At 45.5% G+C, this 72,089-nt stretch overlaps 2 protein-coding genes across 3 annotated transcripts in view; both read left to right on the top strand.

The window, feature by feature from the left end:
• Positions 1-6,738, top strand: part of ST6GALNAC4 (ST6 N-acetylgalactosaminide alpha-2,6-sialyltransferase 4) — a 16,307-nt gene extending 9,569 nt beyond the window's left edge. Inside the window, exons 4-6 of the mRNA XM_056538391.1 lie at positions 1-53; positions 1,957-2,064; positions 4,897-6,738. The exon at positions 1-53 is cut by the window's left edge and continues 357 nt beyond it. Of these exons, the coding sequence (XP_056394366.1) occupies positions 1-53; positions 1,957-2,064; positions 4,897-5,083 (348 nt within the window). The 3' untranslated portion in view covers positions 5,084-6,738. The remainder of the gene's footprint in view (positions 54-1,956; positions 2,065-4,896) is intronic.
• Positions 6,739-43,719: 36,981 nt separating this feature from the next.
• On the top strand, positions 43,720-71,659 carry ST6GALNAC6 (ST6 N-acetylgalactosaminide alpha-2,6-sialyltransferase 6). Of its 2 annotated transcripts, XM_056538327.1 has the most exons (6): positions 43,720-44,020; positions 44,152-44,308; positions 58,504-58,680; positions 59,296-59,705; positions 67,961-68,068; positions 70,742-71,659. In XM_056538327.1, the coding sequence occupies exons 2-6, from the start codon at positions 44,300-44,302 to the stop codon at positions 70,938-70,940; spliced, it is 903 nt and encodes a 300-aa protein (XP_056394302.1). In that variant the 5' UTR covers positions 43,720-44,020; positions 44,152-44,299; the 3' UTR covers positions 70,941-71,659. The 2 variants fall into 2 exon arrangements, with proteins under 2 accessions (XP_056394302.1, XP_056394301.1); XM_056538326.1 differs by having other exon boundaries at positions 43,720-44,308.
• Positions 71,660-72,089: the final 430 nt, after the last annotated feature.

The raw sequence follows: 72,089 nt of genomic DNA, 5'->3' as shown, positions 1-72,089 counted from the left end.
AACATGATGGCCCGCTGTGACCAGATCTTCCAGAATGAGACTGGTAAGAACAGGTAAGTGCTTAGAATTTTAAATTTTTTTTATTATACATTATTATTACTATTATAAAAAAAAATATATATATATATAAAAAAAAAAAATTATACACATACACACCGTATTTTTCGCCGTATAAGACGCACTTTTTCTTCCCCAACACTGGGGGGGAAAAGTCGGTGCGACTTATACGGCAATACACCCCTATCGCGGCGGTCCCTGCAGCCATCAACGGCCGGGACCCGCGGCTAATACAGGACATCACCGATCGCGGTGATGCCCTGTATTAACCCTTCAGACACGGCGATCAAAGCTGACCGCCGCGTCTGAAGGGAAAGTGACACTAACCCGGCTCTTCAGTCGGGCTGTTCGGGACCGCCGCGGTGAAATCGCGGCGGTCCCGAACAGCCGGACTGAATAGCTGGGTTAGTGCTTACAGGACACCGGGAGGGACCTTACCTGCCTCCTCGGTGTCTTCTCCGTTCAGGGATCCCCTGTATGGCCGGCGCTCTCCTTCCTCGTCATCACGTCGTCGCGTACGTAACGACGTGATGGCGGCGACAGCCGTTGGCTGTCCGGGCATGCTGGGAGTTGTAGTTTTGCAACATCTGGAGGTCCGCAGGTTGAAGACCAATATTGGGTTAAAAATCTTTATTTTTTTTAGATTTTGCACCTATAAATTGGGTGCGTCTTATATGCCGGTGCGTCCTATAAGGCGAAAAATACGGTATATATAATTATTTTATTTTGCACACTTTTTAGTTTTTTTTCCTAGGGCAGTGGTCTCCAAACTGTGTGGCCCTCCCTTATGTTAAAAAACTACAACTCCCAGCATGCCCGGACAGCCGTTGGCTGTCCGGGCATGCTGGGAGTTGTAGTTTTGGTGTCTAGTGGCTAGATTTGTTCTTCCCATTCTGACCCAGTACAAGGCCCAACCCCTGCAGATCCCCAAATGACTGCCGTACATCTCAGACCCCACCCAAATAGTGTGTGTGGGGTGGGGAGGATGAGGCTGTGAAGGGGTATGGACAGATTCTGTATTTTTCTATGGATATTAGGTAAAGGCAGGGTAAGGGGAAAAAAAATTAAAGCGGATCATTCACAGACAACCCCTTTAACTCCTTCTTGCCGCTTTATACTCTACCTGCACCATTACTTGCGGGTGCCGTCTGTATTATATAGCTCTAATCCAAGCCATTTAACCCCTTAGATAAACCGTCCCCAAATGACTCCCAAGTATCCAAATTTTTCCAAGGCTTCCTGAAGCCAAAACATATGGCTATCCAGTAGCTTTTGCGCACATCTATATGCTACTGTTGGATAGGCGTACGATGTGACCCAGGTCCCCTCTGAGCCCCCATAGTAGTTAGGCCCTATTCTGTAATTAGTTAGGCCCATATAGTAATTAGGGCCACTTCTGGGCACCTGTAGTATAAGGGTGTAGCACTGCGCTGCACTGTGCCGTCCCCATTGACTGCTGTGCAGTGTTCGCGGAATTCGGCTAAAAAAAAAAAAATGAGCATGTTCTTTCGTTGAGCGGAACAATTTAAATGGCGGAATTGTCCGCCGCTGAAATTGCTCAGTGTGAACGGGACTCACGGAAGACCTATTCACACTGATGTTAAAGTTCACCGTGCGTAATTCCGACTGCGTAATTCCGCGGGAATTACATAGTGTGAACGCACCCTTAGCCGCCATCCCCATGGCGTTAGGTGTCCCTGTTACTGTCACTGTTATAGTGTTAGGCACCTCCCTGTAGTATTAGGCCCCCTGTTGTAGTATTCGCCTCCCGTGTTGTATTGCCACCCCCGTCCCCCCCCCCCCCCGTAGTTATTATGCCACCCCTGTTATAGTATTAGATCTGCATTTCACTTGCCTCCTGGCCTATATCACTCCTGCCGTTTTACGTTGTGCCCGCAGAGCCATGTCTGGTACGTTCCTGAGCACTGGCTGGTTTACCATGATTCTGGCCATGGAGGTGTGCGATGAGGTGTCGGTGTACGGGATGGTCAGCGAGAACTACTGCAGGTAAGGAGATGACCCGGTCCGGTGCAACCACTGTCCGGCCCATCACCGGAGATGTATTTGTGTATGTTCACACTGGGGAATTGGCGAGGAATTCTCGCTTAAAAATTCTTCTGCGGAATTTCCGTTTTGTGTTTTTTTTCGCGCTGAATTGATGGAGACTTCTGCGCAGAAATATAGGAGGAAACTGTTTTTATTTTTTTTTTTTTTTTTTTGGCTGAACGACAACTCGATGAGCGAACTTACAGTAAATTCGATTTGTCACGAACTTCTCAGCTCGGCAGTTGCTGACTTTTCCTGCATAAATTTAGTTCAGCTTTCCGGTGCTCCGGTGGGCTGGAAAAGGTGGATACATTCCTAGGAAAGAGTCTCCTAGGACTGTATCCACCTTTTCCAGCCCACGGGAGCACCGGAAAGCTGAACTAATTTATTCAGGAATAGTCAGCAACCGCCGAGCCGAGAAGTTCGTGACAAATCGAATTTACTGTAAGTTCGCTCATCTCTAACGACAACCACCAATTAGCGTCGGGCTGAAATTTTTTTTTTTATTGATTTCTATGGGACAAAGACGCGAATTCCACATCAAGAAAGAACACGTTCATTCTTCATGCGGAAGGGAATTCAGCGTCGAAATTCCGCTTGCAGAAATTCCTCAGTGTGAACTGAGAAGCGGAAATTCAGTTAAACTCTAATGGGTTTTTCATTGCTGACTGAATTGAAGGGGAATAAGCGAACGGAATTACTTGAGTGAATTCCTCTCCGATTCCTCAGTGTGAACATGCCCTTACAGTGTCCTAGAACAGTGCTTTACAAACAGTGTGCCTCCAGCTGTTACAAAACTGCCACTCCCAGCATCCAAACAGCTGTTGCAAAACTGCTACTCCACTTTCCAACCAGGTGCCTCCAGCTGTTGAAAAACTAACACTCCCAGCATGCCCGGACAGCCGAAGGCTGTCCGGGCATGCTGGGAGTGGTAGTTTTTCAACAGCTGGAGGCACCATGGTTGGAAAAAACTGCCCTAGACAGTCAGGTTGCTGTACGGAACCATAAATCAGAGCTGCGTCTCCTTCATTCTCAGGATCACGGGGGGGGGGGGGGGGGGGTCCCGGACCTTAAAGGGGTACTCTGGTGGAAAAGTAATTTTTTTTTATTTTTATTTTTTAAATTAACTGGTGCCAGAAAATTAAACCGATTTGTAAATTACTTCTTTAAAAAAAATCTTAATAATCCTTCCAGTACTTATTAGCTGCTGAATACTACAGAGGAAATTCTTTTCTTTTTGCTCTTTGCTGACATCATGAGCACAATGCTCTCTGCTGACATCTCTGTCCATTTTAGGAACTGTCCAGAGCAGCATACATTTTCTGTGGGGATTTTCTCCTACTCTGGACAGTTCCTAAAATAGACAGAGATGTCAGCAGAGAGCACTGTGGTCGTGATGTCAGCAGAGAGCTCTGTGTTCCAAAAAGAAAATAATTTCCTCTGTAGTATTCACCAGCTAATAAGTACTGGAAGGATTAAGATTTTTTAATAGAAGTAATTTACAAATCTGTTTTAACTTTCTGGCACCAGTTGATTTAAAAAATAAATAAATGAATAAAAAATAATAATTTCCACCAGAGTACCCCTTTTAAGGTCCGGGACCCCCCAGTGATCCTGAGAATGAAGGAGACGCAGCTCTGATTTATGGTTCTGTACACCAACCTGACTGTCTAGGGCAGTTTTTTCCAACTACGGTGCCTCCAGCGGTTGAAAAACTACCACTCCCAGCATGCCCGGACAGCCGATGGGTGGAGATTTAGCAATATGGTGCCATGATGGGTGGGGATCTAGCAATATGGTGTCACTTTCTGTGTGTCCTGATAGGCACCGCTCATACTGCCTCCTGCTGGACCCCTGGGAAATGTGACTCGCAGAGCGCTCCAGCTGTTCGCACAGAAGGTTTCAGCTCTTAGATGACATCTGTACATTTTGGCGCGGTGTCGTGTATATAAAAGTTGTTCTCTCTGGTACTGACTGTGCAGGAACCAGAAGCTTTACCGTATCACTTGGAGATCTTCGGAGTGACGGGGACAGGTCTCCACAGAGCCATATATCTATATATCAGAGTATATAGGGGGAGATTTATCAAAACCTGTCCAGAGGAAAAGTTGCTGAGTTGCCCATAGCAACCAATCAGATCGCTTCTTTCATGTCTGAAAAGGCCTGTGAGAAAATGAAAGCAGCGATCTGATTGGTTGCTATGGGCAACTCAGCAACTGTTCCTGTGGACAGGTTTTGATAAATCTCCCCCATTGTGTATATATAAGGCTGGGTTCACATCACGTTTTGGCCATACTGCTTTCAATCCGTTTTTCTAAAGAAAACCGTATGACAAAAAACGGGAAAAAGTGAACCGTATGCGTTTTTAAAAGTGCATACAGTTCCGTCCGTTTTTACTTTTAAAAAAACATAAGTTTTTGAAAATGTCAATTTTTAATGGGAGGGGTCTTGAGTGGGGACTTTAGGATGCAAATGCGCATGTACAAAGTAAAAACCGTATACGGTTTCCCATATGGAACCGTATACATGTGCGTTTCCCATTGACGTCCATGTTAAAAAAAAAACATGCGGTTGCAGTACGGTTTGTAAACCGGAGACAAAACCGTGGTCAACCCCGGTTTTGAGTACGGGAGAAAACCGTATTGCAAGCAAACCGTACGCAACCGGGTGCATCCGGTTTTCAATTATTTGTCTCTGTATACAGTTTTCAATACGGTTCCATATATACGGGAAACGTACTTGAAAAACGTGGTGTGAACCCACCCTAACTCTCCAAATCCCATCTTCCCACAGGGACCGCTCGCACCCTCCGGTGCCTTACCACTATTACGAAAAAGGCCGCCTGGACGAATGCACCACCTACATGACGCACGAGAGAGCGTCGCGGGGAGCCCACCGCTTCATCACCGAAAAAGCAGTCTTCTCCCGCTGGGCCCGCAGGAAACCCATCCATTTTAAGCACCCGTCCTGGGAGGCCTAAAAACAGAACGCAGTCTCCAATTTTTTTACCCATTTTTTTTAAATTATTTTTTAATGAAAGCAGGTGGGTTTTTTAATACTGGACATCTAAAAAAAAAAAAAACCTGCGCAGAATTTTTACAGGACTCTCTTTTAAGGACATCTGCCACTTGCCGGTGCTTAGGGAAGGCACGTGGTTAGAGAGTGCACGGACGTTACGTAGCTTACAAATGCTACTGTGCTGCCGCGACGTGCATCGGGCAGCATCGTACTGGATTCTCTACGGGACTACGAAACAGTATTATTTATTTTATGTAGTTACAGTGTTGTTTGAGTGCGTTCCGGATCTTCTGCAATTTCCTGCAATACCACCAGGTGGAGTGCCACACGTTACACACCCCAGTGTTAAAAGGATCATGTTTTGTTTTACCAGGTATTACATGTACTGCAGACTTGGCTATCAGGTATTTATAGGGGCCCTATGGTTTTAATATTTTATGGTATTTCTGTTATTTTTTTATTTTATTTTTTTGTTTTAAGGGTTTTTTTAGCCTGCAAAAATGGATGGGCCGGAGTAGTAGATCAGCAAGGGCCTGACTCTTGGCTCCCGCCGCACGTGTATGAGGGTCTTTTGCAACTTTGTCAGTTTGGCTCTAAATAATAAGCCACAACTTAAATTATGCATATCATAAAACAGAGTAAAGGGGGTCTGGATACTAGCGCCCCCATCGAGACCAAGAACAGCCCGGCTTGGAGAGGTAGCTGTACACGTATGGTTACACTCCACAGAAAAAAAAGGAGTAGAAAACACAATAGAGAGGCCATAAATTACATCTAGAATAGTTGTAAAACAAAAAACTACTTATTTTCACTAGTTTTTCAGTTTGCTTTTACTTTACCAATTATAATAAGTACTATGAGTGCACAAGGGTGTATTGTCCAGCAGTGGTTACTAGGGAGCTAAGGATTGAGTCAGGACCAAGCCTGCTCAGAATAGTTCACCTCTGGGCAATCGGGATACTTAGTAGAGACAAATCCGTCCATGTTAGATGAATTGCTTATGGACAGTTCAGGATGTCAGAAAAAAAGCTATAAGGAATGAACGGAATCATTTTTGAAAATGGGGGGGAAACTTCAAGGGGTTCTCCGGTGGAAAAAAATGCTGTGTCCCCCAATGGATCCTTCGAGAAAGAGAGATTTTATGGTAAGTATTAGAAAAATCTCCTTTTTTCAAATTAACTGGTGCCAGAAAGAGAAACAGATTTTTTTTTTAAATGACTTATCTTAATCCTTCCAGTACTTATCAGCTGCTGTATGCTCCACAGGAAGTTGTCGTTTCGAGTCTGACCACAGCGCTCTCTGTTGACACCTCTGTCCGTTTCAGGAACTGTCCGGAGCAGGAGAGGTTTGCTATGGGGATTTTGACATGGACAGATGTGGCAGCAGAGAGTGGTCAGACTGGAAAGAACTACACAACTTCCTGTGGCGCATTCAGCAGCTGATAAGTACTGGAAGGATTAAGATTTCTATGTAGAAGTAATTTACAATTCAGTATAACTTTCTGGCACCAGTTGATTTGAAAACGTTTGAAATCTTTTTGAATGTCTTACCCAGGCATTAGAGATGAGCGAACTTACAGTAAATTCGATTCGTCACGAACTTCTCGGCTCGGCAGTTGGTGACTTATCCTGTGTAAATTAGTTCAGCCTTCAGGTGCTCCGGTGGGCTGGAAAAGGTGGATACAGTCCTAGGAAAGAGTCTCCTAGGACTGTATCCACCTTTTCCAGCCCACGGGAGCACCGGAAAGCTGAACTAATTTATGCAGGAAAAGTAATCAACTGCCGAGCCGAGAAGTTTGTGACGAATCGAATTTACTGTAAGTTCGCTCATCTCTACCAGGCATAGGCAACCTTTTGGCTCTGCAGATGTTGTGGATTACATCTCTTATGATGCTCTTGCATCCAAAGCATCATGGGAGGTGTAGTCCAAAACATATGCAGTGCTGAAGGTTGCCTATGCCTCCTAAGCCAGTGTTTCCCAACCAGGGTGCCTCCAGATGTTGCAAAACTACACCTCCCAGCATGCCTGGACAGCATTTGGCTGTCCAGGCATTCTGGGAGTTGGAGTTTTGCAACAGCTGGAGGCACCCTGGTTGGGAAACACTGCTCTAAGCAATGCCCGTTCACATTCAAGGTGGTGTCTATCAAGTGCGATTATTTTGCCGTCTGGCGGAAAGTCAAATATATGATTTGCCGTTTTCTCTGTGGCTCGCAAAAGAGGCGTGGCCTAGCAGGAAATGGGTGTGGTTTTTGAGAGAGGAGCGTAAACTGTTCTCAGAGCTAGTTTAGATTTCAGCGTGGGCGCACGGACCCGCTGGATTTAGGTGTCTGCCAGTGCGTTGAGGAAGGCGTGATCAATGCCCCCCCCCTAAGGTTTACAATGACCGCCGTGACATCCTATCACATGCCACTTTTTGAAGAAACGGCAATGAGCGGTGCTGCAGACAGTCGACAACTTGCATGGTGCCCTATAACTACCATGGTGCCCAGCAGTCACAAGGCTGGCACCCTTTGCTGTAGTCCAGTGTTTTCCAAACTGTGTGTCTCCAGCTGTTGCGAAACTACAACTCCCAGCATGCCCGGACAGCCTTCGGCTGTCCGGGCATGCTGGGAGTTGTAGTTTCGCAACAGCTGGAGGCACACAGTTTGGAAAACACTGTAGTAGGTAACTAAATATACACTCCAGAGTAAACATTCAGGTGAGATCTCTAATGTTTATCAGTATTTGCCAATCACTTCTGAGGGTCCGACTAAATGTTCATTGCGTTCGGAATTCGCATTTTTCGCATTTTGTTATGTTGTTCCTTGTGTTCTCCATCATTCTGCCCTCAATCTCCCATAATGACAGTGATCCCAGAACGGTTAAAAATCTTTATTGAAAAGGAAAAACCCTAATCTTGCCACAGTGACCTAAGTATTCAGGCCCCTTTACCAGAGTGAAGGGTATGAATACTTATGTCACTGCAAGATTTATTTTTTTTTATTTTTTTTTACTTAGTTGAAGCCCCTTTTCGCAGTGATCACAGCCTCCAGTCTTCTTTTTGGGGGTTTTTCTGCCATTCTTCTCGGTCAGGATAGATGGGGACTGTCGGTGGAAGACATTTTTAGGTCTCCTCTCCAGAGATGTTCTATTGGGTTCGGGCTGGGGCTACTCCAAAGACATTCACAGAGTTGTCTCTAAGCCGCTCCTGTGTGGTGTCATGGCTGTGTGATGATGGTTTCTGTCAGAATTGGGGCCAAAAAGTTTAATCTAGGTTTTCTTCAGACCTAGAAGATCTTGTTTCTCACTGTCCGATCCTTTAGGGGCTTTCTTTGGAAACTCCAGGCAACTTTCATGCGTCTCTTACTGAGAGGAGGCTTCTATCTGGCTACTCTGTCATGAAGCCCAGGTTGTGGAGGCCTCCATGATGGTTCTGGATAGAGATGAGCGAATTTACAGTAAATTCGATTCGTCACGAACTTCTCGGCTCGGCAGTTGATGACTTATCCTGCATAAATTAGTTCAGCTTTCAGGTGCTCTGGTGGGCTGGAAAAGGTGGATACAGTCCTAGGAAAGATTCTCCTAGGACTGTATCCACCTTTTCCAGCCCACCGGAGCACCTGAAAGCTGAACTAATTACGCAGGATAAGTCATCAACTGCCGAGCCGAGAAGTTCGTGACGAATTGAATTTACTGTAAGTTCGCTCATCTCTAGTTCTGGACCTTCTGGAAGTTTCTTCCATATGCACACAGGATCTTTTGTAGTTTGGCCAGAGTAACCATTGGGTTCTTGGTCACCGCTTACTTAGTTTGGTGGGGCGGCAGCTCTAGGTAAAGTCCTGGTTGTTCCAGATTCTTCCATTTAAGAATTATGGAGGCCATAGCAAAGGGTCTAAATACAGGGGCATATATAAAGGTAACACTAGTATGTTGTATAAAAACATTATAGAGTTCTGGGGAGAAGTGGTAAGTGGCGAGGGGCCCCAGTAGCTAAGGCATCAGGTAGAGAGCCTCAGGCAACTTTTAGGTCTGATTATGGAAAACAAAACAGAAACGAGTCCATGTAGCACTTTTGTGTAAACGTCCATACATGTTCCTTTCAATAACGGGACCTAAATATGTGGGTTTCATTACCCTTATAACTACATTTTTTTAAATCACATTTAATAGGGGTGCAGAGGTAGCAGTCGCAGCAACGCCCTGGTGCCTAAGGAGGCTCCAAAGCACATCTGCCCCGTAATAGAATAGTATAATAATTGGCACATGGGGCCCTGTTGCAGATTTTGTATCGGGGCCCAGAACCTACAAGTTACCCCTCTGTCTAAATACTTCTGTCCATGTGAAATCTTTTTAATTTTTTTTTATTTATTTTTTTTGAAAAATTCTTTAAAAACTTCCAACATTCTATTTTCACATTCTCATTATAGGGTACTGGGGGGAGATTTATCAAAACCAGTGTAGAGGAAGAGCAGTGCAGTTGCCCATAGTAACCAATCAGACCACTTTTTTTATTTTTCAGAGGCCTATTTAAAAATGAAAGAAGCCGTCTGACTGGTTGCTATGGGCAACTGCGACAATTCTTTCTCCCCATTGAATGCAGAATGGTGGGGAAAAACATGTTTTTAGTTTTGTTTTTGCTTTTCCTTTCTGTGTACAAGAAGCAACGTAATAAAATTATGAAAGGATCTGAAGACTTTCCGAAAGCATTGCAAGTACTGGCTGCGGACAACTTTTGGGTCATAAAAAGCACAAAAATTCCCTCCGGAAGATGAAAATTCCTACATTTGTGTAAATGCATTTTTATTTAAAATTTTGTGGGTGGGTTTTTATATTCTTCTAATAATTTGGACTTCTGTAGTCAGCAGTGTTGACATTTTATGTGCCTTTTTTTTTTTTTTTTAACCTGTGGATGATGCTAAAATATTTGTCTTTGTTTTCTGTCATGTTGCAGTAAAATGATTTTTTATTATTAAAGTGTGAAGCTTGGCTTTTTATTTATTTATTTTTTGGCGCAAAAATAAATATATTTATCATTTTCGGATATATACACACACTCCAGGATCTACAGATGACTACTAGGCCCAGAAAGGCATACATATGCTTTGCATCCCCCTGTATACACTGTCAGCACTATTAGTGCAAGATAGAACAGTATGGGAATGGGGAGGTGATGCCAATACATGATGATATGGTACTTAAAGGTGTACTCCGCCCCTAGACATTTTATCCAAAGGATAGGGATAAGATGTCTGATCGCGGGGGTCCCGCCGCTGGGGAACCCTGCCATCTCCCTGCTGCACTCGGCGTTCGTTTAGAGCGTCGGTGGAGTGCCGGAGGCTTGTGACATCACGGTCACACCCCGCTCGTGACTTCAAGGCCACGCCCCCTCAATGCAAGCCTATGGGAGGGGGCGTGACGGCCGTCACGCCCCCTCCCATAGGCCTGCATTGAGGGGGCGTGGCCATGATGTCACGAGCCTCCCACATCCCCAGTCATCCGGCACGGAGCGAAGTTTGCTCCGTGCACCGAATGTCTGGGGTGCCACAGCCGAGATCGCACGGGTCCCCAGCAGCGGGAGCCCCGCGATCAGACCTCTTATCCCCTATCCTTTGGATAGGGGATAAGATGTCTAGAGGCGGAGTACCCCTTTAAAGGCTTCAAGAATTATAGTGTATTAACATAAAAATAAAAAGCCACGCCCCCCGTGTCCAGACACCCAATGAATTGGAATTGGTAAGGTTTGCGGTGGAGCTCCATGATTTCGGCGCACGTTCCTCCAGGTTGATATTAGAGATGAGCGAACTTACAGTAAATTCGATTCGTCACGAACTTCTCGGCTCGGCAGTTGATGACTTATCCTGCATAAATTAGTTCAGCTTTCCGGTGCCCCTGTGGGCTGGAGACTCTTTACTAGGAATGTATCCACCTTTTCCAGCCCACGGGAGCACCGGAAAGCTGAACTAATTTATGCAGGATAAGTCATCAACTGCCGAGCCGAGAAGTTCGTGACGAATCGAATTTACTGTAAGTTCGCTCATCTCTAGTTGATATGGTTCGGGTTTATTTGTCCATTTTTTTTTTAAATAAAAATTGTAACATGGCTGAAAAATAAAATCCCAGTTCCCGTAGAAGAAGCTTAGGGTTTAGTATGAAATGGCAGATGTATTGTAGCTCGGTAAAAAAGTCTTGACAATTTTCATCACATGCCTCCGGATTAAAAGCTTAATATTCCCAGAATAGCGCTCTGTCAGGCGGATGACTTTGTGCCTGTTCTGAGAATTCTCGCCGTATTCTCACTCATATTCAGCATCTGGAATATTGAAAACTGAATTAAAGGGGTATTCTGCCCCTAGACATCTTAGGGGATAAGAAGTCTGATTGCAGGGGTCACGCTGCTGCCCCCCCACCCTGATCTCTGCTGTGGAACCGGAGCGAACTTCGCTTCATGCCTAGTGATGCGGCGCTGACGTCATGGACCCCCCCCCCCCTTTCGTGTTGGCACGCCCTCTAAATGCAAGACTATGGGAGGGGGCGTGGTCGTGGTGTCACAAGGGGGTAAGGCCATGACATCAGAGCCTCCGATGCAGCAGCCGGCATTTTAAGAGAACGCCGGGTGCTGCAGGGAGATCGAGGGGTATCTGGTCCCCTCCGCGATCAGACATTTTATCCCCTATCCTTTGCATAGGCGACAAGATGTCTATAGGCGGAGTACCCCTTTAAGCCGACGCCATATTCTTATTTTATCAAGTACTTTGTCCAAATATATGGGTCCACCCGATTTACATGATGCCGATGACTGTCCGGGCATGCTGGGAGTTGTAGTTTTGCAACAGCTGGAGGGCCGCAGTTTGGGGACCACTGATCTAGATGATGTGTAGGGTTGACCAGATAACCATCTTGACAAGACTTTCTCAAAGGGAACCTGTCATCAAATGTTACCATTTATTATGTGTGACAATAGGTTATATATGGTAAAATCTTCTTCCTCCCCATCCGCGGGGGACGCTGCTGCCCGCAGGGATGATGAGGATATAGGGGGAGATTTATAAAAACATATCCAGAGGAAAAGTTGCTGAGTTGCCCATAGCAACCAATCAGATCGCTGCTTTAATTTTTCAGAGGCCTTTTCTGAAATGAAATGAAGCGATCTGATTGGTTGCTATGGGCAACTCAGCAACTTTTTCCATAGACAGGTTTTGATAAATCTCCCCCCATGATGTTTAAAAACGTCCACTGCAATATATATTGTACATCATATTGTGGTATATACTGTGGTATATATTGTGCATTATATTGCGGTATATATTGTACATCATATTGTGGTATATACTGTGGTATATATTGTGCATTATATTGCAGTGTATAGTGTACATTATATTGTGGTGTATATTGTACATTATATTGTGGTATATATTGTACATCATATTGTGGTATATATTGTACATCATATTGTGGTATATATTGTACATCATATTGTGGTATATATTGTACATCATATTGTGGTATATATTGTACATCATATTGTGGTGTATATTGTGGTATATATTGTACATCATATTGTGGTATATATTGTACATTATATTGTGGTATATATTGTACATCATATTGTGGTGTATATTGTACATAATATTGTGGTGTATATTGTGGTATATATTGTACATCATATTGTGGTATATATTGTACATCATATTGTGGTATATATTGTACATCATATTGTGGTATATATTGTGGTATATATTGTACATCATATTGTGGTATATATTGTACATCATATTGTGGTATATATTGTACATCATATTGAGGTGTATATTGTACATTATATTGTGGTGTATATTGTACATTATATTGTGGTGTATATTGTACATTATATTGTGGTGTATAGTGTGCATTATATTGCGGTGTATATTGTACATCATATTACGGTGTATATTGTACATTATATTGTGGTGTATATTGTACATCATATTGTGGTATATATTGTACATCATATTGTGGTGTATACTGTGGTATATATTGTACATCATATTGTGGTATATATTGTACATCATATTGTGGTGTATATTGTGGTATATATTGTACATCATATTGTGGTATATATTGTGGTATATATTGTACATCATATTGTGGTATATATTGTACATCATATTGTGGTATATATTGTACATCATATTGTGGTATATATTGTACATCATATTGTGGTATATATTGTACATCATATTGTGGTGTATATTGTGGTATATATTGTACATCATATTGTGGTATATATTGTACATCATATTGTGGTATATATTGTACATTATATTGTGGTGTATATTGTACATTATATTGTGGTGTATATTGTGGTATATATTGTACATTATATTGTGGTGTATATTGTACATCATATTGTGGTGTATATTGTGGTATATATTGTACATTATATTGTGGTGTATATTGTACATCATATTGTGGTATATACTGTGGTATATATTGTGCATTATATTGCAGTGTATAGTGTACATTATATTGTGGTGTATATTGTACATTAAATTGCTGTGTATATTGTACATCATATTGTGGTATATATTGTACATTATATTGTGGTGTATATTGTACATCATATTGCGGTGTATATTGTACATCATATTGTGGTGTATAGTGTGCATTATATTGCGGTGTATATTGTACATCATTTTGCGGTGCATATTGTACCTCATTTTGCGGTGTATAGTGTACATTATATTGTGGTGTATATTGTACATCATATTGTGGTATATATTGTACATTATATTGTGGTGTATATTGTACATCATATTGTGGTATATATTGTACATTATATTGTGGTGTATAGTGTGCATTATATTGCGGTGTATATTGTACATCATATTGCGGTGTATATTGTACATTATATTGTGGTGTATATTGTACATCATATTGCAGTGTATATTGTACAACATATTGTGGTGTATAGTGTGCATTATATTGCGGTGTATATTGTACATCATATTGTGGTGTATATTGTACATTATATTGTGGTGTATATTGTACATCATATTGCGGTGTATATTGTACATCATATTGTGGTGTATAGTGTGCATTATATTGCGGTGTATATTGTACATCATTTTGCGGTGCATATTGTACCTCATTTTGCGGTGTATAGTCTACATTATATTGTGGTATATATTGTACATCATATTGTGGTGTATATTGTACATTATATTGCGGTGCATATTGTACCTCATTTTGCTGTGTATATTGTACATTATATTGTGGTGTATATTGTACATTATATTGCGGTGTATATTGTACCTCATTTTGCGGTGTATATTGTACATTATATTGCGGTGTATATTGTACATTATATTGTGGTGTATATTGTACATTATATTGCGGTGTATAGTGTACATTATATTGCAGTGTATAGTGTACATTATATTGTGGTGTATAGTGTACATTATATTGCGGTGTATATTGTACATTATATTGTGGTGTATATTGTACATTATATTGCGGTGTATATTGTACCTCATATTGCGGTGTATATTGTACATTATATTGTGGTGTATATTGTACATTATATTGTGGTGTATATTGTACATTATATTGCGATGTATAGTGTACATTATATTGCGGTGTATAGTGTACATTATATTGTGGTGTATAGTGTACATTATATTGGGGTGTATAGTGTACATTATATTGCGGTGTATATTGTACCTCATTTTGCGGTGTATATTGTACATTATATTGCGGTGTATATTGTACATCATATTGCGGTGTATATTGTACATTATATTGTGGTGTATATTGTACATTATATTGTGGTGTATAGTGTACATTATATTGCGGTGTATATTGTACCTCATTTTGCGGTGTATATTGTACATTATATTGCGGTGTATATTGTACATTATAGTGCGGTGTATATTGTACATTATAGTGCGGTGTATAGTGTACATTATATTGCGGTGTATATTGTACATTATATTGTGGTGTATAGTGTACATTATATTGCGGTGTATATTGTACATCATATTGCGGTGTATATTGTACATTATATTGTGTGTATATTGTACATTATATTGTGGTATATATTGTACCTCATATTGCGGTGTATATTGTACATTATATTGCGGTGTATATTGTACATTATATTGCGGTGTATAGTGTACATTATATTGCGGTGTATATTGTACATTATAGTGCGGTGTATATTGTACATCATATTGCGGTGTATATTGTACATTATAGTGCGGTGTATAGTGTACATTATATTGCGGTGTATATTGTACATTATATTGCGGTGTATAGTGTGGTCTGTGCTGTTTTTAGATTACTCGGTGTTATATTGTTTTTGTGTGCTGTTGTGTCCCCCCGGTGAGTACATTTCCAGGCTTATGCGGGGAGCAGAGATTGAACCTTTTTCTATTTCCACATGCTGGAGGGCACAGATATGGCGGACTCTCTTACAGGCGGATCCACAGGAGAGTAGTTGCCGAGTTTCTTGCTGTTCTTTATTTTCACTTAATTGAGGAAACATCGAGACTCGACGCCTTGTTTTTGTTTCTTGTGTTTCATAAAAGTCCTTATTTATTTCTTACAAGAAGATTGCTGAGTGCAGCTCAAGTACAACTTACCTCCCGCTCTTCACTTCACCTACATCTACTTTGCTGTGAACATAGAAACATGGAATGTATCAGCAGATAATAACCATTCATTCCATCTAGCCTGCCCAATATCCTAAATACTATAAATAGTCCCTGGCCCTATCTTATATGAAGGATAGCCTTATGCCTATCCCTATCTTATATGAAGGATAGTTGTTACGCCGAGCGCTCCGGGTCCCCGCTCCTCCCCGGAGCGCTCGCTACACTCTCCCCGCTGCAGCGCTCCGGTCAGATCCACTGACCCGGGGCGCTGCGATTCCGCTTCCAGCCGGGATGCGATTCGCGATGCGGGTAGCGCCCGCTCGCGATGCGCACCCCGGCTCCCGTACCTGACTCGCTCTCCCTCGGTCCTGTCCCGGCGCGCGCGGCCCCGCTCCCTAGGGCGCGCGCGCGCCGGGTCTTTGCGATTTAAAGGGCCACTGCGCCGCTGATTGGCGCAGTGATTCCAATTAGTGTCTTCACCTGTGCACTTCCCTATATCACCTCACTTCCCCTGCACTTCCTTGCCGGATCTTGTTGCCATCGTGCCAGTGAAAGCGTTTCCTTGTGTGTTCCTAGCCTGTGTTCCAGACCTCCTGCCGTTGCCCCTGACTACGATCCTTGCTGCCTGCCCCGACCTTCTGCTACGTCCGACCTTGCTTCTGTCTACTCCCTTGTACCGCGCCTATCTTCAGCAGCCAGAGAGGTGAGCCGTTGCTAGTGGATACGACCTGGTCACTACCGCCGCAGCAAGACCATCCCGCTTTGCGGCGGGCTCTGGTGAAAACCAGTAGTGACTTAGAACCGATCCACTAGCACGGTCCACGCCAATCCCTCTCTGGCACAGAGGATCCACTACCTGCCAGCCGGCATCGTGACAGTAGATCCGGCCATGGATCCCGCTGAAGTTCCTCTGCCAGTTGTCGCTGACCTCACCACGGTGGTCGCCCAGCAGTCACAACAGATAGCGCAACAAGGCCAACAGCTGTCTCAACTGACCGTTATGCTACAGCAGTTACTACCACAGCTTCAGCAGTCATCTCCTCCGCCAGCTCCTGCACCTCCTCCGCAGCGAGTGGCCGCTCCTGGTCTACGCCTATCCTTGCCGGATAAATTTGATGGGGACTCTAAGTTTTGCCGTGGCTTTCTTTCCCAATGTTCCCTGCATCTGGAGATGATGTCGGACCTGTTTCCCACTGAAAGGTCTAAGGTGGCTTTCGTAGTCAGCCTTCTGTCTGGAAAAGCCCTGTCTTGGGCCACACCGCTCTGGGACCGCAATGACCCCGTCACTGCCTCTGTACACTCCTTCTTCTCGGAAATCCGAAGTGTCTTTGAGGAACCTGCCCGAGCCTCTTCTGCTGAGACTGCCCTGTTGAACCTGGTCCAGGGTAATTCTTCCGTTGGCGAGTATGCCGTACAATTCCGTACTCTTGCTTCAGAATTATCCTGGAATAATGAGGCCCTCTGCGCGACCTTTAAAAAAGGCCTATCCAGCAACATTAAAGATGTTCTGGCCGCACGAGAAATTCCTGCTAATCTACATGAACTCATTCACCTAGCCACTCGCATTGACATGCGTTTTTCCGAAAGGCGTCAGGAGCTCCGCCAAGATATGGACTCTGTTCGCACGAGGCGTTTCTTCTCCTCGGCTCCTCTCTCCTCTGGTCCCCTGCAATCCGTTCCTGTGCCTCCCACCGTGGAGGCTATGCAGGTCGACCGGTCTCGCCTGACACCTCAAGAGAGGACACGACGCCGCATGGAGAACCTCTGCCTGTACTGTGCTAGTACCGAACACTTCCTGAGGGATTGTCCTATCCGTCCTCCCCGCCTGGAAAGACGTACGCTGACTCCGCACAAAGGTGAGACAGTCCTTGATGTCTACTCTGCTTCTCCACGTCTTACTGTGCCTGTGCGGATGTCTGCCTCTGCCTTCTCCTTCTCTACTGTGGCCTTCTTGGACTCCGGATCTGCAGGAAATTTTATTTTGGCCTCCCTCGTCAACAGGTTCAACATCCCAGTGACCAGTCTCGCCAGACCCCTTTACATCAATTGTGTAAACAATGAAAGATTGGACTGTACCATACGTTTCCGCACGGAGCCCCTTCTAATGAGCATCGGATCTCATCACGAGAGGATTGAACTTTTGGTCCTCCCCAATTGCACCTCGGAAATTCTCCTTGGACTTCCCTGGCTTCAACTTCATTCCCCAACCCTGGATTGGTCCACTGGGGAGATCAAGAGTTGGGGGCCCTCTTGTTCCAAGGACTGTCTAAAACCGGTTCCCAGTAACCCTTGCCGTGACTCTGTGGTTCCTCCAGTAACCGGTCTCCCTAAGGCCTATATGGACTTCGCGGATGTTTTCTGCAAAAAACAAGCTGAGACTCTACCTCCTCACAGGCCTTATGATTGTCCTATCGACCTCCTCCCGGGCACTACTCCACCCCGGGGCAGAATTTATCCTCTCTCTGCCCCAGAGACTCTTGCCATGTCTGAATACGTCCAGGAAAATTTAAAAAAGGGCTTTATCCGTAAATCCTCCTCTCCTGCCGGAGCCGGATTTTTCTTTGTGTCCAAAAAAGATGGCTCCCTACGTCCTTGCATTGACTACCGCGGTCTTAATAAAATCACGGTTAAGAACCGCTACCCCCTACCCCTCATCTCTGAACTCTTTGATCGCCTCCAAGGTGCCCACATCTTTACTAAACTGGACTTAAGAGGTGCCTATAACCTCATCCGCATCAGAGAGGGGGATGAGTGGAAAACGGCATTTAACACCAGAGATGGACACTTTGAGTATCTGGTCATGCCCTTTGGCCTGTGCAACGCCCCTGCTGTCTTCCAAGACTTTGTTAATGAAATTTTTCGTGATCTGTTATACTCCTGTGTTGTTGTATATCTGGACGATATCCTAATTTTTTCTGCCAATCTAGAAGAACACCGCCAGCATGTCCGTATGGTTCTTCAGAGACTTCGTGACAATCAACTCTATGCCAAAATTGAGAAATGTCTGTTTGAATGCCAATCTCTTCCTTTTCTAGGATATTTGGTCTCTGGCCAGGGACTACAAATGGATCCAGACAAACTATCTGCCGTCTTAGATTGGCCACGCCCCTCCGGACTCCGTGCTATCCAACGCTTTTTGGGGTTCGCCAATTATTACAGGCAATTTATTCCACATTTTTCTACCGTTGTGGCTCCTATCGTGGCTTTAACCAAAAAAAATGCCGATCCCAAGTCTTGGCCTCCTCAAGCGGAAGACGCCTTTAAACGACTCAAGTCTGCCTTTTCTTCGGCTCCCGTGCTCTCCAGACCTGACCCTTCCAAACCCTTCCTATTGGAGGTTGATGCCTCCTCAGTGGGAGCTGGAGCTGTTCTTCTACAAAAAAATTCTTCCGGGCATGCTGTCACTTGTGGTTTTTTTTCTAGGACCTTCTCTCCGGCGGAGAGGAACTACTCCATCGGGGATCGAGAGCTTCTAGCCATTAAATTAGCACTTGAGGAATGGAGGCATCTGCTGGAGGGATCAAGATTTCCAGTTATTATTTACACCGACCACAAGAACCTCTCCTACCTCCAGTCTGCCCAACGGCTGAATCCTCGCCAGGCCCGGTGGTCTCTGTTCTTTGCCCGATTTAATTTTGAGATTCACTTTCGTCCTGCCGATAAGAACATTAGGGCCGATGCTCTCTCTCGTTCCTCGGATGCCTCAGAAGTTGAACTCTCTCCGCAACACATCATTCCACCTGACTGCCTGATCTCCACTTCTCCAGCCTCCATCAGGCAAACTCCTCCAGGAAAGACCTTTGTTTCTCCACGCCAACGCCTCGGAATCCTCAAATGGGGTCACTCCTCCCATCTCGCAGGTCATGTGGGTATCAAGAAATCTGTGCAACTCATCTCCCGCTTCTATTGGTGGCCGACTCTGGAGACGGATGTTGTGGACTTTGTGCGAGCCTGCACTATCTGTGCCCGGGATAAGACTCCTCGCCAGAAGCCCGCTGGTTTTCTTCATCCCCTGCCTGTCCCCGAACAGCCTTGGTCTCTGATTGGTATGGATTTTATTACTGATTTACCCCCTTCCCGTGGCAACACTGTTATTTGGGTGGTCGTTGATCGATTCTCCAAAATGGCACATTTCATCCCTCTTCCTGGTCTTCCTTCAGCGCCTCAGTTGGCTAAACAATTTTTTGTACACATTTTTCGTCTTCACGGGTTGCCTACGCAGATCGTCTCGGATAGAGGCGTCCAATTCGTGTCTAAATTCTGGAGGGCTCTCTGTAAACAACTCAAGATTAAATTAAATTTTTCTTCTGCATATCATCCCCAGTCCAATGGACAAGTAGAAAGAATTAACCAGGTCTTGGGTGATTATTTGCGACATTTTGTTTCCTCCCGCCAGGATGACTGGGCAGATCTCCTTCCATGGGCCGAATTCTCGTATAACTTCAGAGTCTCTGAATCTTCCTCCAAATCCCCATTTTTCGTGGTGTACGGCCGTCACCCTCTTCCCCCCCTCCCTACCCCCTTGCCCTCTGGTCTGCCCGCTGTGGATGAAATTTCTCGTGACCTTTCCATCATATGGAGAGAGACCCAAAATTCTCTCTTACAGGCTTCATCACGCATGAAGAAGTTCGCGGATAAGAAAAGAAGAGCTCCTCCCGTTTTTTCCCCTGGAGACAAGGTATGGCTCTCCGCTAAATATGTCCGCTTCCGTGTCCCTAGCTACAAGTTGGGACCACGCTATCTTGGTCCTTTCAAAATTTTGTGTCAAATTAATCCTGTCTCTTACAAACTTCTTCTTCCTCCTTCTCTTCGTATCCCTAATGCCTTTCACGTTTCTCTTCTTAAACCACTCATCCTCAACCGTTTTTCTCCCAAATCTGTTCCTCCCACTCCTGTTTCCGGCTCCTCGGACATCTTCTCTGTCAAAGAGATCTTAGCTTCTAAAAAGGTCAGAGGGAAAACTTTTTTTTTAGTGGACTGGGAGGGTTGTGGTCCTGAAGAGAGATCCTGGGAACCTGAGGACAACATCCTAGACAAAAGTCTGCTCCTCAGGTTCTCAGGCTCTAAGAAGAGGGGGAGACCCAAGGGGGGGGGTACTGTTACGCCGAGCGCTCCGGGTCCCCGCTCCTCCCCGGAGCGCTCGCTACACTCTCCCCGCTGCAGCGCTCCGGTCAGATCCACTGACCCGGGGCGCTGCGATTCCGCTTCCAGCCGGGATGCGATTCGCGATGCGGGTAGCGCCCGCACGCGATGCGCACCCCGGCTCCCGTACCTGACTCGCTCTCCCTCGGTCCTGTCCCGGCGCGCGCGGCCCCGCTCCCTAGGGCGCGCGCGCGCCGGGTCTTTGCGATTTAAAGGGCCACTGCGCCGCTGATTGGCGCAGTGATTCCAATTAGTGTCTTCACCTGTGCACTTCCCTATATCACCTCACTTCCCCTGCACTTCCTTGCCGGATCTTGTTGCCATCGTGCCAGTGAAAGCGTTTCCTTGTGTGTTCCTAGCCTGTGTTCCAGACCTCCTGCCGTTGCCCCTGACTACGATCCTTGCTGCCTGCCCCGACCTTCTGCTACGTCCGACCTTGCTTCTGTCTACTCCCTTGTACCGCGCCTATCTTCAGCAGCCAGAGAGGTGAGCCGTTGCTAGTGGATACGACCTGGTCACTACCGCCGCAGCAAGACCATCCCGCTTTGCGGCGGGCTCTGGTGAAAACCAGTAGTGACTTAGAACCGATCCACTAGCACGGTCCACGCCAATCCCTCTCTGGCACAGAGGATCCACTACCTGCCAGCCGGCATCGTGACAATAGTCTTATACCTATCCCTATCTTATATGAAGGATAGCCTTATTCCTACCCTATCTTATATGAAGGATAGCCTTATGCCTATCCCTATCTTATATGAAGGATAGCCTTATACCTATCCCTATCTTATATGAAGAATAGCCTTATTCCTATCCCTATCTTATTTGAAGGATAGTCTTATGCCTATCTCTATCTTACATGAAGGATAGTCTTATGCCTATCCCTATCTTATATGAAGGATAGTCTTATACCTATCCCTATCTTATATGAAGGATAGCCTTATACCTATCCCTATCTTATATGAAGGATAGCCTTATACCTATCCCTATCTTATTTGAAGGATAGTCTTATTCCTATCTCTATCTTATATGAAGGATATCCTTATGCCTATCCCTATCTTATATGAAGGATAGCCTTATACCTATCCCTATCTTATATGAAGGATAGCCTTATGCCTATCTCTATCTTATATGAAGGATAACCTTATACCTATCCCTATCTTATATGAAGGATAGCCTTATACCTATCCCTATCTTATTTGAAGGATAGCCTTATACCTATCCCTATCTTATATGAAGGATAGCCTTATGCCTATCCCTATCTTATATGAAGGATAGCCTTATGCCTATCCCTATCTTATATGAAGGATAGCCTTATGCCTATCCCTATCTTATATGAAGGATAGCATTATGTCTATCCCTATCTTATATGAAGGATATCTTTTATGCCTGTCCCTATCTTATATGAAGGATAGCCTTATACCTATCCCTATCTTATATGAAGGATAGCCTTATGCCTATCCCTATCTTATATAAAGGATATATTTTATGCCTGTCCCTATCTTATATGAAGGATAGCCTTATACCTATCCCTATCTTATATGAAGGATAGCCTTATACCTATCCCTATCTTATATGAAGGATAGCCTTATACCTATCTCTATCTTATATGAAGGATAGCTTTATGCCTATCTCTATCTTATATGAAGGATAGCTTTATGTCTATCTCTATCTTATATGAAGGATAGCCTTATGCCTATCTCTATCTTATATGAAGGATAGCCTTATGCCTATCCCATTTATGTTTAAACTCCTCCACTGTATTTGCAGCGACCACTTCTGCAGGAAGGCTATTCCATACATCCACTACTCTCTCAGTAACGTAATGCTCCCTGATATTACTGCAGAAACCTTTTCCTTCTATATAACACTATGTACTCTTGTGGTAGTTTTTCTCCTATATAAATCACCAGGGGTAAAGTCGTGACAAAAAAGTGTGGGAATTCACCCAAAATTTCCACTCAAGGGCAGGTTCTTCTAATGGGAATGGTGTTCCTGCTGTGGAAAAAGTGCAGGAACTCAGTTCTTATGCGTTCCTGCAGGACTTGAGCCCTTTAAATCACCTCTCCTCCCTTAGCTTGTTGATTCCCTTTATGTATATAAACATTTCTGTTTTATCCCCTCTGTCTCCTCTTTCTTCTATAAATGTTAAGGTCCTTGAACCTTTCCTGGTGAGTTTTGTCCTACAATCCATGTAGTAGTTTAGTATCTTCTCTGAACTCCCCAATGTATCTATATCCTTCTGGAGATACGGCCTCCAGTACTGCGCACAATACTCCAAGTGAGGTCTCACCAGTGTTCTGTACAGCGGCATGAGCACTTCTCTCTCTACTGCTAATACCTCTCCCTATACACCCATGAGCACTTCCCTCTCTACTGCTAATACCTCTCTATATACACCCATGAGCACTTCCCTCTCTACTGCTAATACCTCTCTATATACACCCATGAGCACTTCCATCTCTACTGCTAATACCTCTCTATATACACCCATGAGCACTTCCCTCTCTACTGCTAATACCTCTCTATATACACCCATGAGCACATCCCTCTCTACTGCTAATACCTCTCTATATACACCCATGAGCACTCTGCTCTTAAGGGTACATTCACATGTAAGCAGATTTGATGATCAGGATTTTCTGCTGCAGATTTCAATGTAAACTAAATGACTGAGCGCATCTTCTAATCTGCAGTTAAAAATCCTGCGCATCAAATCTGCACAGGATCCTGTACGTGTGAATGCACCCTTACAGCTAATACTTCTCATTATACATCCATGATCACTTCCCTCTCTGCTGCTAATACCTCTTCCTATACACCCATGAGCCCATTCCTCTCTACTGCTAATACCTCTCATTATACACCCATGAGCACTTTCCTCTCTCCTGTTAATACCTCTCATTATACACCCATGAGCACTTCCCTCTCTACTGCTAATACCTCTCCCTATACACCCATGAACACTTCCATCTACTACTAATACCTCTCATTATACACCCATGAGCACTTCTCTCTCTAATGATAATACCTTTCCCTATACACCCATGAGCACTTTCCTCTCTACCGTTAATACCTCTCATTATACACCCATGAGCACTTCTCTCTCTACTGCTAATACCTCTCCCTATACACCCATGAGCACTTTCCCTCTCTACTGTTAATACCTTTCCCTATACACCCATGAGCACTTCCCACTCTACTGCTAATACCTCTCATTATACACCCATGAGCACTTCCCTCTCTACTGCTAATACCTCTGATTATACACCCATGAGCACTTCCCACTCTACTACTAATACCTCTCCCTATACACCCATGAGCACTTTCCCTCTCTACTGTTAATACCTTTCCCTATACACCCATGAGCACTTCCCACTCTACTGCCAATACCTCTCCCTATACACCCATGAGCACTTTCCTTTTTACTGCTAATACTTCTCATTATACACCCATGAGCACTTCCCTCTCTACTGATAATACCTTTCCTTATACAACCATGAGCGTTTCCCTCTCTAATGCTAATACCTCTCCCTACACACCCATGAGCACCTTCCTCTCTACTGCTGATTCCTCTTCCTATACACCCATGAGCTCATCCCTCTACTTCTAATACTTCTCCCTATACACCCATGATCACTTCCCTCTCTACTGCTAATACCTCTCCCTGTTACGCCGAGCGCTCCGGGTCCCCGCTCCTCCCCGGAGCGCTCGCTACACTCTCCCCACTGCAGCGCTCCGGTCAGATCCACTGACCCGGGGCGCTGCGATTCCGCTTCCAGCCGGGATGCGATTCGCGATGCGGGTAGCGCCCGCTCGCGATGTGCACCCCGGCTCCCGTACCTGACTCGCTCTCCCTCGGTCCTGTCCCGGCGCGCGCGGCCCCGCTCCCTAGGGCGCGCGCGCGCCGGGTCTTTGCGATTTAAAGGGCCACTGCGCCGCTGATTGGCGCAGTGATTCCAATTAGTGTGTTCACCTGTGCACTTCCCTATATCACCTCACTTCCCCTGCACTCCCTTGCCGGATCTTGTTGCCATCGTGCCAGTGAAAGCGTTTCCTTGTGTGTTCCTAGCCTGTGTTCCAGACCTCCTGCCGTTGCCCCTGACTACGATCCTTGCTGCCTGCCCCGACCTTCTGCTACGTCCGACCTTGCTTCTGTCTACTCCCTTGTACCGCGCCTATCTTCAGCAGTCAGAGAGGTTGAGCCGTTGCTCAAGTCCATCCCGCTTTGCGGCGGGCTCTGGTGAAAACCAGTAGGGACTTAGAACCGATCCACTAGCACGGTCCACGCCAATCCCTCTCTGGCACAGAGGATCCACTACCTGCCAGCCGGCATCGTGACAGTAGATCCGGCCATGGATCCCGCTGAAGTTCCTCTGCCAGTTGTCGCTGACCTCACCACGGTGGTCGCCCAGCAGTCACAACAGATAGCGCAACAAGGCCAACAGCTGTCTCAACTGACCGTTATGCTACAGCAGTTACTACCACAGCTTCAGCAATCATCTCCTCCGCCAGCTCCTGCACCTCCTCCGCAGCGAGTGGCCGCCTCTGGTCTACGCCTATCCTTGCCGGATAAATTTGATGGGGACTCTAAGTTTTGCCGTGGCTTTCTTTCCCAATGTTCCCTGCACCTGGAGATGATGTCGGACCAGTTTCCCACTGAAAGGTCTAAGGTGGCTTTCGTAGTCAGCCTTCTGTCTGGAAAAGCCCTGTCTTGGGCCACACCGCTCTGGGACCGCAATGACCCCGTCACTGCCTCTGTACACTCCTTCTTCTCGGAAATCCGAAGTGTCTTTGAGGAACCTGCCCGAGCCTCTTCTGCTGAGACTGCCCTGTTGAACCTGGTCCAGGGTAATTCTTCCGTTGGCGAGTATGCCGTACAATTCCGTACTCTTGCTTCAGAATTATCCTGGAATAATGAGGCCCTCTGCGCGACCTTTAAAAAAGGCCTATCCAGCAACATTAAAGATGTTCTGGCCGCACGAGAAATCCCTGCTAATCTACATGAACTCATTCACCTAGTCACTCGCATTGACATGCGTTTTTCCGAAAGGCGTCAGGAGCTCCGCCAAGATATGGACTCTGTTCGCACGAGGCGTTTCTTCTCCTCGGCTCCTCTCTCCTCTGGTCCCCTGCAATCCGTTCCTGTGCCTCCCGCCGTGGAGGCTATGCAGGTCGACCGGTCTCGCCTGACACCTCAAGAGAGGACACGACGCCGCATGGAGAATCTCTGCCTGTACTGTGCTAGTACCGAACACTTCCTGAGGGATTGTCCTATCCGTCCTCCCCGCCTGGAAAAACGTACGCTGACTCCGCACAAAGGTGAGACAGTCCTTGATGTCTACTCTGCTTCTCCACGTCTTACTGTGCCTGTGCGGATGTCTGCCTCTGCCTTCTCCTTCTCTACTATGGCCTTCTTGGACTCTGGATCTGCAGGAAATTTTATTTTGGCCTCCCTCGTCAACAGGTTCAACATCCCAGTGACCAGTCTCGCCAGACCCCTTTACATCAATTGTGTAAACAATGAAAGATTGGACTGTACCATACGTTTCCGCACGGAGCCCCTTCTAATGTGCATCGGATCTCATCACGAGAGGATTGAACTTTTGGTCCTCCCCAATTGCACTTCTGAAATTCTCCTTGGACTTCCCTGGCTTCAACTTCATTCCCCAACCCTGGATTGGTCCACTGGGGAGATCAAGAGTTGGGGGCCCTCTTGTTCCAAGGACTGTCTAAAACCGGTTCCCAGTAACCCTTGCCGTGACTCTGTGGTTCCTCCAGTAACCGGTCTCCCTAAGGCCTATATGGACTTTGCGGATGTTTTCTGCAAAAAACAAGCTGAGACTCTACCTCCTCACAGGCCTTATGATTGTCCTATCGACCTCCTCCCGGGCACTACTCCACCCCGGGGCAAAATTTATCCTCTGTCCGCCCCAGAGACTCTTGCCATGTCTGAATACGTCCAGGAAAATTTAAAAAAGGGCTTTATCCGTAAATCCTCCTCTCCTGCCGGAGCCGGATTTTTCTTTGTGTCCAAAAAAGATGGCTCCCTACGTCCTTGCATTGACTACCGCGGTCTTAATAAAATCACGGTTAAGAACCGCTACCCCCTACCCCTCATCTCTGAACTCTTTGATCGCCTCCAAGGTGCCCACATCTTTACTAAACTGGACTTAAGAGGTGCCTATAACCTCATCCGCATCAGAGAGGGGGATGAGTGGAAAACGGCATTTAACACCAGAGATGGACACTTTGAGTATCTGGTCATGCCCTTTGGCCTGTGCAACGCCCCTGCTGTCTTCCAAGACTTTGTTAATGAAATTTTTCGTGATCTGTTATACTCCTGTGTTGTTGTATATCTGGACGATATCCTAATTTTTTCTGCCAATCTAGAAGAACACCGCCAGCATGTCCGTATGGTTCTTCAGAGACTTCGTGACAATCAACTCTATGCCAAAATTGAGAAATGTCTGTTTGAATGCCAATCTCTTCCTTTTCTAGGATATTTGGTCTCTGGCCAGGGACTACAAATGGATCCAGACAAACTATCTGCCGTCTTAGATTGGCCACGCCCCTCCGGACTCCGTGCTATCCAACGCTTTTTGGGGTTCGCCAATTATTACAGGCAATTTATTCCACATTTTTCTACCGTTGTGGCTCCTATCGTGGCTTTAACCAAAAAAAATGCCGATCCCAAGTCTTGGCCTCCTCAAGCGGAAGACGCCTTTAAACGACTCAAGTCTGCCTTTTCTTCGGCTCCCGTGCTCTCCAGACCTGACCCTTCCAAACCCTTCCTATTGGAGGTTGATGCCTCCTCAGTGGGAGCTGGAGCTGTTCTTCTACAAAAAAATTCTTCCGGGCATGCTGTCACTTGTGGTTTTTTTTCTAGGACCTTCTCTCCGGCGGAGAGGAACTACTCCATCGGGGATCGAGAGCTTCTAGCCATCAAATTAGCACTTGAGGAATGGAGGCATCTGCTGGAGGGATCAAGATTTCCAGTTATTATTTACACCGATCACAAGAACCTCTCCTACCTCCAGTCTGCCCAACGGCTGAATCCTCGCCAGGCCCGGTGGTCTCTGTTCTTTGCCCGATTTAATTTTGAAATTCACTTTCGGCCTGCCGATAAGAACATTAGGGCCGATGCTCTCTCTCGTTCCTCGGATGCCTCGGAAGTTGAACTCTCTCCGCAACACATCATTCCTCCTGACTGCCTGATTTCCACTTCTCCAGCCTCCATCAGGCAAACTCCTCCAGGAAAGACCTTTGTTTCTCCACGCCAACGCCTCGGAATCCTCAAATGGGGTCACTCCTCCCATCTCGCAGGTCATGTGGGCATCAAGAAATCTGTGCAACTCATCTCCCGCTTCTATTGGTGGCCGACTCTGGAGACGGATGTTGTGGACTTTGTGCGAGCCTGCACTATCTGTGCCCGGGATAAGACTCCTCGCCAGAAGCCCGCTGGTTTTCTTCATCCCCTGCCTGTCCCCGAACAGCCTTGGTCTCTGATTGGTATGGATTTTATTACTGATTTACCCCCTTCCCGTGGCAACACTGTTATTTGGGTGGTCGTTGATCGATTCTCCAAAATGGCACATTTCATTCCTCTTCCTGGTCTTCCTTCAGCGCCTCAGTTGGCTAAACAATTCTTTGTACACATTTTACGTCTTCACGGGTTGCCTACGCAGATCGTCTCGGATAGAGGCGTCCAATTCGTGACTAAATTCTGGAGGGCTCTCTGTAAACAACTCAAGATTAAATTAAATTTTTCTTCTGCATATCATCCCCAATCCAATGGACAAGTAGAAAGAATTAACCAGGTCTTGGGTGATTATTTACGACATTTTGTTTCCTCCCGCCAGGATGACTGGGCAGATCTCCTTCCATGGGCCGAATTCTCGTATAACTTCAGAGTCTCTGAATCTTCCTCCAAATCCCCATTTTTCGTGGTGTACGGCCGTCACCCTCTTCCCCCCCTCCCTACCCCCTTGCCCTCTGGTCTGCCCGCTGTGGATCAAATTTCTCGTGACCTTTCCATCATATGGAGAGAGACCCAAAATTCTCTCTTACAGGCTTCATCACGCATGAAGAAGTTCGCGGATAAGAAAAGAAGAGCTCCTCCCATTTTTTCCCCTGGAGACAAGGTATGGCTCTCCGCTAAATATGTCCGCTTCCGTGTCCCTAGCTACAAGTTGGGACCACGCTATCTTGGTCCTTTCAAAATTTTGTGTCAGATTAATCCTGTCTCTTACAAACTTCTTCTTCCTCCTTCTCTTCGTATCCCTAATGCCTTTCACGTTTCTCTTCTTAAACCACTCATCATCAACCGTTTCTCTCCCAAATCTGTTCCTCCCACTCCTGTTTCCGGCTCCTCGGACATCTTCTCCGTCAAAGAGATTCTAGCTTCTAAAAAGGTCAGAGGGAAAACCTTTTTTTTAGTGGATTGGGAGGGTTGTGGTCCAGAAGAGAGATCCTGGGAACCTGAGGACAACATCCTAGACAAAAGTCTGCTCCTCAGGTTCTCAGGCTCTAAGAAGAGGGGGAGACCCAAGGGGGGGGGTACTGTTACGCCGAGCGCTCCGGGTCCCCGCTCCTCCCCGGAGCGCTCGCTACACTCTCCCCACTGCAGCGCTCCGGTCAGATCCACTGACCCGGGGCGCTGCGATTCCGCTTCCAGCCGGGATGCGATTCGCGATGCGGGTAGCGCCCGCTCGCGATGCGCACCCCGGCTCCCGTACCTGACTCGCTCTCCCTCGGTCCTGTCCCGGCGCGCGCGGCCCCGCTCCCTAGGGCGCGCGCGCGCCGGGTCTTTGCGATTTAAAGGGCCACTGCGCCGCTGATTGGCGCAGTGATTCCAATTAGTGTGTTCACCTGTGCACTTCCCTATATCACCTCACTTCCCCTGCACTCCCTTGCCGGATCTTGTTGCCATCGTGCCAGTGAAAGCGTTTCCTTGTGTGTTCCTAGCCTGTGTTCCAGACCTCCTGCCGTTGCCCCTGACTACGATCCTTGCTGCCTGCCCCGACCTTCTGCTACGTCCGACCTTGCTTCTGTCTACTCCCTTGTACCGCGCCTATCTTCAGCAGTCAGAGAGGTTGAGCCGTTGCTAGTGGATACGACCTGGTCACTACCGCCGCAGCAAGTCCATCCCGCTTTGCGGCGGGCTCTGGTGAAAACCAGTAGTGACTTAGAACCGATCCACTAGCACGGTCCACGCCAATCCCTCTCTGGCACAGAGGATCCACTACCTGCCAGCCGGCATCGTGACACTCCCTATACACCCATGAGCACTTTCCTCTCTACTGCTAATACCTCTCATTAGACACCCATGAGCACTTCCCTTTCTACTGATAGCTTTTCCTATACACCCATGAGCACTTCCCTCTCTAATGCTAATACCTCTCCGGATACACCCATGAACACTTTCCCTCTCTACTGATAATACCTTTTCCTATACACCCATGAGCACTTTTCCTCTCTACTGATAATACCTTCCCCTATACACCCATGAGTGTTTTCCTCTCTACTGCTAATACCTCTCTTTATACACCCATGAGCACTTCCCTCTCTACTGCTAATACCTCTCCCTATACACCTACGAGCACCTCCCTCTCTACTGCTGATTCCTCTTCCTATACACCCATGAGCACCTCCCTCTACTTCTAATACCTCTCCCTATATAAACCTTGAGTACTTCCCTCTCTATGCTAATAACTCTCCCTAAACACCCATTAGCACCTCCCTCTACTTCTAATACCTCTTCCTATACATTTTAATGTCAGGCTTACTGCCCATTAATTGCCCAATTTCTCCCTACTACCTATTTTTTTTGAATGGGAACAACATTTGCTAATATGCAATCTTCTGGGATGAATAATCTGTGATGTCCACGAGGAGGATGGGTGGAGTAGTCAATCTAAAAGAACTAGTCTCTTGGGCAAAGTCTATTGTGTTGTCATGGATGACTTTGTCAGCTATGTCAGACAGAAATGAGTGTGTATCCAGCTGTTGCAAAACTACAACTCCCAGAGTGCCCGGGCGTGCTGAGAGTTGTAATTTTGCAACAGCTGGAGACACACTGTTTGGAAAACACTGCTGTAATGGGACAGTACATATCAGGGCGCTGCTTTTGTTGGAAAAAATATATTAAAGCATCACCTTCATTCTTGAGATTGGTGGGGGTCCCAGAGCTCAGACCCCGACTGATTATAAATTGACGACATAGCTTAGCGATAATCCACCACTTTATATGATAGGAATACGGCTGTGAGGCATCAGCCGATCTCTTCATTCCGCTCCTGGCAGCGGATACGATATTGAGTGGGCTGAAGAAAATTCTGGGAATTGTTTTGAGGGCTGTTACAGTACATTACTGAAATTGCGTTTAGTTTTCACCATTATCTCTGCAAATAAACATATTTCAGAAAAGAAGACGTGTGTGAATGAAATCCGATGTGTTTAGTCACAGGAAGCAAATACAGGATATCAGAGGCAGACGTGCACCTGTAGGAATGAACGGTGTTAATCTATGGTCTTCAACCTGCGGACCTCCAGATGTTGCAAAACTACAACTCCCAGCATGCCCGAACAGCCAAAGGTTGGGGATTATTGCTCTAATGCAGTCTATCCCAACAAGACTGCCTCCAGCTGTTGCAAAACTACAACTCCCAGCATGCCCGGACAGCCAAAGGTTGAGGATTATTGCTCTAATGCATTCTATCCCAATCAACGTGCCTCCAGCTGTTGCAAATCTACAACTCCCAGCATGCCCGGACAGCCAAAGGTTGGGGATTATTGCTCTAATGCAGTCTATCCCAACAAGACTGCCTCCAGCTGTTGCAAAACTACAACTCCCAGCATGCCCGGACAGCCAAAGGTTGAGGATTATTGCTCTAATGCATTCTATCCCAATCAACGTCCCTCCAGCTGTTGCAAATCTACAACTCCCAGCATGCCCGGACAGCCAAAGGTTGGGGATTATTGCACTTATGCATTCTATCCCAATCAGCGTGCCTCCAGCTGTTGCAAAACTACAACTCCCAGCATGCCCGGACAGCCAAAGGTTGGGGATTATTGCTCTAATGCAGTCTATCCCAACAAGACTGCCTCCAGCTGTTGCAAAACTACAACTCCCAGCATGCCCGGACAGCCAAAGGTTGAGGATTATTGCTCTAATGCATTCTATCCCAATCAACGTCCCTCCAGCTGTTGCAAATCTACAACTCCCAGCATGCCCGGACAGCCAAAGGTTGGGGATTATTGCACTTATGCATTCTATCCCAATCAGCGTGCCTCCAGCTGTTGCAAAACTACAACTCCCAGCATGCCCGGACAGCCGTTGGCTGTCCGGGCATGCTGGGAGTTGTAGTTTTGCAACATCTGGAGGTCCGCAGGTTGAAGACCACTGATCTATAGGTTAATAACAAGTAAAAAATCATGACTGGTTACTGCAGTGTAGGTCGTAGGATTGCTGCTGTAGTGCAGGTTAGCTGGGAGTAGTAGTCCCTTGTTAGAAGAAGATAATAGATGTCACGTGGCATGGTGGTCTTGCTAACCAGACAAGCCCAAGTACTCTTAAAGGGGTACTCGAGTGGAAAACATTATTTTTAAATCAACTGGTGCCAGAAAGTTAAACAAATTTGTAAATTACTTCTATATAAAAATCTTAACCCTTCCAGTACTTATCAGCTGCTATATGTTCCACAGGAAGTTCTTTTCTTTTTGAATTTCCTTTCTGTCTGACCACAGTGCTCTCTGCTGACACCTCTGTCCATTTTAGGAACTGTCCAGAGTGGGATCAAATCCCCCATAGAAAACCTATCCTGCTCTGGACAATTCCTAAAATGGACAGAGGTGTCAGCAGAGAGCACTGTGGTCAGGCAGAAAAGAAATTCAAAAAGAAAAGAACTTCCTCTGGAGCATACAGCAGCTGATAAATACTGGAAGGATTAAGATTTTTATATAGAAGTCATTTACAAATCTGTTTAACTTTCTGGCACCAGTTGATTAAAAAAAAAATGTTTTCCAGGGGAGTACCCCTTTTTAAAGGAGTACTCTGGGTTAGGGAGCAAAGGGAATAAGTGTCAGATTGTGGGGGGTCCGACTGCTGAGACCCCTCACGATCTCCCGTACACGATTGCCCATATACCCTCCTGAGGACAGTGCTGAGGCACCGAAACTAGTAGAGGGGGCAAATTTGGTGGTTTTAATGTGTGTCACAGTTATCCAGGAATAGGGGAAACTGCAGTTCCCCATATACTAAGGACTAGGGGGTTTATCCCCAATAATGTTTATAACTGGACCTGTGATACTGAAATTTTAACTATTGTCACGTGGTGTACTTTGAAGGTTTTATAATTGATATATACAATAAAAGTTATATTTTAAGGGGTTGTCCCTAAAAGGATCTTGTGCCCCGGGCTTCTTGCCCTGGGTTTTAGAAATTCAGTATATAAAGTGATCCCTGGCTCCTGAAGGGGACCATTGTGGTTAAAGAGTTAAAGGGGAATTCCAGGCAAAAACTTTTTTTATATATATATCAACTGGCTTCGGAAAGTTAAACAGATTTGTAAATTACTTCTATTAAAAAATCTTAATCCTTCCAATAGTTATTAGCTTCTGAAGTTGAGTTGCTGTTTTCTGTCTAACTGCTTTCTGATGACTCACGTCCCGGTTCCTATGGGGATATTCTCCCATCATGCACAGCTCCCGGGACGTGACATCATCATTGAGCAGTTAGACAGAAAACTTCAGAAGCTAATAACTATTGGAAGGATTAAGATTTTTTAATAGAAGTCATTTACAAATCTGTTTAACTTTCCGGAGCCAGTTGATATATATAAAAAAGTTTTTGCCTGGAATACCCCTTTAAAACACATATGCTTCAATAACTAACTATTCCCTTGCCACCTAATATATATTCCATCCCCTAACACATGCCCTTGTCACCAGATAATCCGTGTGTTTCACTTCACCTCTCAGGGAAATTAATGTTACGGCTGATGGGTCTATAGCGGCATTAATGGAGCCGTCTGCTGTAGGCGATTCCTTTTTTGCCAAAAGTATCCCTTGATGCTAAGCTTCCCACTGATAAAAGGAACAAAGTGTGGTATGGGGTGTGATGCAAAGGGCAGATGGCATTAAAGGGGTATTCCAGGCCAAAACTTTTATCAACTGGCTCCGGAAAGTTAAACAGATTTGTAAATTAGAAGAATGCAATGTAGCCCGGACCTTCTAGGTGAGTATAAAATGGATATACAAGGATCGTGCTTCAATAATAATTATCATTTATTTATAAAAGTAAAATTTCATCACTTCTCACAGGGCCCTTGTGAGAAGAGCATACATAATAAAAAGGCAACCTAACAAGATATTAGACAATAGTATTAGAATTAGAATTAAAATTGGAGTTCTACACTTGGCATAGAGTATAACGTAATAGAATAATAACAAAGTAAGAGCTGTACCATACAAATATATTAGAAAATTGCTCTTCTAGATGTTTAGGGTAAATATGTCCCTTTTTTTTGGATACAGTGACAAACAGTCTGTATTGATAGTAATTGTTACCGGTCTGTTGATTGTAGCTCAGGCGGTGGATGTTGCTCCCGCAATAGCTAAGTGTCCGTAGTGTATACAGTCCACTGTGTGGTGCCTCCGATCATAAGCCTGGTCCAGTAGGGTCTAAGCGTGGTGGCAGTCGCTGTCGGATAAGGCGCTGGCAGGCGCCAAAGATCGTGATGGTGTCCGGGGACTGCTGGCGCTGGCGTGCGCTAAAGTTGATATTCCTCACCGCTTCATTAGTTGGAAAGCAGGACCATATACTGGAAGGCTGGAGGTTCACCTCGTGGTGCCGGCGTCTGACGTCAGAGCCGGGATGGTTATAGCAGAATAGTTGCACCGGGATGATTGCGCCGGGATGGATCTGAACCGCTGGACCGGGTGAACAGCAAAGCGTGAGCACAAATGGTGGTACAGTTCATAGAATGTAACTGGCCATAGAATTTAGGCACAGTTTTGATACTACTATGCCAGTAGATAAAGACTAGACGCGTTTCAGGGTTGTATGGTATAACCCTTTCCTCAGTAGTCATAAAATAGATTATGACTACTGAGGAAAGGGTTATACCATACAACCCTGAAACGCGTCTAGTCTTTATCTACTGGCATAGTAGTATCAAAACTGTGCCTAAATTCTATGGCCAGTTACATTCTATGAACTGTACCACCATTTGTGCTCACGCTTTGCTGTTCACCCGGTCCAGCGGTTCAGATCCATCCCGGCGCAATCATCCCGGTGCAACTATTCTGCTATAACCATCCCGGCTCTGACGTCAGACGCCGGCACCACGAGGTGAACCTCCAGCCTTCCAGTATATGGTCCTGCTTTCCAACTAATGAAGCGGTGAGGAATATCAACTTTAGCGCACGCCAGCGCCAGCAGTCCCCGGACACCATCACGATCTTTGGCGCCTGCCAGCACCTTATCCGACAGCGACTGCCACCACGCTTAGACCCTACTGGACCAGGCTTATGATCGGAGGCACCACACAGTGGACTGTATACACTACGGACACTTAGCTATTGCGGGAGCAACATCCACCGCCTGAGCTACAATCAACAGACCGGTAACAATTACTATCAATACAGACTGTTTGTCACTGTATCCAAAAAAAAGGGACATATTTACCCTAAACATCTAGAAGAGCAATTTTCTAATATATTTGTATGGTACAGCTCTTACTTTGTTATTATTCTATTACTTTATACTCTATGCCAAGTGTAGAACTCCAATTTTAATTCTAATTCTAATACTATTGTCTAATATCTTGTTAGGTTGCCTTTTTATTATGTATGCTCTTCTCACAAGGGCCCTGTGAGAAGTGATGAAATTTTACTTTTATAAATAAATGATAATTATTATTGAAGCACGATCCTTGTATATCCATTTTATACTCACCTAGAAGGTCCGGGCTACATTGCATTCTTCTGGTTTCCCTTTTTTAGCAATTAAGGTATAGTTGCTTGCCCTGTTTGACCTCGGTGCGTAATAGTTGTGAGCTGCACACATCCACATATTTTTTTCTCCCAGATTTGTAAATTACTTCTATTAAAAAAGATTAATCCTTCCAATAGTTATTAGCTTCTAAAGTTGAGTTGTTGTTTTCTGTCTAACTGCTCTCTGATGACTCACGTCCCGGGAGCTGTGCAGTTCCTATGGGGATATTCTCCCATCATGCAAGGGATATTCTCCCATCATGCACAGCTCCCGGGACGTGACATCATCATTGAGCAGTTAGACAGAAAACTTCAGAAGCTAATAACTATTGGAAGGATTAAGATTTTTTAATAGAAGTAATTTACAAATCTGTTTAACTTGCCGGAGCCAGTTGATATATATATATATATATATATATATAAAAAAGGTTTTGCCTGGAATACCCCTTTAACCCTTGTAATCGTGACGCCAGGGCATGGTTTATCCTCAATACCACCCGAAGGTATACCGCTGGATCCTGGGCTAGGCACGGGGGGGCAATAATGACTCAGACGCCAAGTTACGGATAACGGTAGCTTTTCTGAGGTTAGACAGGTGGAAAAGTCTACACAGTTCAGCCGGGCCCATGGAGGTAACCAGTGACTTCGGAGACCTTAAGGGCTTGCTGGGACTTGTAGTAGAGGTGGACAATTTAGTGCAGGCCACGTTGACTAGACAGATGACTTTGACTTGACTGACTTGTGACTGACAAGACTGTGACTGTGGTTACTTGCAGGTCTGTAGCTTGTGGCTGCACAGACTGGACTTGAGGCCTCCTATGACTCTGGACACTTAGACACAACTTGACTGGACCTCAGCAAAGACTAAGGGGGAGATTTATCAAAACCTGTGCAGAGGAAGAGTGGTGCAGTTGCCCATAGCAACCAATCAGATTGCTTCTTTCATTTTCCACAGGCCTCTAAAGAGGCCTGTGGAAAATGAAAGAAGCAATCTGATTGGTTGCTATGGGCAACTGCACCACTCTTTCTCTGCACAGGTTTTGATAAATCTCCCCCTAAGAGAGCAGAGGCTACACCCAGGGCTTATATGGGGGAGGCTCTGGTGGGATCCCATTGGTCACCCCCAGGTCACCTGGTCACTGATACATCCTGGGCAACAATCACATGACAACTCACATGACAACTGGGGAACACATGGGAACATTTCTTAAAGGTATAACACTCTTACATATATAACATAGGGATTGTATACAATTACAAGAAGCAGCGGCCCAGGGGACACTGCAGGAGGCTGCCTAACAGGGCAGCAAGGGTATGGGGCAACACCTCCCATACTGGGCCACCACACAAGCATTAGATTTCACCATGTATAATGCTTGGCAACACGTTATATATGGTAAAATCTTTATCCTCGCCATCTCCGGGGGATGTTTTTGCCCTCTGGGATGATGAGGATATGAAGTGTGCACCTCTCACCGCTCTGTGTCTATCCTGGTCATGTGACACAGGTCCGGGAGAGAACGCGCTAAGCATGCACTTTTTCCCGGCTTATTCCCGTGATTGTCGGGAGTGTTTAGACCCCGACCAATCAAACTTTTGAATTGTCTGTGCGACATATAGAAAGTTTTCCCCATGCCAATTAAAGTGTTAAAGGGCAACTCTGGTGCATTACATCTTATCCCCTATCCACAGGATAGGGCAGGGGTCTGCAACCTTTAAGACAAAAAGAGCCACTTGGACCCGTTTCCGAAGAAAAAAAAAAAAACTGGGAGCCGCAAAACCATTGCAACATTTAAAACAAATATAACACTGCATATATTGTTTCTTACCTTAATGCTATATATACAGGATTGTGCAGTCAGATGTCAGTCTGAAGAAAAAAAGGACTCTCTCTTAATTTTTTTCTCATAATTTTTTGGGGCCCAGGCCTGGGGTGGGCTATTTTTTTAGGCCCAGGCTTGGGTGGGCTTTTTTTTAGGCCCAGGCCTGGGGTTGGCTGGGGAGAGGGGGGTTAATGCTGCCGCGGAGTGAGGGGTTAACCAACCGTTAACGCTGCCGCTGCCTTGGGGTGAGGGGTTAAGTTACCCCTCACCCCATGGCAGCGGTAGCGTTAACCCCTCACCCCGCGGCAGCATAAACGCTGCCGCGGGGTGAGGGGTTAAGCAAGTGAGTAATGGTACTCACCAGCTCCTCGTGAGTTGTCTTCCTCTCCCGGCGGCGCTTCCCGACTGAGCGCGCAGGCCGGTGACGTCACTGTCATGTGACGTTACATTGTCACATGACAGTGAGGATCCGCGCGGCCCCGGAAGAAGAGACTCCACTCCGATGGCACCAGGGCAGGTGAGTAAATGTAAAGGTAGCGGGGACCGGGACAGACTCGTGGAGCCGCAGCAAAGGCTTAAAAGAGCCGCATGCGGCTCCGGAGCCGCGGGTTGCCGACCCCTGGGATAGGGGGATATGTCTCTAATCATGGGGGGGTCCGACTGCAGGGAAGCCCTGCAACCCCCTGCCCCAATGTTCTGAAGCTTTGTCTTCAGAACACCAACTCTTTTCTTGCTCGGAGCAACCGTGGTCAACACTTCCCCTCCATGTATCTCTATGGAAGAGATTCACTGCTCGTGTATCTCTGGCACTCCCATAGAGATACATGGAGGGGGCATGAAGCGGTGGCCAACAGTAATCCGGCACAGAGCGGTGGTGATGCATGAGGAGAGTCGGGGTGCTGGGCAGGAAATCACGGGGGGTCCCAGCGGTTGGTCACTTATCCCCTGTCGTGTGGATAAGGTATAAGATATAATGTACCGGAGTTCCCCTTTAAATTCTTAAGCAGCACCTCCACAGAGGATAAGAAGCATTACATTATAAGATTTAGCAGTGAACAACACCCTTTAGTCTAGTACAGTCTTTTCCAAACAGTGTGTCTCCAGCTGTTGCAAAACTACAACTTCCCGCATACTGTCCGGGCATGCTGGTAGTTGTAGTTTTGCAACAGATGGAGACACACTGTTTGGACAACACGGGTTTAGTAGATCTCTTGCTACTGAATTTAGATATAGAAGAGCATGGCGGACCCATTATACCTCCCGTAGTAACCCTCCCATCCCTTTTCAGACCAATACATTGTGTTCTTAATCTACCGCCACCCTATGTGCCTGCACTTCCAGCTTGGATAAAGAACAGAACTTCCATAATTATTGTCTAGAATCTTAATAGGAAAATCTGTGTACTTGCATGGTATGAAGATTTCCCAGATGATAGCTGACATGCCACGATGCCTTGTGAATGCCAGATTGATGCCACAATTATGGGATGATGCTCCTATTAGTCCTGTCACTCTACACGGGAGATGGATCTAGAAAATGAGAGACAGATGGTAAACATTAGCATAATACAGAGCGCAATTCCCCCTAAATCCATAAAAATCCCCACTAAATATTAATCATTAAGTTTCCATCTTCTGTCAAGTTATTGAGACACTTCATCTCTTCAGGTGTCGTTGCCATGCTTTCCCAGACTTCTGAATGGCAAAACTGCCTAGTTGTGTATCGGTATGTACAGTAAGGGTCACCCTGCATAACTAGGAAGACATGTCGCCCAAGTACCAGGTATGTTCTCAGGAAGGTATCACCCCACCCCACGTTAGCAGGAACTGGCAGGCAACCCCCCTCCCCCCCAAAAAAAATAATAAAACATACGTCACTGTGATGTATTTGGTGCCTGCACTGCTTCGGAGCAGAGGTCACAATTTACTTTCAGTGTAGGCTGCAGGTCTGATGTTGCCTGTGGCCTACATTGAAAACTTGCGTGTGCACCTACAGTGGAAAGTGGCGCTCACGCACCTGGACTCCAGGGCAAGTGTCCTTGATTTCACATCAGAATTCACCTCTCCCTAACAATAGGTGGCGCTGCCTGAGGGAAGTCACTAAACTCACCTCAAGGTGTAAACACCCCCGCTCCTGCCCATCAGATGTTTTCTGAGCCATGATGGCAGCAGTAACAATGTGTAGTGGCCATGCTGGGTTACTGCTATTCAACTCTTATTAACTTTAATTGAAGCTGCAGTACCCCAGCTTGGCCACCACACTCTGTATGGAGCTATCTGCCTCTAGCTCTGTTCACTGTGTATGTGGCAGCCGCATCTCTGACACACTCCTGATTGGCAGGGGTGTCAGGAATCCTATTTGGCAGGAAAAAAAAAAATGTATAGAGTAAAAAAAATTAAACATGGCAGATGTTAAATACACTATACATTTCTGAATTCTGGTTGTTTAAGAAATAGTATTTCATTAAAGCAAGCAGCATCAATGTCTGACATGTGGAGCCCCACTTCTAGGACCCCATTTTTGGGGAAATGTGGTCCCGGTGAGCCCTGTTGTTTTGTAGAAGTAAGTTACAGAGAAGGAGGAGAGATCTGGTTGTGAATTGTCTCTCACCAATGTTAAGTGTCAGCACTGCAACAAAGAAAAGCTAAAGATGCTGCAAAGGTAGTAGTTACCCCCAAAGTCAAGGGCCCCGTACACTGCCGACCACTGATAAATCAATAGGCTACAGGCAGGGAACCGGTTCGGGAAACCCATTTCTTGGCGATTTGCTGGATCAGCTGTGATTTTTACAATGGGCTCCCGCCAATTGGAGGATCGGAAGAATCCCACTCCTGCTTTCACCCCCGTATAAAATACTGCCACACACTGGACCCCTAGATATAATGGCGTAACACACTATGCCTCTTGGATATAATGATGCCTGACGCTCCTGAATATAATAATGCCGAACACTGTGCCCCTGAATACAATACTACCACACAACACTGTACCCCATGAAATCAATCATTTCAGATGGTTAGATCCTAAAATATAATTATGCTCCAAGCTGTGCCCCCGAAAATACCAGCATCACACTCTGTTACCTGTAAACAGTGCTAACTACTAAAGTGAATAATAATGCACATTGTGCCCCCTGAACTTACTAATTATAGCCAATGTGCCCCTAGAAATACAGAGTTTCTTCCACTGTACCCACTGATATGTATATAACAGCTACCACTATACCCCTGAGGTAAATAATAGCCGCAACTATGCCCCAGAGGTAAATAATAGCAGCCATTATGCCCCAGAAGTAAATAATAGCAGCCATTATGCCCCCTGAGGTAAATAATAGCAGCCATTATGCCCTCTGAGGTAAATAATAGCTGCTACTATGCCCTCTGAGGTAAATAATAGCAGCCATTATGCCATCTGAGGTAAATAGTAGCTTCTACTATGCCCTCTGAGGTAAATAATAGCAGCCATTATGCCATCTGAGGTAAATAGTAGCTTCTACTATGCCCTCTGAGGTAAATAATAGCTGCCATTATGCCCCAGAGGTAAAAAAAAAAAAAAATAGCTGCCACTATGCCCCATGAGGTAAATAACAGCTGCCACTATGTCACCCCAGAAATAAATAATAGCTGCCACTATGCCCCCTGAGGTAAATAATAGCCTGTACTATGCCCCCTGAGGTAAACAATAGCCACCACTATGCCACTGAGATAAATAATAGTTGCCACTATGCCCCTGAGGTAAACAATAGCCACCACTATTCCCCTGAGGTAAATAATAGTTGCCACTATACCCCCTGAGGTAAATAATAGCCACCACTATTCCCCTGAGGTAAATAATAGTTGCCACTATGCCCCCCTGAGGTAAATAATAACCACCACTATGCCCTCTGAGGTAAATAATAGTTGCCACTATGCCCCCCTGAGGTAAATAATAGCCGCCACTATTCCCTCTGAGGTAAATAATAGTTGCCACTATGCCCCTGAGGTAAATAACAGCTGTCACCATGTCCCCCTTAGGTAAATTATAGCTGCCTCTATGCCTCCTTGATGATTATAGTAATGTTTTCTCTCTCCCCAGACAATACTCGGTAATGTTTAGAAGCCTCATGGAGACTGTGTGGTGCACTACGTTCACTCAGGGGACAGATTTTCCTCCGTTTTTGCGATCAGTACGAGCTTCAGCAGTTCTGTAAATTGGGAATCACTCTTAGAAGAATAGGAATACTGCTTTAAGAAATCTTATAATTTCCCTTTGCAGCTGATACATTACTATGTACAACACATATAGTCTAATATATCCACATATATTCGGATGTTATGTGCTAGTACGGACATTAATCCCACAAAGGGATATGTTTTGCTGTAACTATAATCTTCCAACCACAATCAGACGCAGCATCTAAAGAGTTTGGCAGGAGGCATTTGTCGCAGATTGTCGATGGGCTACCATAACAGCTGGGGATCTAACGGAGGCCCCGAGTCATAAGCAGCTCGGAGCATCTAGGACAAATTCACCGGTGTCACTTTCCTGGCTAGCACCAGCTGATCCCCTATCCTTCCTGTTCTTGATCTGTTGGACGTACCACTGCAGGAGGCGCTACAATGTTTAAATTCACACCAATATGGCACTGGCCTTTGTTAAAATGTCAGCACACTCTGCTGTTGTGCCCAACCCGTTCAGGGTCTGTTGGTCTGTTTTTTTTTTTGTTTCGTGCCAAGCGGACCCTAAATGTGTCGAAGCCCAACTGACACCACCGGGTCCTAAAGGATCCCAGTGACTTGAATGGGGGTCATCAAGTGTTCAGTATTTTAGGGGAGTTAAGCGGAGAAAAAAAATTGGACACTTAACTCCCGTCCATCCGAATGACTTCCGTCCATCCGAAGTGACGGAGCTGCTTTAGTAAATCATGGCGGCAATGTAAACAAGCCCTTATCTTCATGATGTCTGGACCAACCTGTCTGGCCCCACCTGGGAAGGACTGCCCGACCATACTGACACCATTATCCTTGACCATGGACAGATGTTATGATTTCACAATTAATCATTTATGGAGAATGTACACTAAGAGCCCTCATACACGGGCAGATGGGAGGTAAGTACCAAGCACAGATCTCACTGATCGGCGCTCGATTGTGTATCCTTCCTAAGGCGTGACATCATGAGGGGCGGGGATATGACATCACGAGCTCCAGGCGGCGACTCCAGTGTTCGGAACTGTTTGTTCCAAACGCTGAGCAGCAGAGTACTCCTTTAAGTTCCCCAGTGTACACCTTTACAGGGGTTCTCTGCTTTAGTCAACCCTGACTTGTCAGAAGGAGAAGCTGATCTAAGTGTCCCCTATTGAGATCCCCAGTGATCAGCTGCAATCTTACAGTGTTCACTCTCCCTGTAGCGCCACCACAGGTCAAATGAAGCATTACACAGTGCCCTTTCAAACCAATAGGTGCTCTCCATAACGCAGGACAGGACGGGTCCTCCAGACCTTGAGACGCTCTTTGTAACCGCTCCCTGACCGAGAGATGAGGATCTTCTGCTTAGGACTCCACTTTAATAACAATGCGCTGTAGCTTATTTTAGATAATGCCACGACCGGTCTGCGGAGTCCCTAATGTACAAATATGGAATGTGTGTTCAGCGAGCTAATCCCTCTGCCCTGCACATTGCTACGGCTTAGATACCAAACATTCCGAGTTTAAAGGGCAACTGAGAAGACGAAATCAAGATATTCTGTAAATATATATATATATATATATATATATATATATATATATATGTATATATATATATATATATGTATATTTACTGTAGATGTAATGCATGTTTCTATAACTTATACTGTATAAGGACAACGTTCCGTAATGACTATATGAGTGTTTTCCAAAGAGTGCGCCTCCAGCTGTTGCAAAACTACACCTCCCTGTATGTTAGGAGTTGTAGTTTTGCAACAGCTGGAGGCGCACTCTTTGGAAAACAGTAGACTGTACGATTTCAGCACCACTGTAGTCAGCCATGGGCACTAGGACCCTGTTGTCGATTTGCTGCCTTCTGCTGCTTCCCTGTAGCAGCTGCAGATTTTAACAATCTGCAGAAACGGGGAGAGACCCTCGCACAGGGAATGAGACCCTTATACACCCATAGGCGATGAAGTCCCAGACTAATTGGAAAGAGCGATGACTGCAATACGACAGACCGCCTGCATTGGGGGGCTGTAAGGGACAGAGGAAGAAGGACCCTTTTATTTCGGGAACGGGAGGCCTGACTATAGATAGAGAACCTCCAGGCTGTAAGATAGATCCTTGGTAAAGGAAGGAAGAAGAGCTCATCCGGGTGAAGGTAACATGTCATCTGGGAAGACAGAAGAGAGGATATCCCAAATGTAGCAGGGTTGGACCCTTATGTTGCGTAGAGGAGGGACCCCCCCCCCCCCCCCCCCATCTCGAATACTTAGTGACAGTCTCTTCTAGGTAGATGCATCAGGATGTGTCGTGTGTTGGGAGAAAAGGATTGAGCCAAGAAAGAAGAGGAATATCGTGGTGACAACTGGCGGCACGCGTAGATATCCGGACATCAAGGACCAGGCCTGGTGACCAGAGGGGACATCTGAGTGCTCCTATGGCCCCGGTGAGTGCAGGGGGGAACGTGGGGAGGGTAGCAGCTGTTCTTATATAATGACTCCAGATCATCGCCCACCCCTTGTCCTGTATTGTGGTAACTGGGTGACATGCAGCCAGCTGGCCGTATAAAGCTGTCATGTTCGAACTCAACAAGGTGGTGGGCCGGTCCATGGTGGTGATGAACATGTGTCGCTCTGGTGGCCTAGTATGGCGACCATGCGAATGTGTCAATGCCACCATAGCTAAGTGCAATATGTCCCAACCAGGGTGCCTCCAGCTGTTGCAAAACTACAACTCCTAGCATGCCCGGACAGCCTTCGGCTGTCCGGGCATGCTAGGAGTTGTAGTTTTGCAACAGCTGGAGGCACGCCTGGTTGGCAAGCACGTAAGGGATTTGCCAGATGTGCATGATAAGCTCTTTCTTCAAAGATCTGAAAGGCGACTCGGCTCACAAATAATGCCGTTTTATAGGCGCACCCCCTTATCTTCAGTATTTCTAGGGTCCCATACCATAATCAATGGAAATCATTATCAGAGTTGATCGGAATCCATTATCTTGGGAAAGATAAAAAATTTTAGGCAATAATAGAATGAATCCCTTTAAATCAGTGTTGCAAAACTACAGCTTCCATCAGGCTTGGCCGTCCAGCCATGATGGGAGTTATAGTTTTGCAAGAGCTAGACAGCCAAAGGTTTGGGGGAACACTTGTAGGTATCAAGGAGTTCAATTCATACCATTGAAAGTATTGTATTTCCAACCAGGGTGCCTCCAGCTGTTGCAAATTTACAACTCCCATCATGCTGGGAGTTGTAGTTTTGCAACAGCTGGAGGCACCCTGGTTGGGAAACAACGAACTATCAATGCATAACCACCTCTGTATTGACGACAAGGGGTAGGACCCCTCTCCATAATCAATATTCTCCAACCAAGGTGCCTCCAGCTGTTGCAAAACTACAACATCCAGCATGCCCACATAATCAGGGCTGTCCGGAGATGCTGGGAGTTGTGGTTTTGCAACAGCTGGAGGCACGCCTGGTTGGCAAGCACGTAAGGGATTTGCCAGATGTGCATGATAAGCTCTTTCTTCAAAGATCTGAAAGGCGACTCGGCTCACAAATAATGCCGTTTTATAGGCGCACCCCCTTATCTTCAGTATTTCTAGGGTCCCATACCATAATCAATGGAAATCATTATTAGAGTTGATCGGAATCCATTATCTTGGGAAAGATAACATTTTTTAGGCAATAATAGAATTAATCCCTTTAAATCAGTGTTGCAAAACTACAGCTTCCATCAGGCTTGGTCGTCCAGCCATGATGGGAGTTATAGTTTTGCAAGAGCTAGACAGCCAAAGGTTTGGGGGAACATTTGTAGGTATCAAGGAGTTCAATTCATATCATTGAAAGTAGTGTTTTTCCAACCAGGGTGCCTCCAGCTGTTGCAAATTTACAACTCCCATCATGCTGGGAGTTGTAGTTTTGCAACAGCTGGAGGAACCCTGGTTGGGAAACAATGAACTATCAATGCATAACCACCTCTGTATTGACGACAAGAAGCAGGACCCCTCTCCATAATCAGTATTCTCCAACCAAGGTGCCTCCAGCTGTTGAAAAACTACAACATCCAGCATGCCCAGATAATCAGAGCTGTCCGGGCATGCTGGGAGTTGTGGTTTTGCAACAGTTGGAGACACCCTGGTTGGAAAACACCAAACTATGAATATATAACCACCTCTGCATTGAAGACAAGGGACAAGACCCCTCTCCATAATCAGTATTCTCCAACCAAGGTGCCTCCAGCTGTTGCAAAACTATAACATTCAGCATGACCATACAATCAAAGGCTGTCTGGGAATGCTAGGAGTTGTAGTTTTGCAACAGCTGGAGGCACCCTGGTTGGGAAACACTTAGTGGCAATCGCTTAATAGCAAAGACTATATGTAAAATCTTTCATCATCTCTTTTCTACATGAAGTTTTGTAGGTTTTGGTGTTAAAACCTTTTACTCAATTCCTTCCTGTTGCTCTGTTCACCTGGGTCTTCTGGGTTTGGATACAGCAAACTTATTATTACAAGGCTATGTTCACACACAGGATTTTCATCCATTTTTTGAAATGGCATAAAAAAATGGCCATAGTTTACATAGAGTTCTATTGAACTCACTGGAAAAACAGCTGGTAAAAAGAAAAATTAAGAGGTATATCGGGGGAACATTTACATTTTTTTTTTATATACCGTATTTTTCGCCCTATAGGACGTACCGGCGTATAAGACACACCCAATTTTCAGGTGCAAAATCTAAAAAATTAAAGATTTTGAACCCAATAGTGGTCTTCAACCTGCTGACCTCCAGATGTTGCAAAACTACAACTCCCAGCATGCCCGGACAGCCGTTGGCTGTCCGGCCATGCTGGGAGTTGTAGTTTTGCAACATCTGGAGGTCCGCAGATTGAAGACCACTGCATAGGAGGTAATACTCACGTGTCCCCGCCGCTCCGGACCCGTCACCGCTGCCCTGGATGTCGCTCCATCGCTATCGCCGTGTCCCCGTCGCTCCGGAACGTCTCTGCTGCCGGCCGGGCATCCTCGCTCTCTGTCGCCGTCATCACGTCATTACGCACGCCGACGCACGTACGCGACGACGTGATGACGAGGAAGGAGAGCGCCGGCCATACATGGGATCCCTGAACGGAGAAGACACCGAGGAGGCAGGTAAGGTCCCTCCCGGTGTCCTGTAAGCACTAACCCGGCTATTCAGTCGGGCTGTTTGGGACTGCCGAGGTGAAATCGCGGCGGTCCCAAACAGCCCGACTGAACAGCCGGGTTAGTGTCACTTTCCCTTCAGACGCGGCGGTCAGCTTTGATCGCCGCGTCTGAAGGGTTAATACAGGGCATCACCGCGATCGTTGATGTCCTGTATTAGCCGCGGGTCCCGGCCGTTGATGGGCGCAGGGACCGCCGCGATAGGGGTGTATTTGCCGTATAAGACGCGCCGACTTTTTCCCCCCAGTTTTGGGGAAGAAAAAGTGCGTCTTATATGGCGAAAAATACGGTAATTTAGCACGAGCAGGTGCTAAGACAAAACCTATATTGACCTTCGTCACCCCCCTGCCGCCGCTGTTCTAATGGAGCACATATCCCGCTGTGCAATCCTTCCAGAATCAGGGTCTGCATGAGAAATTGCCATCACTCCCCCTTGTCTCTGAGGGTTGGGGCCGAGGTGCGTACAGGAAATCACAGGGGGTCCCAGTGATTTGACCTCCCTGTAATCAGACACTTATCCCCTATCCTGCGGATAGAGGATAAGTTGACTTTTCTGGAGTACCCATTTAATGCACAGGGGCTTCAGAAAATTGAAAATGTAGGCTGAATTATAGAGTACGATCTGCAGGTATCATGTTATAGAGCAGGAGGAGCTGAACAGATGATATATATATACAATACAGTACAATCTGCAGGTATCATGTTATAGAGCAGGAGGAGCTGAGCAGATGATACATACAATACAGTACAATCTGCAGGTATCATGTTATAGAGCAGGAGGAGCTGAGCAGATGATGTATACAATCCAGTACGATCTGCAGGTATCATGTTATGGAGCAGGAGGAGCTGAGCAGATTATATATAAAATACAGTACAATCTGCAGGTAACATGTTATAGAGGAGGAGGAGCTGAGCAGATGATATATACAATACAGTACAATCTGCAGGTATCATGTTATAGAGCAGGAGGAGCTGAGCAGATGATATATACAATACAGTACAATCTGCAGGTATCATGTTATAGAGCAGGAGGAGCTGAGCAGATAATATATATACAATACAGTACAATCTGCAGGTATCATGTTATAGAGCAGGAGGAGCTGAGCAGATGATATATACAAGACAGTACAATCTGCAGATATCATGTTATAGAGCAGGAGGAGCTGAGCAGATGATATATACAATACAGTACAATCTGCAGGTATCATGTTATAGGGCAGGAGGAGCTTTATGTATATATGTATGTTTTCAGCATAACTTCCAAATGGCTGGAGATATTTAGATGAATCTTGGTACATGTTACTTATATGCAAACTAATAATGTAAGTCTATGGGACTTCTAGCATATCTACTGATGGCGTTTCTCTCGAGCTATGAGGGATATGAGGACGGTGTATTAAAGGATAAGTCTCATGCTAGAAAAAGTTTTAGATCGCGGGGGGTCTGAGCACTGTGGCCCCCCGCAATCTCCTGTATGGAGCCCCTGTGCTATAGCACAGGAGCGTGTCACGAACCCTGCCCGAGGCGGAGGCCGCCCCCCCCCCCCCATATAGTTCTATGGGAGAGTCGTTCATCAACTTTCAGCTCTCCCATAAAGCTTTATGGAGGGGGTGTGGCGGCCTCCACTTCTGGCGGTGGTCGTGACGCGCTCCTGTACTAAAGCACAGGGGCTCCGTACAGGAGATTGCAGGGGGGGCCCAGCGCTCAGACCCCCTGCGATCTAAAACATATAGGGGATACGTTTTCTAGCATGAGACTTATCCTTTAAGTTTAATATGAAAAGGGGATATAAGGGGGGGGGGGGGGCGGGGTAAGAGGACAGAGCTGGAGTGTAAAGCATGGCGGAGGAAACAGCAGCCTCCCCATCCTCTAACAATATCAGAGCAGAGACAAGTGTTGGATATTAAAGTAACATACATCCTATAGATAGCGCTGATATGGCGGCACAGACTTATTCGCTGATGGAGTTATGAAGCAGGAAACATAAGAAAATGAATGGTGAGGATCCATTACCTAGAGATAGCGTCGTACATCGCCTCCTAAAGAAAACACGCGTCACATGCTAATACTATAATCCCTATTACCCAGCGGGGTCCCCTGAGAGATGTCATTGTGGAGAAAATTACAATAATGAATCACGAGGAGGGAAAATAAATTTGAGGGAGCGACAGGATTAGCTGCTATTCCTAACATTATTATTGTAAGTTCTGTTTTCCAATCCAGACCTAAGTATGGATGAGAGTAAATACCCTGAAGAGCGCTGGTTTCTTTTATTTCCCTTCCTATCTGTACCCGCTCTGTCCTGATTTGTTCTCGCTGCTTGTTTTGCAATATTGGTCGATGGGATCAATGTTTTCTTGTTAGGCTGATGGGTGTAGAATGTGCAGTCATCACGTACTGCAGTCTGCCGAGCGCCGTCCTTTACTGTGTCATCAAAAAAATCTCCCTATATAAATTGCATAAAAATATTTGGTGCTGGTTTTTTGTTTCTTTTTTACTAGCAGGGTACCAAGGATTGCCCAATATTCCTACCCAAACCTTGTGGGAGAGGAGAAGCAACAATGACTCTCCTATTCTCATATCCTGACCTCATATCCCGTCCTCATATCCCATCCTCATATCCCGTCCTCATATCCCATCCTCATATCCCGCCCTCATATCCCATCCTCATATCCCATCCTCACATCCCGTCCTTATATTCCGTCCTCATCTCCTGACCTCATATCCCATCCTTATATCCCATCCTCATATTCTGTCCTCATATCCCATCCTTATATCCCGTCCTCTTCTTCTGACCTCACATCCCGTCCTTATATTCTGTCCTCATCTCCTGACCTCACATCCCATCCTCATATCCCATCCTCATATCTCATCTTTATATCCCGTCCTCATCTCCTGACCTCCTATCCCGTCCTCACATCCCATCCTCATATCCTGTCCTCATATCCCGTCCTCATTTCCCATCCTTATATTCCGTCCTCTTCTCCTGACCTCATATCCCATCCTTATATTCCGTCCTCATCTCCCATCCTCACATCCCGTCCTTATATTCCGTCCTCATCTCCTGACCTCATATCCCGTCCTCATATTTCGTCTTTATATCCCGTCCTCATCTCCTGACTTCACATCCCGTCCTTATATTCCGTCCTCATCTCCCGTCCTCATCTCCTGACCTCATATCCCGTCCTTATATTCTGTCCTCATCTCCTGACCTCACATCCCGTCCTTATATCCCGTCCTCATCTCCTGACCTCATATCCCGTCCTTATATTCTGTCCTCATCTCCTGACCTCACATCCCGTCCTTATATTCCGTCCTCATTTCCTGACCCCAAATCTCTTTCTCATATCCTTATATCCCGTCCTCATCTCCTGACCTCATATCCCGTCCTTATATTCCGTCCTCATCTCCCATCCTCACATCCCGTCCTTATATTCCGTCCTCATCTCCTGACCTCATATCCCGTCCTCATATTTCGTCTTTATATCCCGTCCTCATCTCCTGACCTCACATCCCGTCCTTATATTCCGTCCTCATCTCCCGTCCTCATCTCCTGACCTCATATCCCGTCCTTATATTCTGTCCTCATCTCCTGACCTCACATCCCGTCCTTATATCCCGTCCTCATCTCCTGACCTCATATCCCGTCCTTATATTCTGTCCTCATCTCCTGACCTCACATCCCGTCCTTATATTCCGTCCTCATTTCCTGACCCCAAATCTCTTTCTCATATCCTTATATCCCGTCCTCATCTCCTGACCTCATATCCCGTCCTTATATTCCGTCCTCATCTCCCATCCTCACATCCCGTCCTTATATTCCGTCCTCATCTCCTGACCTCATATCCCGTCCTCATATTTCGTCTTTATATCCGGTCCTCATCTCCTGACCTCACATCCCGTCCTTATATTCCGTCCTCATCTCCTGACCTCATATCCCATCCTTATATCCCGTCCTCATCTCCTGACCTCATATCCCGTCCTTATATTCTGTCCTCATCTCCTGACCTCACATCCCGTCCTTATATTCCATCCTCATCTCCTGACCCCAAATCTCTTTCTCATATCCTTATATCCCGTCCTCATCTCCTGACCTCATATCCCATCCTTATATTCTGTCCTCATCTCCTGACCTCATATCCCATCCTTATATTCCGTCCTCATCTCCTGACCCCAAATCTCTTTCTCATATCCTTATATCCCGTCCTCATCTTCTGTTCTAGTTTCCCATCCTCAAATCCCATTCATATCCCGTCCTCATATCTCGACTTCATATCCTGAAATCATATCCCGTCTTCTTATCCTGTTCATATCCTTCCCTCATATCTCAACCACATATCCCACCCTTATATTCTGCCCTCATATCCCGAAATCATTTCCCGTCCTTATACCCCATCCTCATTTCTTGTCCTCATTTCCTGACCTCATATGATGTCTTTATCTTCCGTCCTCATCTCCTGTCCTTATATCCCGTCCTCATATCTCGTCCACATTTTTCTGACCTCATATCCTCTCCTTAAATCCTGACCTCATATCTTGTACTTATATCCTGACTTCATATCCCGACTTCATATCCTGACCTCATATCTCATCCTCATATCCCGTCCTCATATCCCGACTACCCCCATATAGTAGTTAGGCCCACTGCCCCCATATAGTAGTTACAACCAGTGTCCCCATAAGTGGCAACATGACAAAATACTCACCTGTCACTGTCACCCTCTCCCCTGCTGGCCATCTTTTCTCCTCTTCTTTTCTGGTACTCCCTGTGTCCGATGGACCTACCTGGACCCATGTTAAGTTTGGCACTAGTCCGACCATTGGGACCACCATTGATCAAGAGAATGGAAGACCACTGTCCCCTGACTAAATGGAGGACCAGTGCACACAGTTACCACCGCTCCATTCACTGTCTATGGGACTTGTGCACATTGTATGCTCCAAATTTCCTCTCACTTGAATGGCTTCGTTAGATCGGGTTGTTCGTTGACCTAAATCTATAGGACAATCGTGTGAAGTTTTTACCCCCCAGCCCCAATAACCTACAGGAATTTTTCTCAAGAATGGTCTGTGAAGATATTATTAGTCAGCTCTGCGCCGGTTTTGTTTGCCAAAACGCTCTGGTTGCGGGCTGGAGAGCTGGAGGTCACAGTAGGAAGTTTATTTGTTCCAGACAGAGGGAGTCTGTTAGAACAGCAGGAAAACATCAATCCAAATATTTGTGGAGGAGGCCGGGCCATATCCAGCGTACAGCAGGGAACTCCACATTTCATTGCAGTGTTTCCCAGCTAGTGTGGCTCCAGCTGTTGCAAAGCTACAACTCCGAGCATGTCTGGGCATGCTGGGAGTTGTAGTTTTGCAACCGCTGGAGGCACCTTGGTGGGGAAACACTTGTAGGGTACGATCACATATACAAAATCTGAAAATGAGATGGGAGGAGTATGCGCTTATTGCGTTTCGGGTGACCTGAACGGACATGCAATGCAAGTCTATGGGGCCGCCCAGGTCTTGTTATCAATCAGGGTCGGAAGAGTATGGAGAACTTAAGCTAGACATACACTTTATATAGCTAAGCAGCTTTCTCTCTCAATTCCCCAATGCACATGCACGCTCAGCTCAGCCGAGTATGCACATGTTTTCCATAGGAGGCACGTCTTAAAGATCGCAGGGTTAATCAATGGTTGGAATATGGAACACTGGTAGAGCGGCACACAAAGGGGGAGATTTATCAAAACCTGTGCAGAGGAAGAGCGGTGCAGTTGCCCATAGCAACCAATCAGATCGCTTCTTTCATTTTTCAGAGGCCCCTTTTTAAAAATGAAAGAAGCGATCTGATTGGTTGCTATGGGCAACTGCACCGCTCTTCCTCTGAACCGGTTTTGATAAATCTCCCCCCCCCCCCCCCCATTGTTCTTATGGATCCATGTTAAGACCCTGTGTTCTGACATATGATGCCTCTAGAAGGCGCTATCATTTTTCCCTAGCGAATAACTTGAATTACGAGCAAACAATACAACAGCATAAGGCCTCATTCATACTGCGGAATATTTTTCCAAGCAGACATTCTGCAAGCAGCAGGCATTACAAGCCGGCACTAGGACCGCACGGAAATGTGCCGTTGCAATAGACGGCAATGCATTTCCGAGTGGATTCTGCAGAAAGAATTTTCCGCGGCAGATGTTTTTGCGGTGGAAATTCCGCCATGTGCCCCATGCAGCAGAATCCCACAGAAAACAAAAGGACCCTGCTGTAAAACTATTTCCATGCAGGTTTTTTTCCACCAGATTCTGCTCGGAAATTCCGCAGTGTGAATGGGGCCTAAAGGGTCAAAGGAGGTTGTGGGTTACCAGTCCGTGCAGCATGGACCCGTAAGGCCTCGTTTACACTGCTGAATTTCTGAGCACAATCCGGCTAAAAAAAATTTGGCTTGGAAATTTGCAGATGCATCTGCTGCGGAAATTCCTATTCAGCTCCCGCAGAAAGAATTGACGTGTTAATTATTTTTGCGTAATACGCTTGGTCCTAGCGCCGGTATGTTCTGCTGGTGACCGTTGTCTGCAGAATTTTCCAGGCAGATATACATATATATATATATATATATATATATATATATATATATATATATATATATCCAGTATATCATTTTAGATTTTCTGGTATTTATTTTTTTTCTACTTCTGTACCCTAGATAAAGTGTCAGATTATCAGAATTTCTGGACTATAAAATTCCAAATTAGAAGATAATTTACTGCATTCATATCAATTTATACAGCAAAAACTATATCGCCATTGACATTTTGGCACCACTTACGCTTAATACTTTTAGCTATATGTGGTAGGTAGGTAGCCACGAATTACTGCAGATAGTCAGGAGAGTGAGTGACCATTCACCCGCCTCCTCACCCGCGCAGCACTGGGCTGTATTACCGCCGTGTATTAGGGCCGTTAGTTGCGGTCACATATAGGTTGCCAGGAGGGGTGGTGTAGTTATCTCTGCCGCTGGATCGCACGGTCATTACTTCTATGAGGAAGAAAACAACAACCCCCCCAATAATCTCTCATCTTTAAATCACCCGACACTTCTCTCTGTATTACATAAACTGGATCCTTAGCATCTAATTTCCTCCATGCTTCATCTCCATGTTCTCCAGCCCTCCCTGTTCTCTCTCATCTGCTCCGGGAAGAAGGGGGGATGCAGAATTGAAGACTTTGTTGCCATAGAAACACATTCAGCTTCTGTTAACACAGTATGAGGCTCTCACGATACAATAAAAAAAGTGTTATAATGAGAGATGGGGACGGATAACTGCATTGCAGAATTGGGGTAGGGAAGGGTAAGTAGGAACAGGCTAAACTGTAGGCTTGAGGGGGGGAACCATCTGTGCTGGAAAGATTTGTGGGTGCTTGCTGCTGCACACCTCTTTTGGGCAGGCACATTATAGATTACTATTAAATGATTTTAATATTAGTATTTTCTACGGTACATATTATTACTAAAAGTGAGGCAAACTTTTTCTACAGGGAAAGTGAGAAGGAGACTGGTTCTATCCAGAGGGGGAAGGAGACTGATTCTATCCAGAGGGGAAAGGAGACAGATTCTATCCAGAGGGGAAAGGAGACAGATTCTATCCAGAGGAGAAAGGAGACAGATTCTATCCAGAGGGGGAAGGAGACAGATTCTATCCAGAGGGGAAAGGAGACAGATTCTATCCAGAGGAGAAAGGAGACAGATTCTATCCAGAGGGGGAAGGAGACAGATTCTATCCAGAGGGGAAAGGAGACAGATTCTATCCAGAGGGGAAAGGAGACAGATTCTATCCAGAGGAGAAAGGAGACAGATTCTATCCAGAGGGGGAAAGAGACAGATTCTATCCAGAGGGGGAGGAGGCTGATTATAGAGGGGAAAAGAGACTGGTTCTATCCAGAGGGGGAAGGATACTGATTATAGAGGGGAAAAGAGACTGATTCTATCCAGAGGGGGAAGGAGACTAATTCTATCCAGAGGGGGAGGAGGCTGATTTTATCCAGAGGGGAAAGAAGCCTGATTCTATCTAGAGGGGGGAGGAGACTGTTTCTATCCACAAGGTGAAGGAGATTAATTCTATTCAGAGGGGGAAAGAGACTGATTCTATCCAGAGAAAGAAAGGAGACTGATTCTATACAGAGGTGGAAGGGTACTGATTCTATCCAGATGAGAGAAGCATATTAATTCTATGCAGAGTAGGGAAGGGGACTGATTCTATCCATAGAATGAAGGAGAATTATTATATCCAGAGGGGGAAGAAGACTGATTCTATCCAGAGAAAGGAAAGGGACTAATTCTATCCACAGGGGCTTGCAAGCAGAAAAAGACCATTCAGGACTTTTGGTATGAAAATCATTTATGGGATACCCCCTGTAAGCCAGTTTCACATGAGTGTAATATAGAAGCATATCTGTGTCTGTATTATGGCCCCATGTTCCAGCCGAACCACAAATCTAATGACCTAAATTGACAGTATCATAGGGATATACTATGCTGTCAGTGCATTTCGTGGTCAGGTTGGGGCATAATATGGATGCAGAAATGCGTCTGTTTATTGTACATGTGAAACTTTTATATATGTTTTTATTACACATTTCTTCCCTTCGCCTGAAGAAAAGATAGAACGTCAATAGAAGTCAATCTGTGCGTAGAATGAGTAATACTAGCATAATCATCTATATACACACTGACCTCTCTACACCTAATACCACAATATACATCTATTATACCCCATGGGGGGAGATTTATCAAAACCTGTGCAGAGGAAGAGTGGTGCAGTTGCTCATAGCAACCAATCAGATTGCTTCTTTCATTTTCCACAGGCCTCTTTAGAGGCCTGTGGAAAATGAAAGAAGCAATCTGATTGGTTGCTATGGGCAACTGCACCACTCTTCCTCTGCACAGGTTTTGATAAATCTCCCCCCATGAGTGCAATAACTGTGGAATGGTTCTGTATGACCCTCTTTGTTTGCCACATTCAGATGGTGCGGATATGAAGCAATCATATTGCTAAGCAGAACAACGATGGTGACAAAACCATTGTCTGGGGGGCAGATCTCCACCTTTTGTACTGTGTTCTACCATTTTAGTCAATGTGAGTCCTCTCCAGGGGAAATGGTTCTGAGAGCGTCTATTATGTGTAGCGTACGTTTAGTCAGCACAAACAGTTCATTAGTAAAGTGGACGGGAATAGTTGTATATCTTCATGTTGATGCTGAGGTTAAATACCTAGCAAGGTAATGGATATTACAGATAATAATGGAGGGTCTGCTTACCCCCCCCCCCCCCCTATTATATGCTAACAAAAAACTTGTCCTTAAAGGGGTACTCTGGTGGAAAACATTTTTTTTTTTCATATGAACTGGCTCCAGAAAGCTAAAACAGATTTGTAAATGATCAATAAGTTAGACGAAGAAGAAAGAAGTCGCACTCACCACTGGAAGCAGTATAAAAAGTCTTGTCCTTTATTCACACCGGCAGAGTGGAATGGTAAAATACGGTCACACACGCGGGGAGTGAGAGCAGCCGCTCTCAAGATGCCGGGGGCACACCACCAGCGGCAACTAGTTTCGCGTCACAAGCTTGACGCTTCTTCCGGCCAATAAGGTGTACGCCTACCGGAAGAAGCGTCAAGCTTGTGACGCGAAACTAGTTGCCGCTGGTGGTGTGCCCCCGGCATCTTGAGAGCGGCTGCTCTCACTCCCCGCGTGTGTGACCGTATTTTACCATTCCACTCTGCCGGTGTGAATAAAGGACAAGACTTTTTATACTGCTTCCAGTGAAGAACCTCTACATTATTTTCTAATATTAGCCTGCGCTACACTATATAAGAAAAAAAAAATAATAATAATAAAAATACCAAAGTACTTCTTTGCGAAAACAATTCAGAAAAGAAATCTGAAATTCTACAGCACCCCTAGAGGTCAGAAGTTATAGTACCTCCAAAAATAGGTCTTCTTCTGCCCACATTTATAATTTTACCCTCATTTACCACATTTTCTGAATTTATTTTCCTTCAGTCGTTCCTTTACTCGCTTTCAGATAGATTTTCGGTAATAACGGACAAAGTATAATACTGGGCATGTGCTATGGGGTGACCTCCAGCCGTCTGTCGCGCTGCACTACATAACCCAGTGTCTTACGTCAAACTTTTCCTATGGGGGGTGGTTGTCATGCAAAGTTGCCATGGAGGCGACCTTCAGCTGCGTATGGAAATTTGTGATCTATTGTAAAGGTGAGCGTTATAGATGTCACTTATTAAAGGTTTCTCTGTGTTTTTTTTATTTTATTTTTTCACGTACAGAAATAGCTGTACCTTAGGGCGCATTCACACAACGCATTTTCCAAGTGAAGTTCCAGAGTGGAATTCCACTTGGAAAATAAGGTGCAGCAGCCTTTCATTGTTTCCAATGGGATTCTGCTGCACCATTCACATTACAGAATTTCCCTGGCGGATGTTCCACCACGAAAATTCTGGATCCCAGACTTCACGTGGCCAAAAAAGTTTGCACATTCGAATGATCCGGCGGGTGCTAGGACCGCTCGAGAAATGCGCTGCTTCATAGACGGCAATGCATTTCCGAGAGGAAATCACAAAAAAAAAAAAAAAAAAACAAGTCTATTATTTCTGGGGACACTAGAGTCGGGATTTACACGGCAAAAACATCTGCTGCGGAAGTTCTGCCGTGTGCGCAGTGCAGCGGAATCCCATTGAAATAATTCCTGTGGAATTCCACTCAGTGAACATAACCAAAGCCATGTTCGTTCTTTTGGCGGAATCCGCTCGGAAATGCATTGCCGTCTATTGAGACAGTGCATTTCCGAGCAGTCCTAGCGCCGGCTTATTTTTTTTTCGGCGCCCGCTCCAGACTGAATCTCCACCCGAAATATATCCGAAGTGGAGATCCCGTAGTGTGATTGAGCCCTTATACTAACCATAGACATCAGCTTTTTATATCAGCAGACCCTGTCAATATTCATGGTCTCCAAACGGTGGCCCCCCAGATGTTGCAAAATTACGACTCCCAGCATGCCCGGACAGCCGTTGGCTGTCCGGGCATGCTGGGAGTTGTATTTTTGCAACATCTGGAGGCACACAGTTTGGAGACCAAAGATCTACCATCTATAAAGGGTCTAAGTAAACAATCTGTCTAGAGGAAAAATTGCCCAGTTGCCCATAGCAACCAATCAGATAGCTTCTTCCATTTTTGAAAAGGCCTCTGAAAAATGAAAGAAGCAATCTGATTGGTTGCTATGGGCAACTGGGCAATTTTTCCTCTGCACAGTTTTTGATAAATCTCCCCCCAAGACCCTACTGGGTGGAATTGACAGTATACCTGATATCTCTCAGGCCTCCATACAAAATGGCGCAACGCACTGTATCCTAACTTCTTCTGCTTCTTATGTTGTCTACAGGGTCGTACGGCCGCCCTGATTCTGATCTTCGCCCTCGTCACCTTCCTCATAATTCTCAGTTCCAATAACTATGAGGAGCCGTTCAACTACAAGGACCTGAAGATCAAACATCACAACCCACCCAATATTAGAAAATGGGGCCTACAAGATGGTTACATCCCTGTATCCGGAAACAAGGTGAGACATAATCTGTTGAGTGTGAAGCGAGATATGGCAGCTCTACCATGGCGTTCTTTCCACCAATAGCCATTCCGAGATCTGGGCAGTGTTCTTGCATGAACTTAAGGGGCTTAAAGGGGTACTCTGGCCCTAGACATCTTATTTCCCTATCCAAAGGATAGGGCATAAGCTGTCTGATCGAGAGGAGTTTGGTTGCTGGCACCCCCCGCGATCTCCGGCATGGCACCTCCTACAGCACGGCCGTCATGCCCCAACCTTTTTATGTCCATGGAAGGGGGCGTGACGGCTGTGTACTTCTGCTCCACAGCCGTCACGCCCCCTCCCATACACATAAATTGAGGGGGCGTGCCGTGATAAATGTTCAGAACGCCGGGGTGCAGGCCTGGAGATCGCAGGGGGTGCCAGCGACCCGACCCCTTGTGATCAGACATCTTATTCCCTATCCTTTGGATAGGGGATAAGGTGACTACAGATGGAGTACCCCTTTAAGAGGCATCACATATTAGCTCAGATGTCAACAGAAATGAAGTTAGTCAGAAGATGTATTGTACTGGTTAATAGATCATTTTAGCGCTCTAGTAGCAATTTTGTTATTTTTCTGACTTCTTGTAGACGCTTCACGCCATTTGCAACAGTTGTGTCCTGGTCACCAGCTCGAGTCATCTGCTGAACACCGGCCTAGGCCCTACGATCGACCAGTCAGAGTGCATCATCCGCATGAATGATGCCCCCACCACCGGCTACCAAAGAGATGTCGGTAATAAGACAACCTTCAGGGTGGTCGCACACTCCAGCGTGTACCGCGTCCTACGGCGACCTCAAGAATTCTTGAGCCGAGCTCCAGGTCAGACTCTTATATTCTGGGGGCCTCCGATCAAGATGCAGCAGAACAGCAAAACTAACCTGTACCACATTATCCAGAGAGCCAGCTCAGCTTTCCCCAACGTGTCCGCTTTTGTTTTGTCTCCTCGGAACATGGCGCGATTCGATGAGCTGTTTCGGGCGGAAACGGGAAGAGACAGGTGAAGAGCACAGAAATCGTAATGTGACCTGTAAAATTGTAATGTGTTATTAAAGGGGTTGTCTGGCGAAAGAAATAATGTATGGTGACAATGTATAATAAAGCAACTTACTAATGTAATGTTATTAGCCATAGTACAGTAATCTTCCATTATCAGCTTCCATCATATCACACTCTCTGAATGCAGAGAGCTCTGTCCCTGTTTCCTTTCCCCTCCTGTCTGCTCAGGATGAGACCAGTGATGTGAAGAGGGGAGCTCCGTTTACTACTTAAAGGGTTTATCCAGGAAAAAAAACTTTTTTTTTTTTTATAGATTAACTAGCTCCAGAAAGATAAACAGATTTGTAAATTACTTCTATTAAAAAAATCTTAATCCTTTCAGTACTTATGAGCTGCTGAAGTTGTGGTGTTCTTTTCTGTCTAAGTGCTCCCTGATGACACCTGTCTCGGGAACCGCCCAGTTTAGAAGCAAATCCCCATAGCAAACCTCTTCTACTCTGTGCAGTTACCAAGACAAGCAGAGATGTCAGCAGAGAGCACTGTTGCCAGACAGAAAACAACAACTCAACTTCAGCAGCTGATAATTATTGAAAGGATTAAGATTTTTTTTAATAGAAGTAATTTACAAATCTGTTTTTCTTTCTGGAGCCAGTTGGTATAAAAAAAAAAAGGTTTTTTTTTTTTCCGGAATACCCCTTTAAGGCTGCAGGAAGCCTTTCTCAGATGAGACAGCAGTGAGCCTATTCTGTCATAAACTACTGTGACTAAAAAAAAATTCTGCTGCCTTAAAATGTAATGAGCAGTAAAATAAGTTCCCTCTCTTCACATCACTGGTCTTGTCCTGGGCAGACAGGAGAGGAGTTGGGAGCAGGGACAGGAACTCTGCATTCTGAGAGTGTGACATGATATTACAGCTACATGCCAGACCGCTCAGCTGATATAGGAGTGATCTGTGCACTATGGCTAATAAAATATTAGGAAGTTGCTTTATTATTCCCAAACGCTGACCAATACAAACTTTTCGATATGTCTCTATCACATATCAAAAGTTTATTTTTTTTTTATAAATGACGGGTACACTTTAAGCCCCGCAAATTTTTGCCTTATAGTTATCCCAAATAGTGGTTGTGCAAGATTAGAACATATAGCTGCGTTATTTCTGAAACAGCGCCACTCCTGTCCATGGGCTGTGACTGGTACTGCAGCTTGGCTCAATGAAAGTAATTTAGGTTGATCTACAATAACAAACTTAACCTTTGGACAGTTGTGGAGCTGTTGCTCTGGACAATGCCTTTAAGTGTATGTTTACACGCTCAGCTGTCCAGGCATGCTGGGAGTTTTAGTTTTGCCATCACTGGTTGGGAAACACTGCATTATACACACACTCTTTTTCCGCAGGATTAGGTTTTGCTTAAAGGGGTATTCCAGCTTTTTTTTTTCTTCAGCCCTTGAGCCCATGATGCAAAGTTATAATACAGTGTAATATACTTCTATTACCTCCGTGCGGCGCTTTGTCCCAATTTCATGCACAGGACCCACACCCGGAAGTGCTACAGTATATACAGTGATCCCTCAACTTACAATGGACTCAACATACAATAGTTTCAACATACAATGGTCTTTTCTGGACCATTGTAACTTGAAACCAGACTCAACATACAATGCTACGGAAAGTCCCGATCTGTGAAACGTGTCACAACTGGAGGGACTGACCAATCAGAATGGACATTTTACTGGTAAATCACCTGTATTATTGAAGTGTATGCACTGACTGGTGTCTGGTAGCGCCCCCTACAGTACAGGGAGGAACTACAAGTTCTGTACTACTCCTTACCTGTGCCAGGGTTAGCTGCTCCTTTGGACACCAAGTAAGGGTAGCTCCATTTGGGACACTTGGTGTACTGTATAGGACCCTGAAGAAGCTCCTGTCCTCTACATAAACCATTGTTTCCCAACCAGGGTGCCTCCAGCTGTTGCAAAACTACAACTCCCGGCATGCCCGGACAGCCAACGGCTGTCCGGGCATGCTGGGAGTTGTAGTTTTGCAACAGCTGGAGGCACCCTGGTTGGGAAACACTGACATAGACAGTGATTACAGCCCCCAGCAGATCTTTATTACTTTTATATGGAAGGATTTGCTTTATCTATATTAGTTATCTACTTATTCATCTTTAATCCTCACTTTTTCCTATTTTTGGATGACATTTTGGGGGCTTCAGAACCAATTACCAGGTTTCCATAGAGTTCTGGTCTCAACATACGATGGTTTCAACATACAATGGTCGTCCTGGAACCAATTAATATTGTAACTTGAGGGACCACTGTATATAGTGCTTTTTATTTTACTGTAGTCTCTGACCTTTCCCAGCATTCCATGCGGCCAGAGACAATGGGGGAGATTTATCAAAGGATTTAGACTGCTTTTTCCCCATCTAAATTTGTCGCACAGAAAGTCGCAGTCTAAATATGTGCGACTTTTTTTGCGACTTTTGCTTTAGAGGATTTTTAGAACATGATGCATTCTAGTCTATTTTAGACCGAAAAATGCATTAGTGCTGAATTTATCAATAGCGACTTTTCGGGGGCGACAAGTCGCGTTGGCCGAGAGTACGCTGAAATGTCAGACCGTGCTGGAGCAGGTTTATATACAGTCTAAACCGTAGATCCCAAAGTCATTGCGCAAAATTTATCAAGAGCCATACGACTTTTGATAAATTAAGCGCACAATAAACCGGCCTAACCCTCTGCTGGTTGGTCTATATTGATTCGGGAAATAGACAACTTTGATAAATATCCCCCAATATGTCATAAGTCACCTGTGTAGAGGAAGAGTGGTGCAGTTGCCCATAGCAACCAATCAGATTGCTTCTTTCATTATTAAAGAGACCTGTGAAAAATGAAAGAAGCGACCTGATTGGTTGCCATGGGCAACTGCACCACTCTTCCTCTGCACAATTTTTGATAAATCTCCCTCATAGTCTCCAGGGGGCGTAGCTCTACTGCAGTGGGTGGGCTGTTAGGGTTACTTCAGCAACATAGCCACGCCCCCTGGAGAACCATGTGACTTATATCATTTTGCTGTAGGGAATGCTGGGAAAGGTCAGAAACAACGATAAAATAAGAAGACTACAGCACTTCCGGGTGAGGGTCCTGTGCAAGAAAAAGGGACAAACCGCCACACGGAGGTAATAAAAGCAAATTACACTGTATTATAACTTGGCATTATGGGCTCAAAGGTTGAAGGAAAAAAAAAATCCTGGAATACCTCTTTAAAGGGGTACTCCGGTGAAAAACTTTTTTTTTTTTTTTTTTTTTAAATCAACTGGTGCCAGAAAGTTAAAGGGGTTATCCAGGAAAAAAAAAAAAACTTGTATATATATATATATATATATATATATATATATATATATATATATATATCAACTGGCTCCAGAAAGTTAAACAGATTTGTAAATTACTTCTATTAAAAAATCTTAATCCTTTCAGTACTTATGAGCTTCTGAAGTTAAGGTTGTTATTTTCTGTCTAAGTGCTCTCTGATGACACGTGTCTCGGGAACCGCCCAGTTTAGAAGAGGTTTGCTATGGGGATTTTCTTCTAAACTGGGCGTTTCCCGAGACATGTGTCATCAGAGAGGACTTAGACAGAAAAGAACAACTCAACTTCAGAAGCTCATTAGTACTGAAAGGATTAAGATTTTTTCATAGAAGTAATTTACAAATCTGTTTAACTTTCTGGAGCCAGTTGATATATATATATATATATATATATATATATATATATATATATATATAAATTTCCTTGATAACCCCTTTAAACAGATTTGTAAATTACTTCTATGAAAAAAATCTTAATCCTTTCAGTACTAATGAGCTTCTGAAGTTGAGTTGTTCTTTTCTGTCTAAGTGCTCTCTGATGACACGTGTCTCGGGAACCGCCCAGTTTAGAAGAAAATCCCCATAGCAAACCTCTTCTAAACTGGGCTGCTGAATACTACAGAGGAAATTCTTTTCTTTTTGGAACACAGAGCTCTCTGCTGAAATCTCTGTCCATTTTAGGAACTGTCCAGAGCAGCATATGTTTTCTATGGGGATTTTCTCCTACTCTGGACAGTTCTTAAAATGGACAGAGATGTCAGCAGAGAGCTATTGTCACGATGCCGGCTGGCAGGTAGTGGACCCTCTGTGCCAGAGAGGGATTGGCGTGGACCGTGCTAGTGGACCGGTTCTAAGCCACTACTGGTTTTCACCAGAGCCCGCCGCAAAGCGGGATGGTCTTGCTGCGGCGGTAGTGACCAGGTCGTATCCACTAGCAACGGCTCACCTCTCTGGCTGCTGAAGATAGGCGCGGTACAAGGGAGTAGGCAGAAGCAAGGTCGGACGTAGCAGAAGGTCGGGGCAGGCAGCAAGGATCGTAGTCAGGGGCAACGGCAGAAGGTCTGGAAACACAGGCAAGGAACACACAAGGAACGCTTTCACTGGCACTAAGGCAACAAGATCCGGCAAGGGAGTGCAAGGGAAGTGAGGTAATATAGGGAAGTGCACAGGTGAAAACCCTAATTGGAACCACTGCGCCAATCAGCGGCGCAGTGGCCCTTTAAATCGCAGAGACCCGGCGCGCGCGCGCCCTAGGGAGCGGGGCCGCGCGCGCCGGGACAGAACAGACGGGGAGCGAGTCAGGTAGGGGAGCCGGGGTGCGCATCGCGAGCGGGCGCTACCCGCATCGCGAATCGCATCCCGGCTGGCAGCAGGATCGCAGCGCCCCGGGTCAGAGGACGTGACCGGAGCGCTGCAGCGGAGGGAGTGAAGCGAGCGCTCCGGGGAGGAGCGGGAACCCGGAGCGCTCGGCGTAACAGCTATGCTGTGCTGGTGATGTCAGCAGAGAGCTCTGTGTTCCAAAAAGAAAAATAATTTCTTCTGTAGTATTCAGCAGCTAATTTGTATTGGAAGGATTAAGATTTTTTAATAGAAGTCATTTACAAATCTGTTTAACTTTCTCGCACCAGTTGATTTATAAAAAAAAATAAAAAAAAAATAAGTTTTCCACCGGAGTACCCCTTTAATTCAGTTTGGATCTGTGTGTGTCTGATGTGTGACGGTCTGAGACAGATTGGATTCACCAGCCTGTGGCGGATCCTCACGGTTCTGAGCTTTGGTAATTATTGGGTACAAGGCCAAAGCCTCCCACCCGTCCTATGTAAGTGTGTTCAGTGAGTCATTACATTAGAGGATTATTTATTTGGCATTCGTTATGTAGAACTGACTAAATCCTGTATGTAGAAGGAATTCACTCACATCAGTCTTTATAGGCCCCTTCATCACATGCACTTCCTAGGAAGTCATCTGACATCCCTTGGGGAGGCTTCAGGATGACCTAGGAAAGTGGTCTCTAACCTGCGGACCTCCAGATGTTGCAAAACTACAACTCCCAGCATGCCCGGACAGCCAACGGCTGTCCGGGCATGCTGGGAGTTGAAGTTTTGCAACATCTGGAGGTCCGCAGGTTGGAGACCACTCACCTAGGCTATGTTCACACAAGGGAATTTCCATGCAGAATTCCACATTGAAATTCAGATTCCCAGCAGAGTCCCATTGATTTTAAAATTTGAAAAGGATTCTGCTGCACTGTTCACAAATTCAGTTTCCTGTGTCTGCAGAAAGATTAGGCTGGGTTCACACCACGTATTTCAAATACGGTAACCGTATACGGTTTTCTGCAAAAAAACGTATCCGAAACCGTATGCATAGAGAATGCATTGTAAACCGTATTCCAAACGTTGTGTACGGTTGCATCCGTTTTGCCTCGGATACGGTTTTGCAGATTTTTCTACAAATCTGTCGACCACGTTTTTGCCTCCGGTTTGAAAATGCGTATGCGGTTCTTTTAACATTGTTGTCTATGAGAACCGTACACAGAATTTCAGAATACGGTTGCACGCGGTTTTTCTAATCCGTTTTTGGAGTTGACACATGCGCAGATCTTTCTAGAATTCATCCCAGATGTCCCACTCCCACATCCTTTGGAATTTCAATAGAACGATAGTAACTTTATTAAATCGCTGGAAAACTAATTCCAACAAAATAGCAAAACCGTTGGCAAAAAACGGATGCAAACGGATAGAACCGTACATACGTTTTGGAACCGTATACGGGGGAAAAAACGTATAAGTTTTAATTTGGAGTTATACGGTTGTATACGGTTGCATACGGTTTTTGCCATACGTTTTTTTAGCGGAAAACCGGTAACCGTATTTGAAAAACGTGGTGTGAACCCAGCCTTAGACATGTCTATTCTTTCTGCGGACAACGCACGGAATGCATTGCCATCTAGACAGCGCATTTTCACGTTGATGCATAGCCAGCCGTACCGCTGTATACCGTACCGGAGCCCGGAGTCTCGTCACTTTTATAACAGAAGTCCCCGCTCCCAGTGTGGCTAAGCTGTGCCAGAGGCTATAGAGCCAAATGAACAGCTCAGCCCCATCAGCAGCAGGGACTCCCACCGGTAAAGAAAAGGGAGTTCAGTTTTCGGTATTGTATACAGCGGTGCGCTATGTTGCGCTGTATACCGTATGGCCGGTGAACAAGAGTAGCAATGCTATGCATCCATACCATAAAGAATTCTGCAGCGCTCCAAGTTACCGTATTTTTCGCCGTATAAGACGCACTTTTTCTTCCCCAAAACTGGGGGGAAAAAGTCGGTGCGTCTTATACGGTGAATACACCCCTATCGCGGTGGTCCCTGCGGCCATCAACGGTCGGGACCCGCGGCTAATACAGGACATCACCGATCGCGGTGATGCCCTGTATTAACCCTTCAGACGCGGCGATCAAAGCTGACCGCCGCGTCTGAAGGGAAAGTGACACTAACCCGGCTGTTCAGTCGGGCTGTTCGGGACCGCGCGATTTCACCGCGGCGGTCCCGAACAGCCCGACTGAATAGCCGGGTTAGTGCTTACAGGACACCGGGAGGGACATTACCTGCCTCCTCGGTGTCTTCTCCGTTCAGGGATCCCCTGTATGGCCGGCGGTCTCCATCCTCGTCATCACGTCGTCGCGTACGTGCGTCGGCGTGCGTAATGACGTGATGGCGGCGACGGAGAGCGAGGATACCCGGCCGGCAGCAGAGACGTTCCGGAGCGACGGGGACACGGCGACAGCGATGGAGCGACATCCAGGGCAGCGGTGACGGGTCCGGAGCGGCGGGGACACGTGAGTATTACCTCCTGTGCAGTGGTCTTCAATCCGCGGACCTCCAGATGTTGCAAAACTACAACTCCCAGCATGCCCGGACAGCCAACGGCTGTCCGGGCATGCTGGGAGTTGTAGTTTTGCAATATCTGGAGGTCCGCAGGTTGAAGACCACTATTGGGTTCAAAATCTTAATTTTTTTAGATTTTGCACCTATAAATTGGGTGCGTCTTTTACGCCGGTGCGTTCTATAAGGCGAAAAATACGGTACGTGGAATAACGGTGAAATTTATTAGCCTGACGGCATAGCTGGTGGATCTGTCTATAAAAACAAGATATATCGATTAAAAATCAACTTATAGAAAATAAATACATATCACTAGATGTTGTAAACTGGTAATAAGAATCTAGAAAAACCTCAGCCAGATACATTTAAGATCTTGGGGGTAACAACAAATTCCACATTAAAGGGGTACTCCCGTGGAAAACTTTTTTTTTTTTTTTTTTTTAAATCAACTGGTGCCAGAAAGTTAAACAGATTTGTAAATCACTTCTATAAAAAAAATCTTAATCCTTCCAGTACATTTTAGGGGCTGTGTACTAAAGAGAAATCAAAAAAAGAAATGCATTTCCTCTGATGTCATGACCACATCGCTCTCTGCTGACCTCTGCTGTCCATTTTAGGAACTGTCCAGAGTAGGAGAAAATCTCCATAGCAAACATATGCTGCTCTGGACAGTTCCTCAAATGGACAGCAGAGGTCAGCAGAGAGCACTGTGGTCATGACATCAGAGGAAAGGAATTTCTTTTTTGGATTTCTCTTTAGTATACAGCCCCTAAAAAGTACTGGAAGGATTAAGAGTTTATAATAGAAGTGATTTACAAATCTGTTTAACTTTCTGGCACCAGTTGATTTAAAAAAAAAAAAAGAAAAAGTTTTCCACGGGAGTACCCCTTTAAAAGATAAAAGACTAGCAACCCCCTTCCCATACAATAGTGTGGTCACAACTGCGCCCATATAACCTATTGCTTTTCCATTGACAGTGAATGTATTGTTTCCCCTCAGGGAGAAGTCCCATTCGTGGCTGAGCACCGGCTGGTTCACCATGGTTATTGCAGTGGAGCTGTGTAACAAAGTCCACGTATACGGAATGGTGCCGCCCAACTACTGCAGGTGATGGAGCCCTTGAAATGTCAGATTAACCTGATATTAATGTACGATTTGTTCCGTAACCTGGGGATTTATAGAACGCTGCTCAAGGTAGAACAATATTGTGATTGGCTGAAGGATTTATGTCTCTTTAGGGCAACGTGGTGTTAAGACCACTATATGGGAGACGTGAACGCAGAGTGGTGATTTATAGGGGCAAATGTTTGTACAGGAGTGTATAGACAAGGACCATTCAGTCATCTGTATACAGGCATGTACTATATTCTCATCACTGTGTCCTTCCTGGCAGAGATCACTAAGGTAGCATGCCGGCACTCATAGGTGAATAGGAACTCCCTGGGCCCCGAATAAGAGCACCAGGAGTTATACAGTGGGTGCCAGAAACACTACTTTAGTAAGGCATCTAATATAGACCTTAGTTTAAAGTGTATAATATAAAACACACAGTAAAATGTCAAAAGTTAAGACTGATCAGGGTCTCAGTGCTGAGACCCCCACTGATCCCTAGGATGAGCGGGAAGAAGCACATAATTAAGCGTCAGAGGCATCAGAGACAAGCAGTGTAAGTCAGTAAAGGTTTATGACTCCGCAGCTAATCATTTTATTGACCCACCTACTATATCACTGCACTTCTGCTCCTTTGGATAGAACCTGATCTTTTTCAGCATTACTCTATGCATGGAGGAACATGTAGAAGCTCCAGGAGTTATACAGTGGGTTCCAGGGACACTATTTAAAGGGATTATCCAGGAATCAAAACACAGAGATCATTTATTTTAAAGACCGCTCCCTGTCTGTCTCCAGGTTGGGTGTGGTTCTGCAGCTCAGTTCCATTGAAGTGAATGGAGCCAAGTTGTAATACCACACCCAAAGTGGAGACAGACAGGGTATTTGAAAGAAATTAGGTCTGTTTTTCTCTACTGATAATGTATAATAAATAAGAATAAAGTAGAAAGAATAGCTTGTGTATACCTATTTTAGTAGATCAACTATTTATGGGTTGTCTGTCATCTTAATTTTCTCTTCCACTCTGATTCCTATGATACCCCAGAGGGGAAGAAGTCTCTTCACTGCACATGTTCTAGGTCCTACCTAGGTGATTGATCAGTGACTTCTGTCCCATAACTTATTCTGTAGTCTCAGTGTATTCCTTTGAGATGCAGCTTCGGCCTGTCTCCTGGAGGGGCAAGCCATGCATAACTAGCTTGCCCCCTGACTGGTGAGCAGTTAAGGGGTTAAGAAATGTACAGGCAAGGTTTTTAGCCCCCTCCCCCGCCTGTAAAACTTGTGGGTAAATATAGTGGTATGTCCCATGGGTGGGGGGAAGGAGTGCACCAATCAGGGGTTTAATAGTTTCCCGGGCTTTCAGGGGCCCTCCCCTGGGTATTTATAGCTGTGGTGCCTCCCTTCCCCCCTCAATCTGCCCAGGACCCGGAGTTTTGCCCTCCCTCCCTCCCTTTTTTGTATGCCTGTTTATTGTAAGTCACAGCTTGGCGGTAAGAAGACTGTGAAAGCGGGGTCAACCCGGGGTAGACCTCCACACAGGACAGTGTGGCAGCACCTCTCGGGTTGGCAAGAAGCCAATCGGTGTCTTTGTTAATAACAGTTAAATTGTTATTTATATAAGTAATTTTATAAATAAAGCTGTGGCCGATCCCCACCCACGGAAAAGTTGAATTGTTGTTGTGTCAGTTATTATTTAATTATTTATTGTAATAAGGGGGAGGGGTAGTTATAGCCTGCTAGGAGCTAATTGGGTCTCAACAGTCTTGTAATTGGCTACTCCATGGTACAACAGAAGGCAGGGAAGAGCAGTGTGAAGCTGCATCTCATAACAATACTCTGAAAATTCTGTACGCTCAGACTTCAGAGACAGGGAGTGTGAAGCAGTGAAGGTTTATGGACTCACCTACTATATCACTGCACTTCTGCTCCTTTAAATAGGACCTAACTGTTTTTTTGTCTGTGTTCTATGCTTGGAGGGACATGTAGAGAAATAAGGAGGGCTGATCTGGGTAGAGAGGGGTCTGAGAGCAGTCTCCAAACTGTGAACCTCCAGCTGTTGCAAAACTACAACTCCCAGCATGCCCGGGCAGCCTATGGCTATCGGGGCATACTGGGAGCTGTAGTTTTGCAACAGCTGGAGGCACACTGGTTGGGAAATACTGGTATAGACTATGAGGGCATGCTATTACATTGACTTTTCTTTCCAGCTGGTAACTTACAGTATGGGCTCACTTACTATATCACTGCCTTTCTGTTCTCTTAGATAGGACCTAACTGATTACAGCTGCACTGTATGCACGGAGGGACATTTAGAGAAACAAGGAGGGCGGATATGGGTGGGAAGGGGTTTGAGAGCTGCCAGGAGGGATCTAATAGTTGATGATATAATCCTGCAGTTCACTAGAATTCAACCATATCGGAGAGACAGACATCTAGTTTACACAGTGTGTCATTTTCTGGGGGTCTGACTAGTGATCACATGATCCAGCTGTAATAATAAAAGGGTTCAATGGGATAAGTGGTCTCCAAACTATGGAGACACACTGGTAGGGAAACACTGGTATAGACTATGTGGACATGTTATTACATTAACTCTTCGTTCTATCTGGTGAAAAAAAACAGGCCAGGCGATAATATGAAACTAAATCCTATTTATCGTTCCGTTTCTAGTAAACGGCAGCACAAGATGCCATATCACTACTACGAGCCGAGGGGTTCAGACGAGTGCACCACCTACATTCAGAACGAACGTGGCCGAAGAGGCAACCACCACCGCTTCATCACGGAGAAACTGGTTTTCGCCCGCTGGGCCTCTGTATATAACATCTCCTTCTCGCACCCTGAGTGGTTCAACGATCCAGACAACTAAGTAGTGGTGTTTACGTCTTGTCCGTCCCTCTTCACTGGTCTCCCGGTGTACCATGAAGTCCTCTGCAGCTTTAGAAACCGGTTCTAGAAATTACGTAAAAGACAGTACGTGTCACCAAGTATGACGTGTCAATGCTGGAAACTGGGTGACTTTTGTAGGCCGGTGCATTGGCGAACCAAAACGATGTGTAAGCAGAGGGCTATGGAAAACTGTGTATGTCTGACATGATTGCGCCACAGATGGTAGATGGGTATTGGTTGGGTTAACCTCAGTGTTATTTTCTATTGTAGAATAGGGATGACACCAGTATGGAAGATGCATGGTATCAGGTCTGACATCTTCATGGGTACGTGGCAAATAATAAGTCTGTGGTCCTCCATTGTTTTGTCCTCTCTGACCCTTACCTTGTTGCTGACTCTCCCTGGCCGCTGTGATTTTACATGATCGGAGATGCTAGTTGCTAGTCGGCCATGTTCTTGTGTGAATTTTATAGATGTGGACAATAACAGAACATAATAGCATGGAAGGAAAGCCACAGATGACTATGGGGGGGCAAGAGGCCCAAGATGGCATTGCTTGAATATAAGCACTGAAGGGCAGTGCAAGGCTAAGAACAAGGGCGGGTAATTCATAAGACGCTCAATGTTCACGTAGATGGTGGTGGACACTTTGGTGAGCTTAAATCGATGGACCGAAAATAAAGGGTGTACTTACCTGTTTGTACTTGGACACCTAGGTTTCTGACCAGGATCGGATCTTATCCACGGTACCACAAACTTCTGAAGGACACATAGATATGGAAGTCTGAGGGTGAAGGTCTCGAGTAGACACGTTCACACTTATGCCGGGGATCAGTTTCATGCACACACCTTCATTTCCTGCATAAGTTTAAGCACAACGTCAGCTTCATACATCACCACATGGGTTTCACAGGAAGACATTTTGTCGTAGCTCAGGTGTCCTCCATCTTCTGGTCTGGCTTGATCACATATGACGCTCACGCAAATGTATTATGTATATTTTTCTCTGCACCAACTGCACATTAAAAGACTGTGAGGTATATTTTATATAAATGGTCAAGACAGGTAAAGGTTGGATACAGAAATTACAGGTCGTGGAGGCTACATACCAAAGCGGGGCTAGTATGCA

Source organism: Hyla sarda, chromosome 9, assembly GCF_029499605.1.
Source record: "Hyla sarda isolate aHylSar1 chromosome 9, aHylSar1.hap1, whole genome shotgun sequence".
NCBI lineage: Eukaryota > Metazoa > Chordata > Amphibia > Anura > Hylidae > Hyla > Hyla sarda.
Note: the sequence above shows the minus strand (reverse complement) of the source record. Positions and strands in the feature narration are given on the sequence as shown.

Bases quoted from the DNA above. Each gene is read 5' to 3' on its own strand.
- ST6GALNAC6 (XM_056538327.1), top strand. The intron at 58,681-59,295 runs GTGAGACATAAT...GACTTCTTGTAG, and splicing joins TCCCTGTATCCGGAAACAAG to ACGCTTCACGCCATTTGCAA. The intron at 68,069-70,741 runs GTGATGGAGCCC...TTCCGTTTCTAG, and splicing joins GTGCCGCCCAACTACTGCAG to TAAACGGCAGCACAAGATGC.